General features: G+C 35.5%; 2 protein-coding genes across 5 annotated transcripts in view; one reads left to right on the top strand and one right to left on the bottom strand.

Moving 5' to 3' along the window:
• Positions 1 to 30,966: 30,966 nt before the first annotated feature.
• On the bottom strand, positions 30,967 to 62,485 carry LOC149831636 (uncharacterized). Of its 4 annotated transcripts, XM_090012156.1 has the most exons (19): positions 62,347 to 62,485; positions 61,967 to 62,250; positions 60,340 to 60,576; positions 50,711 to 50,774; positions 50,489 to 50,618; positions 50,265 to 50,403; positions 40,004 to 40,261; positions 39,834 to 39,918; positions 37,092 to 37,194; positions 35,055 to 35,180; positions 34,864 to 34,977; positions 34,437 to 34,555; positions 34,182 to 34,269; positions 33,998 to 34,090; positions 33,748 to 33,837; positions 33,493 to 33,612; positions 33,236 to 33,327; positions 32,971 to 33,043; positions 30,967 to 31,151 (listed from the first exon to the last, which is right to left on the bottom strand). In XM_090012156.1, the coding sequence occupies exons 2-19, from the start codon at positions 62,151 to 62,153 to the stop codon at positions 31,098 to 31,100; spliced, it is 2,172 nt and encodes a 723-aa protein (XP_089868282.1). In that variant the 5' UTR covers positions 62,154 to 62,250; positions 62,347 to 62,485; the 3' UTR covers positions 30,967 to 31,097. The 4 variants fall into 4 exon arrangements, with proteins under 4 accessions (XP_089868282.1, XP_089868281.1, XP_089868283.1 ...); XM_090012155.1 differs by having other exon boundaries at positions 61,967 to 62,482; XM_090012157.1 differs by having other exon boundaries at positions 39,834 to 39,906; positions 61,967 to 62,482.
• Positions 62,486 to 69,727: 7,242 nt separating this feature from the next.
• The window catches only part of LOC149831635 (sedoheptulose-1,7-bisphosphatase, chloroplastic-like), a 3,786-nt gene continuing 1,424 nt past the window's right edge, over positions 69,728 to 72,089 (top strand). The window contains exons 1-5 of the mRNA XM_090014035.1: positions 69,728 to 69,946; positions 70,072 to 70,200; positions 70,353 to 70,538; positions 71,299 to 71,380; positions 71,461 to 71,682. Of these exons, the coding sequence (XP_089870161.1) occupies positions 69,836 to 69,946; positions 70,072 to 70,200; positions 70,353 to 70,538; positions 71,299 to 71,380; positions 71,461 to 71,682 (730 nt within the window). The 5' untranslated portion in view covers positions 69,728 to 69,835. The remainder of the gene's footprint in view (positions 69,947 to 70,071; positions 70,201 to 70,352; positions 70,539 to 71,298; positions 71,381 to 71,460; positions 71,683 to 72,089) is intronic.

The following is a 72,089-nucleotide window of genomic DNA, read 5'->3' as shown; positions in this document are numbered from 1 at the left end:
CCGGATTCCACCAATTCAAAATCTGGTTCCTGCTAAAAAGAACATATAAATCACACCCATGAGGTCAGTTCCAGAAAAAAAAAAGTTTGCTAAGTCATACATACAAATTAATTAGGGGTGTCAAGGGCCTGGTTTACACGGACGCTACCCGAACCAAACCCTATAGGGTCCCGGTATGGGGATAAATAATAAGACCCGTGTCCCGATCCTAAGGGCGGATTAATACATGGACCCGGGTATAGTGTGTAAAATTTTATACCAGACCCGAGTTCCAATTAAGACCCATATTTTTTCAATGTAAAAATGATAAAAAAATATGGTTTTACCGGGTACGTATGGTCCGGGTCTGGTTCATTTAGTTCTTATCAGTTCCAAGTATGATTTTTCATATAGTAGACCCGATTAGACTCAGGTCCTGATCCGATACTATACCCAAAAATTAGGTCCAAGTCTTATACCACCTGGGCCTGAACCAAACCCGGCTCATTGACACCCCTAATACAAATGCGTAGCAAACTTTATCCCCATTATATATATGATTAGGTGGTAGCCTACCACTTTTCTAGCCTACTACCAGCCTAATGAGATTCTTAAGGATTTTTTCTATTTTTTAAAAATTTGACCATGCAGACTACATGCTTGATTTTACAAGAATGAACTCTTGGATCATATCATTCCTACACACAGGTAGGTTTTTATAAGATTTAAAAATCAATGATTTATCATTTTAAAAATATTCAATGCTTAAAAAATCGTATTTTTTATCAAAATCGAAGTATCATTTCCTAGCAAATCAATCATGCCGAACACATTTGCAGGGTCAGATTTGCTAAAAACATGGAAACACCAATTTACGGATGGTAGGCTGCCGGTAGGCTCAAAAAGTGTTAGGCAGTATATATATATATATATATATATATATATATATATATATATATATATATATATATATATATATATATATATATATATATATATTGGTGCTAAACCGCATGCTAAATAGTTTTTCTGGGCCTTTTCATTTTATTTTTAAATTCCGACAGTACATATGTGATCTATGTACAATTTTATAGGGATCATCTTTTGAAGATTTTGATTCCAATACATGGGCGGGTTTTTATAAAGTTTGAAAAATCAACTATCCAAAATCTTTGTAAAAATTTTAGGTTAAAACATCATTTTTTATAAAAAATGCATGATCGATCCAGGTGTGAATTCTTAGCAAATTGGCCATGCCCAACACATTTATAGAGTCAGAACTGCACAAAAAGCACCAGAAGCTGAAAAACCCATTTAGCACGTGGTTTAGCACTAAATGAGTTTAGCACAAACTCATTACTATATATATATATATATATATATATAGTACTAAACATATTCAACCTCATTTCTCTTTCAACCTCGTTCTGCTCTATAGGTTTTAAGTGTTTTATGATAGGTCTGCACCATTAGATGTATTCAGCATACTCGATTTAGATGGAATCTACTCCTGGATCATGTTTTTTATGAAAAAACATGATTTTATGAGAAAAAAAAAGACTGGTACTTTCATAGCCATTAATTTTGGATCACCAGAAAAACATGTTTGGCGATCCAAAAGTTGGTTCCCACTAAACAAAACCTATAGATCACATCTGTGGTGTTAGACATGAGAAAAAAATGCTTAAAACTATGACTTTTGAAGGTGCCTAATGAGACCTACCGAAAAAGGGGGCTTAAGGAACACATTCCTCGTGTATATATATATATATATATATATATATATATATATATATATGAGAAGCATGTATCTTAAAATTAACACTTAAAATGCTTAAAATGTTTGAAAATTGTTTGGACGAATCACCATCGTAGATCACTCGGGATAAAACGGCGATGCTGTAGTCTATTTTTTTCATGATCCAAACTTTTAGCAGCTGTTTTGATTGCTGCTAAAAGTTTGGGTGAAAAAACATACATTTAGCAGCAGTTCAAAAACAACTGAATAATTTTTTTTTGAAAAAAATGATGCACCTGTTTACACCGTGCATCCCAACAAGTTTGAAGGAAAACCAATCTGAAGATACAGGACTCGGTTGACTAGGCCCGGATCATCCAAGTATTGGGTTAAAATCCAATATAACTCGCCTATGTACAAAACTTGGTCAAGTCATGGCCGAGTCGGTCGAGTTTTAGCATGACTTGGTCGAGTTTGCCCATGACTCAATCGAGTCATATATGTTATATTTTATATATAATTACATATATTATATAAAATATAATATAAATATTATGTATATTATATATAAAAATATAGTTATACATGCATTAATAATATTATACATTAAAATATTATAAAAAAATATCATATAACGAATATTATATATTATGTATTGATAATATACTATTAAATATACATAGTATATATATATATATATATATATATATATTTTATATAAAGCATAAACTTAAGACCTAGCTGAGTCACGAGTCGCTCAAGGACGAGCCAAACCACGAGTCACTAGGTTTTAAAACCACAGTTTTCTTAAATATATATAAAAAATGGGTAGGTGCCTGACACTTTTTGTGCCAAGTGAGTACTTACTGAGCTTGGATAGGGTTTTCAGGTTGTTTTTCAAAAATTTGACGATAGAGATGTGTTATGCATGATGGATTTGATAGAAAATCATACTTGGAACATGTTTTTTGAGAAAATTTTATTTTTAAACATTGAATTTTTTAAAAATTGTGTACCATTGATTCTAAATCTTATAGAAACCTGACTTGTTAGAATCTGACGATCCAAAAGTCCATTCCCACAAAATCAAGCATGTCTGTATAGTCAGATTTTAGAAAAAATAGAAACAATCTTTCTACAGGTAGGCACGAGGTAGGCACAAAAATACACTTGGCACCAACCCATCACTATATATATGGGTATGTGCTAAACCACAAATTTCAACTTCTCCATTGTTTTTTACACGATTCCGACCCTATAAATGTGTTGGGCATGGTCGATTTACTAAGAATTCATGCTTGGATAATGTGTTTTCAATGAAAAAATGATGTTTGGAGCCTAAAAAATTTACAAAGATTTTGGACCGTTGATTTTTCGAACTTTATAAAAACCCACTCATGTGTTGGAATCAAACCCTTCAAATGCTGATCCCTATAAAATCAAGTACATAGATGTGTCAAAATTTAAAAATAAACCGAAAAAGCTCAAAAAACTCATTTAACACGCTGTTTAGCACCGACCCATTACTCATATACGAAAATGGGTCCCTGCAAAACCCATTTGGTGCTAAACCACATCACACTTGGATAATGTTTTTTAGAAAAAAAATGATTTTTAAGCATTGAATATTTTTTAAAATTATAGACCTCTGATTTTTTAATCTTATAAAAACCTAACTTGGTGTTGGAATCGAGCAATCCAAAAGTCTATTCCCATAAAATCAAGCATGTAGATCACGTATGGTCATATGGTCAGATATTAGAAAAAATAAAAACAAATTTTCCAAAGTTTGATAGGCACAAAAAGCCTCAGGCACCTACCAGATGCCTGACCCACAAATATATATATATATATATATATATATATATATATATATATAGATGAAAAAATCCTGACCCACAAATATATATATATATATATATAGAGAGAGAGAGAGAAAATGGTAAGTGCCTGACGGTTTTTGTGCCTATCACGTACCTTTTGAGCTTGTATATTTTTCATGTTGTTTTTCAAAAACCTGACCCTATAGATGTGTTATGTATGATCGATTTACTAGGATATCACACTTGAATCATGTTTTTTTGAGAGAAAAATAATTTTTAAGCATTGAATATTTTTTAAAATTGTAGACCGTTGCTTTTTGAATCTTATTATTGGAATCAGACAATCCAAAAGTCGATTCCCACAAAATCAAGCATGTAGATCACATCTGCACGGTCAGTTTTAGAAAAAATAGTAAAGCTAGGTAGACACAAAAAGCGGCAGGCACCTACCCATTACTCTCTCTCTCTCTCTTTTATATATGTGTGTGCCCGTGCGCGTGTGTACGGCATGTTGTTTCTTTCTTGTCAGGCATTACAAATGCATTATTAATGTATTCATGGATTATTGCTGGTAATTTGAACTTCATGTTTGCGTAGATGGTTCATTTTTCAAACACTGTAGTCAACCTAGCCTCATGGTGATCCAATCCTTCAGTCTACATTTAGCTCCATGCACTACTAGTAGTGAACAAGTTTCACGGTGGAGAAAATTGTGGGACAGAGTGCCGTTTTATTGCTGCAAGATTCTGCAGCCATCCATCCTATCAAAATGGATGTCAGGATATCACTGTAGTTTAATAGTTCTATGTGCACCAGGAGAATGGAATATCAGTGACTTGATAATAACATGAGAGTTGAGACCTGATTGCAGCTTATTTTTCCTTTTTTTTTTTCCAAGGCTAAAAAGAAGACTATATATTATATGTACATGTAGATAAAAACATGAGTATTTATCACTAGCCCTAAATGTAGGGATGTAAACGTTTTGGATTCGGGTAGGATGTAGCCAATGCCATATCTGATTAAACGGATTCAAATTCAGATTCAGATTCAGATTCAGGTCCAAACAGTAAAAAGTTCATACCGAATCCAGTTTTTTAAATGTAAACGGATTTGGATAAGCATTGAATCCGGATGAATATCAGATTCAGTAACAAAAAAAATCAAAACCATATTGGTATCTGATTATGACTAGATATGGTTTTGGCTTACCAAATCCGACTAAATAGAGTTGGATTCGGTCGAACAACGGATAAAATCTGATCCATTATCCCTACTTATTCCTGAATATGAATCTATGGGTCATAATCAAGTTATAGGATGATCAACAAATTGAATACTAGAGTGCAAACGGGACGGAGCTTTGACTCGGCTCTGAACCCATAATATCAGCTCCTGATGATTTATATCCGAGTCCAGGTTGGATGCAGAGCAACCATCGTCAGATTATTCAGATCTGGGTCAGAATCGAACAAATAATTAGGTTCAGATCGGGTTAGAGCGGACCCCTTTTATCTATTTCATATGAAAAGCAATATACTTGACCCGTTTCATATCTGGAACCTGCATTCTACCATGTGTTCAGAGTCGGATCAAGATTTGTAACAGTTGGCTCCAGTGTCTGGTATATATATATATATATATATATATATATATATATATATATATGAGAGAGAGAGAGAGAACTGAACATATTAGGTCTCATTTTTCATTCTGCCCCATAGTTTTGAAGTGTTTTAAGATAGATCTTAATCATTAGATGAGTTTTAGCACGCTCCATTTAGTGAGAATCGACTCTTGGATCATATTTTTTTGACGAAAAACATGATTTTATGAGCCAAGAAAAACTGGTACCTTCCAATGATTTTGGATCACCGATAAAATGGGTATACAGGTCAAATTTTGGTGATCCAAAAACAGGTTCTCACTAAACAAAACCTATAGATCACATCTATGGTGTTAGATGTGAGAAAAAACACAAAAACTATATTTTTTGAAGGGGCAAAGCGAGAAGGTGGGCAGGAGGAGCACATTACTTCTTTCTCTCTCTCTCTCTCTCTCTCTCTCTATATATATATATATATATATATATATATATATATAGAGAGAGAGAGAGAGAGAGAGAGAGAGAGAGTAATGTGCTCCTTCTCTCCCTCTTTGTTCTGCCCCAGTAGGTATGGTATTGACGATTCAATCAAAAAAACTAGACGATGCATGATAATGCATATCATATTATCATAAATTGATACATTCAGAATGTGAGTTAAAACAAGAAAATTAGATTTTTTTTTTGAGAAATCGGATCCATACCGATGTGAATTGGATCTAGATCCACTCCAAAACCATGCCAAATGGACCTTTAGATCTGATCCAAGAAAATTATCTTTATAAGGGGACGTCCAGCATAAAAAGGAGTGTCTTTGCCTAGGATTTCATGCCACCCTCTCCAGCCCCTTTCTTATCTCTTCTTTCTATACTTCTTCTCTTTGCCCCTTTCTTCTTTCTCCTTTCTGCCATTTCTATTATTCTTATTTTTCATCATATTTGTGTTTTCTTTTTCTTGTTTGGATTTTATATTTACTGCAGGTACCCTCAACCGGAAGCTTCAACATCGAATTTGGTGTGAACCACCATCTACCATCACGTTCGGTGGCCGAGAAACTCCCGCCTTGCAATCAATCAATTTTTCTTCTTCCTCCACCAATTCTCCCCCTTCGATGATTCATTTTTTAGGCATGCTACAACAAAAATGAAATTTCAACAATAAAAAGATGTTTGTGACATGATACTCGAGGTATAAGTCCACTCTTTCTACCCCAAACTCGTTGGGCAGACCTTGAGGTGCACCTTCCTCTCCTTATCTACTTTTCAGTTTTTATTTTTATTTTTTTTTGAAAAAAGAAATAAAGAAATCAAGTCTTGGCCATTTTTCTTTTGATTCTAGGTTTGGATTTCAAATATTTTGTGTTATTTGTGGTCTGAAGTCAGTTTTTAGAGTCTGGTCATTTTTTTGTCGGTGTTTTTGTCGAGTCTTGAGTCATCCGAATCGAAAACTTAACAAAAAAGGTTGGTCGACAAGGTTGGGAATTGTAAATATTGTATGTATCAACCGGTTAATCAGTTTATTTTTATATTTTCATTAATTAGATTAGTTTTAGTTTAGTTTTAGATCTGATTAGTTTTTTTTTATGTTTTAGATTTACATTTTTTATAAAATAAAATTAGATATTTAATGCTTTTATCGATTTTTGTTATTTTCATGCATAATATTGTTTTTTCATTAAAATTTTGCATATAGTTAGATTAATTTCTTTTATTTGTGTATTTCCAGTTGAGTTTAGGTTCAAATTAATTAGTCTAATTTAGATTAGTTTCTTTTTATTCTTAGTATTTAGTTAGATTTAATTAATTAGAATTTTTAATGTTAGCCGATTAGGTTTTTGAAATCGTTTAAGTTCTTTTTAATATTCAGAAGTTAGATATAACTCTTTTTTTTGTTTATTTTTGTTAATAGGTTAAATATTTTTTTATTAAATAATGTTCCTTAATTCTTTTCTAGCATATTAATTAGTTTTTGTTAATTTTAATTATTCTTTATTTTGTAATAGTTTAGAATAATTAATGGATAGCTTAGAATAATTAGTTATTTTAGTTTTTAGATTCAACCGATTAGAATAGATTAATTTTTTGTGCTTATTAGTTAGTTTATTTTAGAATTTTATTTACTGTACTTAGTTAGACATTTAATTGCTTTATTTCTTAATGTTCCTTAATTAGATAAATTGCATTTTCAGTCGAATGTTGATTATCGTTAATTCTTGTTTTAATTAGTATTTTTAATTGTTGTTAAGTCCTATTTTTACATTAATTAGATTAGCATTGTATTTAGTTTAACGTCATTAGAAATTAAATTAGTTTAATTAAGATATTAGTTAGATTAGTTTAGTTAGTTTAGCCAAATTTGTTTCTTTGGTTAATTAATTGTTTTCTTTTAATTAAGCATAGTTCATAATATTATTTTTTGTTTAATCATGATTTTATGTAGATAATGCTAGTTATAATTCATTAGTTAGATTTAGATTTATTTGATTCATGATTAATTAGTTTAGATTTAATTTCAATCTTGTTGATTAGTTTGTTAAATTAATTAGTTGTCAATTTTTTGTTTTTTTAGTTTTAATTCATCATTTAATTAGTAGTTTAGACATTTTAGTTTTTGGTACTGTTCCAGATCAATTTATAAGTTAGATTGAATTTTTTAATGTTCAGTTAATTGTTAGATCCATTAGTTATTAATTTAGTTGTTTTGTTTATCTATTTAGTTAACATGATAGTTTTAAATCTTAAATCTTTTATTTTTCAGTTAATTGCTTCTTGATTAGATTATGTTAGTTAGTTAGTTTTTTTTAATTCTTGTTAATTTCATGTTAGATTAGTTATTTTACTTTTAAATTGTTTAATTGCATTTAGTTAATTTCGATAGTTAGTTTATATTTTTTTAGCCAATAGAACAGTTTAGTTTTTAGAATAATTGATATTCTTGCTTTAGTTGATAATTGTAGTAGTTCTCAGTTTAGATAATTCATTTGTTATTGTTTGTTTATTCTAATTATTTATATAGTGTAGTTAAATTTGATTAATTCTTTTATTCATTATTTATTTTATTAATTGTTTAGAATAAGATAGAATAGTTTGTTATTTTTATTTTACAAGTTTGTCTATTCGAGCTACAAACAAGGAGGAGGGTGGGTTGAGGTGATAAAATATATTCCAGCTTCTTGGATTGTATTTGAGAGTCCCAGGCATAGTTTAGAATAGTTATTTTTATTGTTTCTGTGCCTTTTATTTTAGTTAGCATTGTAATTAAGAATAATATAAATTTTTTTTGAGATATTAATAAAGTGAGCTTTTAAGTGAATTATGTTGCCTTAGTTTCATTCCCTGTGGAAATGATCAGACTTACTACTCTACAACAAGTGCAAGAACTGGTTTTAAAATTATCGTTTGATGCGCAGTTCTTGGTTTTAAAATTATTATTTTTAAAATTTCATCATTTTTTTGCGACATTGCCGGAGAATGGCGTAAGGCATAAGTTCACTTCTTGATTTATTAAAATTTGTGTTAGTTTATATACATAGATTCTTACATAGTTCGATATAGGTTTAACATAGTTAATAAATATAGGTTCACTTTTTTCTTATGTGTTGCTAGTTAGGGTCTTTTGTTTTTATTAAATTAGGTTTGTTTGTACATACCTGATCCAAACATTAGTGTATGCAAGGGCATAGAACTTTGGGTAACCTGTTGCATGCTTTTGTGGAAGACCTTGAGAGAATAATTCATTCTCCTTAAGGTCAACATGAAATAGGTGACATGGAGCATGCTGCTCCTACTCATCATCTGAGGGAGTACTTCTTACCCACATAATACACCTAGACGTCATGAAGATTACCCTCTTTTTAGATTAAGGTCATTGTAGATATTACCTTTTTTTTATGACCTTAATCATGAAGATCTCTATAGGCACTTAGATGAGTTACTTGAAATATGTTCTACAATAAAAAACTAAATTTTTTGGAACGATGCTTTAAAATTGACCCTCTTTCCATTTTTATTAAAGGACAAGGCCAAGTATTGGTTAAAGTCCTTAGATACCATAGAAATAGGGTTCTGAGATTAAATGCAAAAAGAGTTCTTAAAAAAATATTTTTTGCATTAATCATACAAACTAGTTTAGGTGGGCCATTACTAGCTTCAAAGAGCTAGAGGGCAAGCAATTTCATGAGATCTGAGAGAGAATGAAAAATTTCCTTAGAAAGTGTTCTCATCACCAGGTGCTAAGATGGCAGTTGGTCTAGTGCTTTTATGATGATCTATCTAAACGGAATCGTCAGATGATTAATTCTTCTTGTGTGGGCACCTTTAAGGCATGAAAATTGTTCGATAAATTAAGTGAAAATGTGTTGCATCATGCCTCTAGCTCTTGTGCTGAGAGAATCATACTAGGTATTGTCAAGAAAGGTGGGGCTCTGAAGATTGAAGAAGCTGTTGAGTTAAAAAGCAAAGTAGATTTGATTACTCAGAAGCTCAACCAACTTCTTGTGGGCCCATCACCTTCTCATACAATGTGTGCTCTATGTGCCAGTCTGGCACATGTTGTTACTGAGTGCCCTTCGGCATCTCAGTACCCTAAATTTGTTAAAGAACAAGTTTAGGCTGCTCAGGGATCTGCTATACTCAGGAACGATCCATTTTCTTCTACTTATAATATGGGTTAGTGAAATCATGCTAATTTCTCGTGGAGGAACCAACAAGCTTCAGTTTATGTCCCTCCAACCCTACAGGTTAGGCCTAATGCATCCAGTCATTCCTATTAAATGCCCAATTATCTCCAATCTTCTCTCAAGTTTCCCACAGTCACCCCTCAAGAAACCACTCCACCATTGTCCTTTGAGGAGAAACTTCTTCAGGCATTTTAGGAGGTGAAAACCTCAAGTCAAAATGCTCTGGAGAAGTGTAATCAAGTGTTAAACTCTCACATGCAATCTATAACTAAATTAGAAACTTAGATGAGACAATTAGCATAGGCTTTAACTAGGAAAAATGAGGGTCATTTGCCAAGTCAACCTGTGATGAACCCTAAAGGCAAGGACCCCATGGTTTCTGGCCTGAATATGCAGACCTTCACCAAGGAACATAGTAGGATTTGAGCAGAGATCTTGTACCATATATATAAAGTAAGGGTATGATTAAATTGCTTATTTCCCTTTTTATTTTTTTTCTTTTGATTTAATTGTCATGCATATATGCTTTAATCTTTTGTGCTTTAGTGTTATGAGTTACAAGTTACAAGACACAGGGCACCTTTACAGGAGCATAACATTTGTCAGGCCAGCAAGAAATCATGCATTCGTATATACATGGTGGTGGTGCGAGGACAAGGCGACTATCGACTCAAGAGGCTCTGCGTATAAATAGGTTGTATCCTTCCTCCCATATTTATTTATTTTATGTTCTTAGGTATGCATGAGCAACTTCATGTTTGCATTTTTGTATGCCAATAGGGACAGTGTCATTCTGAGATGCACACCCAATTTTTTTTTGTCTATATATCTGTTTTTGATAAATACTCATAAAAATTAGGCTTTTGAGAAACAAGTCTTAAGCATTTATGAATATCTTTACATAATCTGATATTTTAGAGATTTTCAAGCCCTATGTGAATTTTTTTTGTTGAAACCAATCTAGATAGAGTGGTTATTTATATGGATTTCAAAAAAAATATTGTATATGAATGTTATAATTTATTTTGAATCATAAGTATGAATATGCACAATATTATTTTTGAAAAACTAAGCAAGTGAACAATATAAAGAAATAAGAGCTTAATAGAAAAAGAGCATACATTTAGTTTGTTTGATGTCATAGTTGTTCCCTAATAGCTGGGTTGAGACATGAACTTAAGTGTTTATTTCTCGTGTTGAAAATGATAACTAAGGAGATCACTTTTTTGTCTAGTTGACATATGTGGTCTATTTGGTTCGAGCAAGTAGAGTCTAAGCTGTGTTTACACCTGGTGCCTTAAAGCCATCTGGTTTGGGAGCCACCGTCCTGAAATCCTATTACATGGACTTAGTAGAGAGCCTAAGAGATGTAGGTATTGCACATGACAAGAATAAGACTATACGTAACTATGAAAGTCTAAGGTCTAGTGACTCGAGCAATTAAGTTTGAGGGATACTCTATATTTGGTGCCCTAAGATCATCTGGCCTGGGAGTCACTGACCCAAAGCTCGCTACACTGGTCACAAAGCCTAACAATTGAAATAGTGCTCAACGAAAAGAAAAATAGAAATTTGAAAAAGAAAAAAAAGAAAATAAGATCTTAATGAAAATTCATTTCTTAGAAAGAATTGTGAAGAAAACTGTACAGAAAACATACAAGTGATGATAAATGGGCAATAACGTTATCGTACTTGATTTTTTGAGGAAGAAGCATAGATAATTGCAAAATTTTAGAAAAGCGAAAGAAAAGTTTTTCTACTGTAGAGGCATGTCAAACGCTAAATAAGTCCTGAGAATGTAATTGCATAAAATATTTGTTTAAACTAGTTTCTTAATTGCCTAATACTTTTTGGAAAAAAAATTACATATGCATGACACAAATGTTTGTGGGTGTCATCACTGCAAACCCTCACGAGACCTTACTCGTCCACTGGGGTAACCCAGGGGTTTAAAGGGCTTATTGCATATGCCAAATACAACCATAATTTCTACGAAAGTGGGTTAGGATTTGTATATTATTTTTTTTAAATTTATGCATTGTTTATTTCTAGTTTCTTAGCATAGCAGTTTAAATTTAGTTTGCTCAGAGACTAGCAAACAAATAAGCATGGAGGCATTTGATAATGCATGAAATGCATATCACTTTATCATAAATTCATGCATTTATATGAACTTTTATAGCTTAAGTACATGTATTTATGTTGTTCTAGGTACGAAGGAGCTTAAGTTAGAATTTTATTAAAATATGAGTTAAAATAAAGAAATTAAAGTTTTTTTTGAAAATCAAATATGTACCGATGCAAATTGGATCCAAATCCGCTCCAAAACCATGTCAAATGGACCTTTAGACATGATCCATATTCCAATTAAATCTAGCTCCAAAGATCCAATTAGAAAGTTTTCCAAAAAGTCCTCTTAGAAGTGGCACAGGGTGTTTTTAGAAAATTTATAAAGTTTTAGGTAGCCTTTTAGAAATAGTTCTAATTAGGCCCTTTTTTATAAAATTATCTTTATAAGAGGACGTCCAGCATAGAGAGGAGTGTCTTTGCCTAGGGTTTCACACCACCCTTTCCAGCCTCTTTCTTCTCTCTTTTTTCTATACTTCTTCTCCCTTTCTTTTTTTTCCTTTCTGCAATTTCTATTATTCTTCTTTTCCATCGTATTTGTATTTTCTTTTTCTTATTTGGATTTCATATTTGCTGTAGCTACCCATGTAGCTGGGTAAGAAAGTAACGGAGGTGCAAAGATAAAGAGAGAGAGGCACGGCGGGCTTCTTTTCTTAAACATGGCATTAATCTTCACGCGGGCTATTTTTGTTATTTAAACAAACAGAATACCAAACCTATTGGGGCCGAACAAAAAGGGGGGGCTCAAGGAGTGCATTACTATATATATAGAGAGACAGTAATGGGTCCGTGCTAAACCCATTTGGTGCTAAACCGCATGCTAAATGGGTTTTTCAGCTTCTCCAATGCTTTTTATGTGGTTTTTGAAGTTTGATTCCAACACATGGATGGGTTTTTATAAAGTTTGAAAAATCAACAGTCCAAAATCTTTGTAAATTTTTGAGACTTCAAACATCATTTTTTTAATCGAAAACACATGACCCAGGTGTGGATTCTTAGTAAATCAACCATGCCCAATATATTTATAGGGTCAAAACTGCATAAAAAGCACCGAAAAAGCTGAAAAACCCATTTAGGATGTGATTTAGTACCAAATGGGTTTAGCACGGACCCATTACTCGTGTGTGTGTGTGTGTGTGTGAAGTGCCTTAAATAGTCCTTGAGCAATCAGACAACGTGCTTCAAATCTCAGTGCCTCAAAAAATTCCTTTTTTGAAAACGAGAAACCCTTACAGAGAACTAGGTGGCTCCCTGCAAGGTAAACCCCAGGGGAGGGTAACCAACACCCAAGCCATTACAGAATCCACCAGTTGAAAGGACTGCACACCCAATGAGAGTTGAACCTGGGACAATTCGGTCAGCACCTTTTCTCCAGGCCCACTACCACTCGGGCGACCCAAGTGGGTGTAACATCGGTGCTGAAACATGCAGACACCTGCAATTCAAAGTGCCCAAGTAACCAAGTGGTATGTTTAGGATTTGATTAAGATTATTAATTCTCATTTGCATTATGGGGGCCAAAACAAGTGTCCACGCAATTGGTGCTTACCCATGCTATTTATACTCATAGTTACAAATTATCACCATTATTTTGAAAAATATCATGATTTTTTTTTCAGAAGGCCAATATTATAGTAAAAATGTGATACTTTAAGGCATTGATTCTTAGGTCCGAGGGTCTGATCTAGTGTACTAGATCATTGTTTTTGCAAACAAAGGGTCTCATATCCTCAAAACTCTTTTAAATATATAGATATTTGGCCTGATGGGAAGGCGATGAGATAGGGATCCATGTATTCGTCAGATCACTTCAGATCTGAGATCCGAGGCATGACTAGAATCAAACATGAACACGTGAAAATGTGAAAGAAAATAGTATCATGTTCTTCAATCAAACAATAACATAGATTTTAGTAAGGGTTTGGGCTATCGGTGACCCCACCTCGAGATTATCAGCTTTGGCAAGGAACTTAGTCACTAAAAAAATAGGTTTTATTGTGACCTTGATTAAGATTATGCATAATAACTCTTGTCACTAGCCCATGAAGGCTCTGCCAATCTTATAGGAGCCACTTGTGAACCAATGTTGTTAAAAATCGGTTCATTAGGTGAATCGGTTTCTTATAAAAAAAAAACCTACCAATCGAACCATTTATGAATCGACAACTTTTTACCATGACATGACATGTGTCATCAAACAATAAAAAATATAAAACATTTTTAAAACTTCTTTTTAAAAAATTACAAAAATAAATTGAATCGGCCTCATTTGAATTGGCATTAGGCCTATTCAATCTGAATCAGCTAATTCAGACCGATTTTAACAACATTGTTGTAAACATCACCAAGTTGAAAGGTCATAGCAAGTTCAAAACCCATGATTGTGCATCTATTTTAGTAAGACCAAAGCTTGGTATCTTTTTTGGTGACCATAGACAATTTGGGGTTGCTGACAAGTGACCGTAGGCATGGCAGGCTAAGCCAGCGTGACCAGATTTTCATGCTGGGTGCCATTTTTTTGGGTTATAAACGGGAAAAAGTGAGGTGGTTTTCCCTTGTTATCTGAATAAACGCTCTTCATTCACCACCAAGGTGGTATCCCATGTCGTAAGCTGGGTCCTGTGCCAAGCTGAAGGCCCAGGTTCGAATCCCTCTGACACATGGGGATTAAGAGATATCTGGTAGGGGTCTGACTAACCCCAGCTTGCCTATTAAAAACAAAAAGATCTTCATTCTCATAATCTGCATATGGGAATTAACCCTATCTTATCACTGTCCACGAGTAGAGAATGACAGTAGCCTTAAATAAAAAGAAGCCTATGTTACAAATGCAATTGGGGAAGTCGTGCTTGTGCAGCTGCCGTGGGAAAGTAGAATTCTCAAGCCTTCGAACACCTAGACTAGGAAAACTCAAGACCATTGTAAATTGTATTTCTTGATTCACATTTATGATCCTTGCACTTAACTATTTTGTTTTGCCACCCTTGCTTTTTTTTTTTTTTTGGTAAAATCTGTGTTTCTACCGGAGGAAGCAGAGATCCAAATGACTTTAAAAATTACACCATTAACTATTCATCCATTCACCACTGCGGGGTCGCCTATGTGGCCAGCAGGGTGGTTGTGTGGGTGCTGAGATGAAGGCACCAGATCAAACTTCACTGGTGTACTGGTGGTGTCTGTAGCTTTCAGAGGTGGGCCATGTAAGGCAGGGTAGTCGTGGGGTTCCACCCGGGGTTTTCCTCGCTTCGGCAAGAGTTCCTTGTCATAAAAAAATGTTAAGATTGTCTTTCCTTCTGCTCAACCAGAGCTTTCCTTTTTACCTCTTTGGAAAGCTTTGCTTTCCCTTTCTTTAATGTTTATCGCCTCTCATGGCTGGGCTATATAAAGCCCTTTGTATTGCTGGTTAAAATATAAAAATCTAAGCTTTCTGGTTGTACCGTGGATGTAGGCCATACTGGCCGAACCACGTAAATGCTTCTATGTCTTGATCTTTCATTCTTCATGGTATCAAAGCATGGGTGAATACTTGATCTTCTGGTTAATCTTCTCTGCCGACATATGCTTCATTTTCCCCTTGTGAGTCTCTGTTGTTTCTGTTTGTTGCCCTCCTTTGCTCTGATCATAGCAAGATATCTGCATGAGAACTTGAGGTATTGAGAACCTCATCTTCATTGGAGTCCATAGTAGTGAATCGTTGTTCTTGTTGGGGTCTATATTTGTTGCTCATCAGCAGATTTCGGATATTCAGAGATATCAAATTCAGTCTGTAGATCTGTCAGCAGACGCTGCCCCTATCATTTGAGCGACCTGAGTCGATTCTAGAAGACGCTTTTGCTATTCCAGATCAGTCAGCAAACACTTCTGCTGATTATCTTATGTTCATCTTGATCTTCTGCTGCTACAGCGTGCATCGCACGTTTTACCAGACTGTTTTTTGGTTCTAATGCATGTGTGAAGGTTGCCAGAATGTGAGAAGGCAATCAAGCTACTTTTTATCGCTGAAGGTCTTTGTGCTGCTGCACATCCGAGATCTAGAGATCCCGATTAAACTCCTGTGCGTCTATTGCTGTTTTACCATCAGGGGGCTGCTACAAGTGCAGCCCAAACAATGTGTTCTGCTGGTGAAGCTTATCTGCATATCAGATCAGCTAGAGGGGTTGTTGCGTTGCAGTCTTTTTTTTTGGATCATTATCATGGCAGATCGGCACTATGAAAATACTAGCCAATCTTCATCCAGCACGACTGTTTTCGTGCACAAACAGGTCAGTCCTAGCTCTAAAATCATATCCATATTGTTAAATGGGACTAACTATATTGCTTGGTCTAAGGTCGTTACGCTCTATTTGAGTGGCAAATCTAAACTTGGTTTTATAACCGGGAAAATTGTTAATTCCGGAATGTTAAATCCAAAATATGATGATTAGAAATCCAATAGTTATGTCATGGTTACTTAACTCTATGGAACAAAAAATTGCTGAAGGTTTTTTTGTTTCTTAATATTGTTGAAGATGTTTGGCGGTCAGCTAGTGAACTGTATGGAGAACAATATAATATTGCCCGAATGTATCAGTTGTCTCAAGGCATACATGATTTAAAAAAGGGTGATCTTCTTCTCAATGAGTACTTTAGTAAAATGCGTATGATGTGGGATGAATTAGACTCCTATTCCTCCACTATCACTGATCTTTGGCTTCTCCATAAAGCCAAAGATCAAGAATGTATTTTACAATTACTCGCTGGCCTTGGATCTGATTTTGAACAAATGAGAAGTCAGATCCTTATGAATTTTGAGCTTCCATCATTAAACTTTGTCTTTGCTACTCTTATGAGAGAAGAATCAAGAAGAAAAGTGATGCAGAGTATCCTGAAGATCCAAGCTTTAAAGATGAATTGGATCCAAATCCAATTCCTAAGATCTGATCTAGAATGCGATCCATGGCAGATTCAATCGTGCAGGACTATCTAGGTACAATTGGATCTCTGTCAACCCAAATCCATATTGAATATCACATTTCAAATTCTGATTTATGTTGAGTTTATTTTCTCAGAGATTGTAATTTTATTTTATTTATTCCATTTTGTCATATTAAGGAATCATATTAAACATATTTTTAAATTTTTTATTTTTTTAGGTGCTAGATTCTACAGATCTGGATAGTTCTAGTACATTGTAAGATTGTTTTGCGACACTAGAGGGTGTATGGGGTACTTAGGGTAGTTTTCCTTTTTTCCAAATTTAGAAACCCAATGTCGTGAAGGGGTTTTAAATCAAAAGCATCAATTGGATCTTGGATCTTATCCGAGATCCACATCAACTCAAGCCATAGATAAAGCCACCTTGGTTGGACATTAATAGCCTTCATTTGAATGTGGTTTGACCGTAGTAAGTCAAAAGGGTTGTTGGAAGACATAATGATTGCTCTTTTTCAAACCCCCACACATGCATTGGGCAAGTGGGTGACAACCTTGAAAGAAGACCTCCCTTGTGTGTGATTGGAGAAAGTGGGTGGCATCATCATTGCACTCTCTTAAGAGTTTAAGACCCTCATGGGGGTCGACCATGAGGTGGTGGTTGTTGTTTTGAGAAAAATGAAAAGAAATTCGAAATGGTGACGAGAGTGTGGGGAAGATGATGTTTGAAGGGTGAATATAGTTCTGGTATTTTGATTGTATCTCCGTAGATACTGGTCCAAATTGTATGATCTTTAGCTTGTTGGAAAGCTAAGATCATGTTCTACAAGTTTTTTGTTTACCATTTGGCTTGGTTAGGCTCAATTATTCCACTAAAGTCCATGACAAGTTGCTTATTGATGACATCAAGGATTTTTATGAAGGATTTTGGCGAAGGAAGAGTGAAACTCGATTCGGGGTTGAATCCCTTGTTGGTGTGAATTCGTCTAGTGGCTGGCTATGGCTGCAATCGTTCGTGGATGATAAAGTCTGGAAAGGTTTACAACATCTTGTTGCTCAAGTGTTTCGGCTGGAATTTGCTGCTACACCACAACATCCTAACGTGACCTACACAAAGATAACAAGTTTTATTTGGTGTTTCATTAGCGTAACTTGTTAGATCTTAATATTTCTGATATTGTTCAAAGATACAACTTGTTCCTGAGTGATTATTTGAATATTAGAAACATTTTTATGATCTGAAATTGATTTCCAATCCTCTTGTGATTCTGAACATTGGGATTTGTCCATTTCATTTTTCTATTACAAAAATCGGATTCTCGGTTCTGGAGTTGTCAAAGAAAACTCCAAAGAATTAGCTATATTTGCTAATATACTGGTCCGATTTTGGTGTTCTTGGGCTTTCAAAAAATCCAAGACATGAGCCTACAACATTGATTTTGAAGTTGCAGCCTGATTCGGCTGGCAGGGTCTCAGAAATTTCTTGTCAAACAGTCAGTCAGATAGAATCTGTCAGACCCTGTCCCGTCTAGAACACTGTGAAGTGTGTTTCATATTTTGAGGATTTCTCACGATTTTCTCCATGAAAATCTGATCTGTTTGATTCTGTAAATTGCTAAGACAAAGATTTAAATTTTTTATGTTTTTAATTTTAATTGATTCAACCTGAAAGTAGCTTGAAAAATCTACCTTTCTGTACTTGTCTTAGGTTTGAATATAATTTTCACTGTTATAGCATTTTGTGTATGGCTGCTTAATTTTCAAATATCTAACTATATATGGTGTAAAAATGAAATCCAAAAGTTAGTCTGGTTAGCTAACATCTGTGCGCACCATAGTGAAGTTTGGGGTTTCTTTTGAAACTCTCATTTGTATGCCCAAATCTGAGGTGATTCACGTGACCAACTTTTTCCCTTTATCAGGTTAGGCTAGTTAAAAATTAGATCATCAAGGATCTTTAAAATTCAGTAGAGGTGCGTAGGATTGCTCAAAAATTAGGATCCATAGCTTTCTGAAAAAGTCTGAATTAGACCTTCAGTTCATTTGTTGAGAGTTTTTGCAAACTTCATCGTCTGAGGAGTCAAAACCCTCTTCGAACAGGCTGTCCATCAAATCTGAAGTGCCTATCACAAATTTAACTATCAGTCTCGGTTTTGAGTCCGTGGAGAAGACATTCTTGATTCGAATCTAGTGATTTCAGATTCGTTGAAAAGGTGTACGAGTCACACACAACTTTATTTTGGACCATTTCTGTTGAAACAGAGCACACAGGTCCCAAAAATCTTGTTTCCCAGAGTCTTGTTCAGACTCATTTTAGTGAAAAGCTTCTGCACGTTTTGAGATTCGTTTGAATCTTGGATCGGTGCATACCGAGTCCACATCATTTTGGTATCAAAGCGAGGGTTGTCGGATTTCTCAATCTGACACGATTTCAAGTGTGAAGAGAAGTAAATTTTTTTTTTAGGTACCATTCACCATGGTGATTCGAATGGGTGATCGGGGTCAAAATGACCTTAATAGGTGTTGAGATGATCGTGATCAGCGTTACAAAGTTTGAAATCTTTAAAGGCAACTTGTTGAAGCTAGGTTCCAAATTGAAGAATTAACTCATCAATTGACTAAAAGCGCGAGAACACAAGAATGATGAGCAGAGCGAAGTTCATGCGGTTCCTGAGGAACACGCGAGACCTAATCTTTTGATTTTGATGATGACTTTGAGTCAAATCGTCACTGCGTAGAAAGAAGAGATCACTTCTAACCGCCGAGATCATATTGAGATTCTGGTCTTTCAAAATCCCAGAATTCAAGGGAACTGAAACTTTCGAAGGGTTCTTATATTGGATTAGCAAAGTTCATGAAATCCTAGAGTTCAAAGAAGTTCCAGAAGATGGTCGTGTGGGATTAATATCCCTCAAATTAAAGGGTCGAGCTACAACCTGGTGGCGTCAGCTCAAACAGATGCGTCAACATCAGAGTCGTACCCCGATTGAGCATTGAGAGCACATGGAGAAGAAGCTACATGCTCAGTTTCTGCCTTTGAACTATCATCATGAATTATATCACAAATATCAGGTTCTGAAGCAAGAAACCCGGTCGATGGATCAATACACCAAAGATTTTCATGAACTCGTTGCACGAAACGACATCCGTGAAAGTGAAGAACAACTAGTATCAAAATATATTGGAGGTTTGAATTTCTAATTGCAAGATATGTTAAATTTTGTTGAGTGTTGGACCGTATCCGAGGCTCATCAAAAAGCGTGCTAATGGGAAAGGCCTACGCAACAAAGGACTTTGTCAAAAGCAAGTCAGGCTACTAGACCTCCAATGCGGGCCCCGATAGTCTCAAGTAGAAAAGTTGACCCACCCTACCGACACCCCAATGCGAATAACTCATCTAGGGTTACGAGCCAGAATAACTAGATAGAAACCCAAGCTCGAACTTCTAGTTTCAATAACCCCATCAAGTGTTATACTTGTGAGAAGTCGGGTCACAAGTCCACTGAGTGTCATGGCAAAGCACTGTTCATTGAAGGATTGCATGTTGAGAATGATTTTAGATTGGATCTCGAATCCAATCCTGTTTATGATGAAGATCTTGAAGATTTTGAGAAAGAACCCGAAGAAGAGTACGTGGCAGAGGTGTTGCTGTCAGATAGAGACAAAGCTCTCATTTCTAGGAGAATATGCTTAGCTCTACGTCAAGAATCAAGTGCCTGTTGGCTTCAGACGCATATTTTTTAGTTTGTCTGCTAGTAAATGAAAATGTTTGTAGATTCATTATTGATTCTAGATGTTGCGAGAATGTTATATCGATTGAAGCCATGACCAAACTGAACTTAAGTTGTAAAACTCACCCTCGTCCATATCAGATGTCATGGCTCTAGAAGGGCATTGACGTTCGTGTTGATCGGCAGTGTTTGGTCAAATTCTCGATAGGAAACACCTACTTTGATCAAGTTTGGTGTGATGTGCTTTCTATGGATGCGAGTCACCTGATTTTAGGAAGTCCTTGACAACATGATAGAAATGTCATGCGTAATGGTAAGACCAATGTCTATTCCTTCACTTTTGAAGGCAGAAGGATCAAGTTGCTTCCTTCAAAAGATTTGTCTCCTTTGTCTTTTGCCTCATCATCTGTTGTCCAATTCACTATTCCTATTGTCGTTCCTCCATCTTCTTCTGTTATCCCCATTTCTCCTCATGACTCTCTTAAGATCACTGCATCTCAAATCAAGGGACCCAGTGTGTTCATCGTGAGGCATGAACTTCATGATCAACCGAAATCCCATTCTGTCATGAAGGATTCCCTAGCGGACCCCTCTCTTGAATTCGGTGGTGATCCTATCATTAAAGTTAATGAGGAAATCATGAAGGAACCCTCACCTAAAATTAAGGATGTTCCTATGAGTGCGTTCATTTCTGATCCAGTCTTTGAAGATGTGAATGCAAACCCCACCCTCGTTAGAGAGACCAATAAGTTGCCCGATCTTTATTTGCTTTCTGATTTAGAAGATCATGAAGAGTTGTCTCACTAATTTTTGACAACCCTTTATTCATGGAGAATCCTAAAGGTTGTCCAAACTGGTTCGAGGATAATTTCATCTTTAATAATCCGCTCTATGGCGATGTGGATGAAGAAACATTTGCGTGGAAGGATGTCATCAATGACTTCACACTTGTCATTAATAATCCTATTATCGAAATTGAAAAGCTTAATCCGAGTATTAGAGGGCATGCGGAAATTCATGTCAATGAATCCTTAGAAATTGAAAATTCTTTTAGTGAACCATTAGAAAGTTTTGAGCCTCATGTGAGCCCTGAATGCGATTCGGGTAAAGCTGAAATGACAATCGTGTATACCCCAATTTTATTTTGGAAACATCAGGATTTAGTCAATAATGTTGATTTTGCATCCTTAATAAATCCTCATAGTAAGTTTGAAGTATTGTTACATTGTCTTGCTTGTGAGATGCCTTATAATTGCCAACTTTTTAGTGAAAATTTGAAATATTGAAAAGCATGATTCATAGGCAAATTTTATTTGTGGTTGATCCAGATTTTGAAACTATCTGTAAATCATTGATGTAAGGTAAGATCATTAAATATAATGTTTTACATGATTTTGAGCTTCAATTCCATAGTTCTGCATCACATTTATCTGATTTTTTTTTGCTCAGCATATTGCATTGCATTGCATCAAATATTCTTATCATTCTTATAGAGAACTCCATGTCCTGTTTAGTTCTCTTTTATTTACTTTGGACAGATATTGCACTGATTATATTTTGAATTGGTGCAGTGATCATGGAGTTGCATTTGAGAAGAACTAGGCTCCGAGGATGAAGCCTTTCAACCCAGGGGGGAATGATGCAGAGCATTCTGAAGATCCAAGCTTTGAAGATGAATTGGATCCAAATCCAATTCCCAAGATCCGATCTAGGATGTGATTCATGGCAGATTCAATCATGCAGGACTATCCGGGTCCAATTGGATCTCTACCAACCCAAATCCATATTGAATATCACATTTCAAATTCTGATTTATGTTGAGTTTATTTTCTCAGAGATTGTAATTTTATTTTTTCTATTCCATTTTGTTATATTAAGGAATCATATTAAATATGTTTTTTTTAGGTGTCAGATTCTATAGATCTAGATAGTTCTAATGCCCTGTAGGATTGTTTTGCGGCACTAGAGGGTGTATGGAGTACTCAAGGTAGTTTTTTTATTCTAATTTAAAAACCCAATGGCGTGAACAGTTTTCACATCAAAAACATCATTTGGATCTTGGATCTTATCCAAGATCCACTTCAACCCAAGCCATAGATGAAGCCACCTTGGTTGGACATTAATAGTCTTCATTTGAATGTGGTTTGACCATGGTAAGTCAAAAGGGTTGTTGGAAGACATAATGATTTCTCGTTTTCAAACCCCCACACATTATTGGGCATGTGGGTGACAACCTTGGAAGAAGACCTCCCTTGTGTGTAATTGGAGAAAGTGGGTGGCATCATCATTGCACTCTCTTAAGAGTTTAAGACCCTCATGGGGTCGACCATAAGGTGGTAATTGTTGTTTTGAGAAAAATGAAAAGAAATTTGAAATGGTGATGAGAGTGGGGAAGATGATGTTTGAAGGGTGAATATCTGGTATTTTGACTGTATCTTAGTAGATACTGGTCCAAATCGTATGATCTTTAGTTTGTTGGAAAGCTAAGATCATGTTCTACAAGTTTGTTGTTTACCATTTGGCTTGATTAGGCTCAGTTATGCCACTAAAGTCCATGATAAGTTGCCTATTGACGACATCAAGGATTTTTGTGAAGGATTTTGGTGAAGGAAGAGTGAAAATCGATTTGGGGTTGAATCCCTTGATGGTGTGAATTCGTCTAGTGGCTGGCTATGGCTGCAATCGTTCATGGATAATAGAGTCTGGGAATGTTTGCAACATCCTGCTGCTCAAGTGATTTGGCTGGAGTTTGTTGCTACACCGCAACATCCCAACGTAGCCTACACAAAGATAACAAGTTTTATTTGGTGTTTTATTAGCGTAACTTGTTAGATCTTAATATTTCTGATAATGTTCAAAGCTACAACTTGTTCCTAAGTGATTGCATGAATATTAGAAGCATTTTTATGTTCTGAAATTGATTTCCAATCCTCTTATGATTCTAAACATTGGGATTTGTCCATTTCATTTTTCTATTACAACAATCGGATTCCTGGTTCTGGAGTTGTCAAAGAAAACTCAAAAGAATCAATTGTATCTACTAAGATATTGGTCTGATTCTGGTGTTCTTGGGCTTTCTGAAAAGCTAAAACACGAGCCTACAACATTACTATTGAGGTCGTGGCCTGATTCGGCTGAAAGGGTCTCTGAAATTCCATGTCAAACAGTCAGTCAGACAGAATCTGTCAGACCCTGTCTCGTCGAGAACACTATGAATAGTGTTTCGTATTTTGGGGATTTTTCACGATTTCCTTCATGAAAATCTGATCTGTTTGATTTTGTAGAAAGCTAAGACAAAGGTTTAAATTTTTTATGTTTTCAATTTTATTCGATTCAGCCTGAAAGTAGCTTGAAAAATCTATCTTTTTGTACTTGTCTTAGATTTGAATATAATATTCACTGTTATAGCATTTTGTGTATGACTGCTTAATTTTTGAATATCTAACTATGTATTGTGTGAAATCAAAATCTGAAAGTTATTCTGGTTAGCTAACATTCGTCTGCACCATAGTGAAGTTCAGGATTTCTTCTGAAGCTCTCATCGGTATGCCCAAATCTGAGGTGATTCGCGTGGCCAACTGTTCCTCTTTATCAGGTTACGCTAGTTAACAATTAGATCATCGAAGATCTTTAAAATTCAGTAGAGGTTTACAGATTGACAAGATTGACAAAGATCTGATAACACTCAAGCTTTAGATAAAATCTTTGATCTTCTCTAATCTTTAAAAGATTGACAAGTCGGAACTGCTTTCTCCCATTCTGCCATATCCTCTTTAAATAAAAGTATATCTTCTAACACTTATGATACTTGGATAATTGATAATGGAGCTTCGGAACATATTGCAAAAAATATTTCTCTTCTTGAAGATTTCAGTTATGATCATGAAAAAAGACTTGTTATTGTTGCCAATGGGAAAGTCGTTCAAGTGGAAGGAGTTGGAAAAATACACTTCTTTAATAATCAGTTTGTTTCCAAAGTTCTTTACAGTCCTCAGTTTACATCAAATTTGTTGTCTGTTGCCAGAATAGTTGAAGACTTCGATTGCACTGTCACATTTTCTTCAACTAATGTATTGTTTCAGGACCGCAAGATGAGGAGGACGATTGGTGAAGAAAAAAAAGTTCATGGGCTTTATATTCTCGAGCAAAATTGTAGAGCTTTCATGTCAAGGGGAGAAGAAAGTAAATCATGGCATCTTCGGCTTGGACATTCATCTAATTATGCTCTTGAGAGTTTCTTTTCTGGTCATAAGTTTGATTGCAATAATTGTGATATTTGTAGACTTATAAAATTATCACGTCGTTCTTTTCCTAATTCAGAGATTGTTTCTTTTTGCATGTTTGAATTGATTCATTCTGATGTGTGGGGACCAGCCCCTATTGTCTCATATTCTGGTTTTCGATATTATATGACCTTTATAGACGATTTCTTCAAACTTACTTGGATATATTTGTTGAAAACAAAAAATATAGTGCTTTATAAGTTCAGGGAGGTTTACAGGTTTGTTGAGACTCAATATGGAGCCAAAATTAAAGCTATACGGTCTGATAATGGAACTGGATTTAAAAATCAGTTCTTTGAGTTTTTTGCAATAGAAAATGACATTGACCATCAATTTTCTTGTGTTGGGACACCTCAACAAAATGGAGTCGCTGAACGGAAAAACAGACATCTGTTGGAAAAAACTTGTGCCTTACTTTTTCAAATGAATGTTCCTAAATACTTCTGGAGTGATGTTCTTACTGCTCGACAGGCTTTCTAGTAAACGTCTTGATGGAAAATCTCCGATGGAAATTCTCAAAGGAAGGAAAGACAATCTTAACAAAAAATACTATTCATTCATTCGCCTCAAAGGGGGATAGTGTAGTTGGAGTGGGCTGAGGCTGTCAGACGGGCAGTTGGAGTTCAACTCTCATGGGTGCTACTCCCCTTGTTCAATACCAATCCAAAGCATCATAGGCCCCCGGGGCAGGGTCCTAGCCCTGGCATCCACCGGAAAAGCAACAATGTCTCCTGCCTAGAACGTGGTTTCCCTAGGTAAAATATGGAAAAAGCTATTCATTCATTCATTTATCACAACTTTAAGTTACATTACTCTTTTGTCTTCTATACCATTTCTTGGGTGACGTATATGTACCTCAAACCTATGTTACAGGGATACTTTTGTTTGTGCATGTGTCGTGTCCCCTTTATACACTATTTCTAATGGGAAAATGCACAAAAAATAGTGTATCCCTATGTCCTTTTGGGGATGTCCATGTGACATAGCTCAAACCATTAGCATATTATGACATTATGTGCTACAATCACAATTTTGGAAATTTTATGATACTAAAATCTTATATGCAGCCTATCTATACTTCATCTTCAAAGCTACACATACTAGAAAATGGTATGGGTTACATGGTATTGAACTTGACCTGCTTTGTATTTGTAACCAGGGAAGAACTGAACTGAGTAGCCTCAGGCTTTGTTTGGAATTGCTAGTAGCTGAGATGAAGGTCGATTGTTGATCTTGGTTTAAATTTGGTCATGCAACAACGGTGTTGATTTTTTGGAAGAGTGGTTTTTCTTTTAGGGGGCTCCGCTTGTCTGGTAGGAGCAGCTAGTGCACGTCACCTTGTGTTGGGACGTTGCAGGTTCAAAACCCAATTGCATAGTTGTATAACTGGTAGGGGTCTGCCAAACCCCAGCTTGCCTTTAAAAAAAACAAGAATGTTTTTTGTTTCTTTTATGTGGGTTTCGAAGAATGATGTTGAGAAATTAGTTGGAAATGAGAAAAGAGGTGAGGCAGTTGTCCCTTTGCATTTGCGCTGAAAACTGGATTTGGTAACTAGCACCTTGTAAAGTGATAGCTGCTAATTTCAGGATCTGAGAGCTTCCACTTTTTCTATTTTTTTATAGCTTTTTGCTTTTGATAGGTGAGCTTTCACTTTTCCAATTACATAAACTCTCTCCCAGCCTAATAGCCTTTGATTACCTAGACCAAGAGTGGCTCTGTTTGAGATCAAGACCAAATTATTGGGCCCAAGGTCAAGTGTCATAAGATTCATGCTACACCTGGTTGAATCAAGCCTTTTTTTAGCAGTTCAACAATCCCCTGTAGGTCCAACCTAAGCCTGGCAAACTCGATCAATCGTGACTATAATTTCCCTCTCCCCTTCAAAATTAATCCATTGTGATTATAACAACAAACCATATGAGGGTTCCTTATCAAGAATGGTGGGGGCAGTGGTATGGGCCACCAGCCTCATTTACATCTATCTCATTTGAGATCTACCCCCATACTCATTCAAAATATGAATGCCAAGAACACCTTGGAAATTAAACCAATGTTGTCAGTATCGGCACTGAATCTATTTTCAAAATGATTTAGGAAATCAGCTGATTTTGATTCTGACCTGAATTGATTTGAATTTGCAGGTTTTCAACCAGGGGATGAGTGTCAGTAAAATATTAAAAAACTATTTAAGCATTTTTGAAAAAAAAGGCCAAATCAGCCCCGTGTCGTATTGATTTTGGGCTGATTAGCAACAATACTGACTGTTGAATTAGACTCGTTATTTTTCAGTTTCAAAGCTCCATCTTAGTCTTTAGATTTATGGGCTGATTCACGTTGGCTATTACAAAGAAATGCATTTTTCACATCCAATTGATACAGCCATAAGTTAGTCAAGGCAACAAAAGCAAGGGCACACCTGAATTTCTTTCTTACTGGTGTGTTTATCCTTGGTCTACCCTTTTGTTATGTACCATTTTGCAACCAATCGAGCCTTGTCTTGTACTTAAATAATGCTCAAATTCAAGAATTATTGAAGAGAAGCTCCATTGCCAGATGGACGGCAGTGACGCCACCAACTAGTGTTGTCAGGCTAACCCTCCCCACCAAACTATACATACCTAGGGGTGGCAATCGGGTCGGGTTGGAGGGTCGACCCGGCAGGTTGGCAGGTCGACCCGGCAGGTTGGCGGGTCAGCATACCTCAACCAGAACCCGCCCCGTTTATTAAACGGGTCGGCTGTGGCAAACACGAACCTGACCCGTTTATTAAACGGGTAACCCGACACAACCCGCCAACCCGTTTAATAAATGGGTTGGGTCGGGTAAACGGGTTGGCGGGTCGGGTTGGTGGGTTGACCCACCCGCCTAACCTGTTTATTAAACGGGTCAGCCGGGTTGGCGGGTTGGCATACCCCTAACACGAACGCAACCCGTTTAATAAACGGGTTAGGCGGGTCGACCCGTTTATTAAACGGGTTAGTTTAAGCCCAACCCGAACCTGCCTAAGTAGCGGGTTGGCGGGTCGGGTTGGCAGGTCGTGTCAGGTTTTGCCACCCCTATACATACCTCCAGGCTGCAGCTCTAACATCAACCTGTGCCCCCATGTGTCATGCATGACTGCCAACTTGGACTCTTCCTACAAATCCACCATCCTGGGCCATCCAATTTGGATTCATATCACCAAGTGTCACCAACTTCCTCAGTTTGAATGTTCGACAGGATTGACCTCGGACCACGGGTAATTTGCTGCACACTCAACTTTGCGTTTCACAATGGACGGCCGATACACCCACCCAAAATTCAGTGTTAAAGAAATCCTATCACAGTCACAGATATTGCCCATATTTTGAAAGCATTGTATTTTTAACTTGTTGTTTACACAATAAAATCACTTTTTTATCTTGTTATGTTTTTATTCTCTTTTTCTCTCTATATGTGGTAGTATTTTCCTAAGATTTTTCTAACAAAGACAGATTTTTAAAAATGTCACAAGATAGTTTTTCGAGAGCAAATTTTATGACAATTGTATTGCAGAGAACGGTCAAAGAGAGCAATTCAATGATTCGCCTGTTCCTTGCAATGATCTTAATAAAAAAATCAAAGAAAGAAAAGCGTAAAATAAGAGGCTCACCCTATATCTATCCACAGTGCGATAGATGCATTTTAGTGATGACGGAGACATGTATCGTTATCACAGGAAATTAATGGAGGTGCTTGGACCACAGAGTTTCCAATAACGAAGATGGTGAGCTCCGTTGTAATCTTCTTGCTGCATTCTTTTCTCTTTCTCCAACATGATTAGCTGAAAACCTAACAAGCAAAAGAACACCATCACCTACTTTAAGAACTTCATAAATATCTGTAGGGATGTTAACGGTTTGCATCCGGGTTAGATATCCGACCAAAATCGAGTCCCTTTAGTCAGATTGAGTAAGGAAAAACCAAGTTGGAATGCTAATCAGACTCAGATCCGGTTTGTAAAATTCTCGCATTTCTGACCTGATTATATGTATATGTCAGATGTATTGAGGTATATACTCTGATATGATCGGGGTTCTGCATAAGCTCTATGCATCCGAGCCTGAATTTGACCCCAAACTCAATGATCGTACATCCAACTATACCTGACCCAATTTCGACTTGTCTAATTACATCGCCAAATATATGACACTCATGATCACCAATTTTTATTACCTCAAATCAAATTTCAAACTCTAAACTGTTCATGCTATGCTTTGCATTGAATAGCGCCGCTGATAACAATTAATTTTTCAAATTTGTTAACAGCAACAGAAGTTGGTGAACTGGTTAAAATCCAATGTAAGCTTTGGTTACCCACATATGAGCGGAAATCAAATGTATATGATAGAATAAGTTACATTTGGGGCATCTTTGCTTGCGGTTCATGATCCGAAATCACGTGATTTGAAATCATGTGCTTTGAAATCGCATGGGGATCACTGGGCGTGCGAGTGCTTTTTACTGGTGGGCTCCATAAGGGCTTGGTGTCGGTGACCCCACCTGGAGATAACCCGCTTTGGCAGGGAACTTCGTCATTAAAAAGAAGCACATACACACACGCAGGCTGAGGATTGAGATTTTGAATCACGAGTAAAATGGTCCCTAATATGATTGCCAATCACATGAGAGATTCCTTCTCACGGTTGCTTGCATGTGGGATGGGAACGTGAATCACTCTCTCATGATTGTTCATTTAGGGTTAAACAAACGCCCCTTAATGTGTTTTGTCCTGTCCATAGGCAGCTGGGACTTTATCAGACCCCAGACCCCACCATTTTCATTCATGCTAATTTGAGGGAAACAATCCCACACTTCAATATAAGATGGCTCGTCTTCAAATAGTACTGAAGCTTGTTGGTATATATTGATTACTACTGGATCCCTTTTAAAAACTCCAGTGGGCCGCAGGACTGGCAAATGTGCTGAATGAGATGAGCTTGACCTGTTTAAGTTGAGCTTGTTAACGTACTAAGCTTGCATAATTAAGGCTGAACTCCAGGTCCAACTTGGGCTAAAGCTTATGACAAGAGGGGCTAAGCTGAGCTGCAGTAGGCGCTTGAAAAGGAAAAAAGAAAAGATTTTTTTTTTATTCAGATAAGATAGGAATGAAGCACTTGGCTGTCTCTATTTTTACTATAGATGTTATGAGTTTCCCAGGTAATTAGGATAAATTTCTTAAACATCTGCTATTACCATGTACAGTTTTGACTGTTTCGCACATCGGTATTTGGAACCAATACACTTGATGGGCGGTGAGCTAGGGTGTATAAGTACCAATGCAACTACACTCCAGCCAACCATGAGCAGACATCCTCTTGACATGGCAAATAAGTCCAGTCTTACATATTGTGCAAAAATAATCATTAAAGCATTAATTTCTGAAATCAATTCAGTGCATCTAGAAAGCAACATTCTCACCAACTGATTGCAGTCTCTTTGGAAATTCTGCAAGTTTTTGAGCAACATTTTTTCCCTGGATCATCATCAAAATGATGTGCAGAAGCAGTGACCTTAAGATTTACAAAAAGGATCACATCCTTTGACATAAGATGGGTTCCATCCTTATGTCGATCCTAGCCATCCAGCTGAAGCATCTGGACAGATAGGATCAGTCCACATCCAGGTAAAAATGTGGACCAATACTAACCATTGATTGGATGGCTAGGATTGAATGTAGGATGAAAACCATCCTATGTCAAATAATGGGATCCGTACTCTGCCATTTGTGGACAAATCCCAGAGAAAGATCAACTAGCACCTCATCTTAAAAACCTTCCCTTTGATTTGTATAATTTGCACTTGGGGGAGCTTGGATGCTGATAAGTGTGCAAAATGAATCTCTCTCTCTCTCTCTCTAGAGAGAGAGAGAGAGACCACTTGCATACGGGCTCCAAACAATGGCTACAAAAGAGGGAATTGAATTATAACTTGAAACCAGTACAGATTTTACGGCAATTCTTATTAAATACAATTACCAGGTATTCAATTAACAGAAGCTGAGAAACTGCAGGGAAAAAATTATGCCCTTAACAGAGCTTTTGTGACCAATTTACACGACACAAAGAATGAACAAAATATTTTCTATAACAGTATATATACACACCCCCACGCTTTCTGATGACCACAAAAAATATCAGACACAAGGATAGGTCAATTTGCCCATTCTTTGTGTAAACAGGCACAAGGATACCATAGACATCTTATACAATTTGCTCGCCTTCATGAATAGTCTCTGCAGTCTCAGCATAAGAATCCTGTTTCATGAAGGATCAATTTTTTGTAAACAACATTTGATGCAAAAAGGCCTTTTGATGTCATGATAAATTTTGGACTGACAGAAATATGGTTGAGGATTCAATAACACTGAAATAAAATGCTAATCTGCAAAAAATGAAGATGATGGCAATGCACATCAGTCATCACTATTTGACAGATTTTTCCTCTTTTTACCACAAGTATTTTTTTTAATAATTGAAACAAGATAAGGATGCCGTGGGGATTTGATAAGGAAACCCAGTTTTATTCTCACCTCTCCTGAGAGCAATCGTTATGAGAGCTTTTATATGGGATCATATAAGGGCATGCCAGAAGGTTCAACAAAATAATATATCAAGGTCTATTATTCATATCTAAGTGGTATTTCCAACATGACCCCTTCTAGGTAAAGATTTCTATCTTATTTATATTATGATCACTTTAATAATTTATTACTGTTTGTATGTGTACATCTGTGGTTAAGATTAATGGATTAATTAAAATTACTCTTTACCAATAGAAAGTCCGTAGAAGCTGGAGAAGACTTAGATGGTCATATATAGGTCGAGGTTAGGAGCAAGAGAACAGCTATGAAAGAGTATTGATGGCTGCACCACTTAGCAGCTTGAAAACAAAGGAATGCTAGAATATGTGTGAGATATTTTCGCTCGAGCATTTCTGAGTCCACCAAAAGTTGATGGAACAGAAGAAACCACTAGACACAGAGCCATTACGAAACCATGCCATACATAGCCTGTTGGCAGCCAGATACACATAAATATCTTCCTGACATAGCATACACTACTCATTGTATCTTGGTTCACAAGGATCCTTTCTTAATCACTTGATGTGATTCTTTATTCAAAAAGAGGAATACTTTTCTTGTCGTCACACGAGTCAAGTCATTGCTCCTCTGCCTACACTGGTAGTATGGCACCACCTTTGGTGAAGACTAATTACTGGTTCTTGTATTCTGACGAAGTTACTTCTCCAACAGCATAGCTCAACATCTTGCCCAGTTCATTATAAGGCCGAATATTGACATACGGCATAGACCACTTTTGAGGTTATTTGGCTTCATTTCCAGCCACCAAATCTTAATATTATAGAACAGACTTTATTAAAACAAACACATTACATCATGAAAACCTGAACTTAATGATGAAAGTAAATATGCAGAAATGGATAGACCCTGTTGAGTATTCAGCTCGCAATTTTTCTCCTCATGCTTCTTTTTAGCAGCGTGAAGACTTTTATATGAGATCAGACCTGCAAGTTGTCTCAAGAGCTTCAAGGCCTCAAATGTTAATTACAACCCTCTTGATTTTTTATCACTATGCATGGGGGATCTGGTACTGTCTTTTGTGAATTAGGCACTCTAAGCATTTAGCAGTGGTTCTTTAATGTTTTTTTTTTGAAAGAAGCAGTGGTTCTTTATTGTTTATGCTTGGTTTTTGTTGTATGCAGGGTAATACACCCTCTATAAATTTCTTCTTTTGACCCTTTGCATAACAGAACCAACAAATACACAAAATATAACAACATCCATGTTCTCCAAATAATTCAAACTCATACAATAGAAAACAAGACAAACTAATCTTTGAAGGGAAAAAAAGAATAAAGAAAAATTTTAGCAGAAAATTATAATGATGACATGAAAATTTATACATACAAAAATTTGAACATTTTCTGTTTTATAGTATAAAAGCAGTAAGATGCTAAGAAAACACTGATATCTAACAACAAAATCAGGACATTAACTGGAGGAGATTAGATGAAAATGCAAAGAACATGATAAACTTTGATACATGCACTTACTTCTGAAGGCAAGTCCGCAGGAAGCAAGTCCGCAGGAAACAAGCGTATGACACTGGGATTAAACTTAAATCCACTGCACAAATTTCCCATGAGATGTAGATGAAAAAATCAGCACACATTCAAGTATGTCAACTATGTCATTTGACAAAAGAGCCAACAAAAAAAATAGTAACAAGAGACAGATTGATGTTTACAAAAAAAAATAAAGGGCAAAAAATGGCCAGCCCTAGAACATAAAAATCTCAGGAATGTTTGGAAACATCACCTGTTAGAAAAAACTAGCCGCCATACATATGGAATGAAAAACTCCTCTGGATGATGCTCTTGTTCATATGTGAATCTCAACTGTGTAAACATCTGGTAAATCCAGCCAGAGTTACAATTTTGCATAAAGAGATTGCCATTTGCAATTAGTGAATTTTCAAGCAACTATAGTAAGACGGATCAGAAAAGCTTAAGCATAATAAAATGTCAAAAGACCTGCCTGGGGAGGAATCTTATCTGCAACTCAAATTACTTTACCTTCATTCCTTCAGCTCGCCAGAAGCGACAATTGGTGACTATGACTTGTAATAACGACTCAACAGACCATTCACCATCCACATTTTGTGCATCCATGCGACTATTGAAGAAATCCAATACCTAAAGAAAAGAATGTTTCAGTTAATAAAAAGGCTTCCATCTCCATGATATTTTAAACTAGAAATTATTTAACACACTTAGTAAATTTTGAGAAGATGAATCACAAAAATCTCACATAACAGGAAAAGTCAATACCGTATAAATGTTTTCAACAAGCTCACTAAACCGTGGATGATCCTTGAAAGGCTGAAAGACCTCCTGTCGATGCATTATTGCATATACAATCTGCTCCAAAGGATAATTATGAGGTATATCAATTATCAAATATACTGAAATCAATGAACTTAGTATTATTATCATCATCATCATAGCATCTCCATCCAAGCAGTGACTCATAAACTGTGCACAATATTGAAAATTTTGGAAAAAACAATCTCTACAATACCTCAGGATTTCGAGGCAAAGCGTATGAGAGAATTGCATTTAAGATTTCCAAAACAATTCTGAGAAAATCTGTGTAGATATGTAGCTCCGATGACTGCACAAATTTAACATTTTCTTAGTCTGAATCGGAATATGCAAAACAAACCATCCAAAGACACTGAGAAGATAAAGATTATGAGGAATACTGTATCTTCCACTATGTCGCTCCCATCTACAGAGTCAGACCCAATATTGGGAATCTTATCATTTCTTAATTCTGCCAATTTCATGTACCTGGAAAAGTATCCAAAACTCAAGCACTAGAAGATATCAAAATATTCAAAGGCCTTTTGTCAGCAAAGAAAATTTGCCTTTTAAGAACGGAACCATCTAATTTTCCCGACTTCAATTGCCAAATTAGCAAAATTCAGAGCAATAGAGAAGGCCAAGTGGTAGCATACTTGCGCGAAAGCATATAAAAAAGGCTAACCAGCCTTTGTGAAGCATATGCACTCAACCGGTGGATATGTGGAGCCATGTTAGCCAAAGTAGCAAGGCAGTTTGTGTGAAGATAGACATCCTGGAAATTTTAACACGTCACAAGCAACAAGAAGAACAAACATAACTGTAAGTATAATAGGATTACAGGCATGTTATCAAAACGTTGGAAGTTCCTCCTAAAGTAATATGCAGCAAAATTCAAAATGCCAAAAAAGAATTTTTTATGACAATTTGTGAAACTAATTTTTATGATATTTAACATAGAAAAGATATACAGAATAAGAGAAGCTTTTATGTGTTTTATCATGTAGCACTATATTTAGGAACAGATCATAGCAAAAGAAAATAATTGCAGGTGGTACTACTGCAAAAGGTTAGAGGGCATACTCGCAGTTTTGATAGATTATATTTCACTGTTCTAATGAGTATCACAACCATCAGAGAACCAAGAGAAGTTTGATGCAAAAGGCGCTCTTTGTACCAAGGGACATTTGGAAGTATCTGCAAATGAATACAAAACCTAATAAACAATAAATCAAGGGACATATACTCATAGACAATGCCACTTTGACTCTTACCAGCTTATGGATGCTAGCATTGAAACATGAATCTTGACTCAATATGAGAAGGATAATCAGCAGCATGTATATCTGATTAGAGGTCCTCTTTGAAGCATCATATAGCATTTCTAGCACAGGCACCAGCTAGCCATAAAATTGAACATAGACAAAATAATCAGATTATTGTAGCATGCAAGCTAGAATGGCCTGGTAGAACAATATCTAAACACAAGTAACAGAAATAATATGAAATGGTTGTAAACTTTATGGAGCTGAAGTAATTGGCACCTATATATCATAGTCACAAATATCAGACATTTTTTGAAAACCTCTCGATTTTATCACGAGATTTACAAAGCCTATATAATCCCAATGAAATCATGATAATTTCAAAATATTGTCTATTTTTAGAATATCATGATATTATCACATTATTAATGCAATATTCATATTTTTACATATTTTTATAATTTTAATGTTTTTCTTATATGCTTTTAAATTTTAAATGTACCAATGTTTTCCTGAGATTTGTCCGAGAAAACAAATTTTTTAAATTTATTACAAGATTTTCCTGTGGCAAGAAAATCTCAATAACGAGATTTGTGACTGTGATATATACATGCATATGTACATAGGAGGGCCATTGATTGGTGCAAAAGTGTTCAGTAGCAAATACCATTGATATTGTAGGCAGTAGAATATATATATAGTTCGGAACGTGAGGGATAAGGTATATAAGGAGGTTTATGATAAGTTGGATACCAAAGAGAGCGAGAAGGATATTTATAGGCTTGCAAAGATGAGAGATAGGAAATCAAGGGATCTGGGTATGGTTAGATGTATCAAAGATGAAACGCAAAGGGTTTTAGTCAAAGATGAGGAGATTAAGGAGAGATGGAAAGATTATTTTGATAAGCTATTTAATGAAAGGCATGCTCAGGATCTTGGAGACTTGTCCATTCCTTTTCATGAGATGAATCGTGACTTCATGCGCAAGATTCAAAAGAAAGAAATTGCAGAGGCTTTGAAGAAAATGAAATCAAGAAGGGCAGTTGGCCCAGATGGTATACCTATCGAAGCTTGGAAATGCTTGGGAGAGAAAGGTTTAGAATGGTTGACAAATCTTTTTAACAAGATTTGGCGGACAAATAAGATGCCTAATGAGTGGAGGATGAGTACTTTGGTGCCTCTATATAAGAATAAGGGTGATATACAAGATTGCACAAACTATCGTTATTCCCTCTCGTATAGAAGAACTTTTTAATACCTATCTAAATCTTTTTAAAGCCATATTTTCATGTGGGTACCTGCAAACTTTTTGAATTCTAAAGTAAATTCGTGTTCTTTGTCAGGATTTCTAAATCTTTGAAAGATTTGCCTTTGGTCAGTACTCGAAGCAATGGAACTAGGGATGCAAATGTATCGTATCCTGATCAACTAAATACATAGAAAACTCGGATTTGAATCTGGTCGGAACAGCAAAAAATCATAAAAATAACATACTGGATCTGCTCCGTTTTATTTTAATTTTTTGTGCCTTATATATATATAGTTAGCTTAAGTTATTACATTATATAGCATACTATAAGGTTTAACAAACATAGGATGGGTGACACCCCTTATGGGATTTTCCCTTTCTAACTTACCAATTGGGTCAAACTTGCTTGCTTGGCAAGCAAGTTTGATTTAGTCTATTTTTTTTCCTCCATTCTTTCTTTATTTTTGTTTTTGTTTTTCCTTCTTTGATACTCAACCCATCCTCGAAGGTTTTAGGAATCCCCCACCCCCCCCAACCCCCTTGGGGAGGGTTTCCATGCAATTAGGATACCTGTTTTAGTTTCATTTCTTGTTATCTGGATTTTTTGAAACAAAATTAAAATCATTATCATCTTATATTACAAATAAAATAAAAGAGTCAATAACAAGAATGAAACTAAAACAGGTCTTCTAATTCATCACAAGCAATATTGGCACATTGACAAACATTTATAGAATAGAAGAACAAAACGCCCGTTTCAAAAGCCAAACAAGGATGTGTAAGCTACAGATATGTACCAAGATATCCAAATCAGTCCGCACCAAAACATACTCCAAAAATTTAGAATTCCCATGCACTAATGAATAGAGAAGTAGGTCAGAGATTTCATCAAACAAGTACCTGCATCAGTAACAGAAAATACTTTCAGAATATCCAAAGGACATGTGTACAGAAATAACACAAAAAGTCATGCCTTAGATGGAAAAAGCACAGAATATGCATCGCTAATGGAGATCGAGATTTTTTCATCGAAAATGAAGAAGGTCAAGGATGGCCCACGGTGCATGTTATCTGAAGGGCAAAGATAACATGTTCAACAGTGGTGCAGTGGTATGATAGCCGGACCCTCTCCTTGTTCCACCTGCTGGCTGGATAGCAGCTTCAGCCTTTTGCCATTTCTAAGAAAGAAGAATTCTGGCTCAGTCCGAGAAAGCGCTGGTAACAATGGAAAAGTAGGTGTCCATGTAACTGCTGCATCTGCCCCCAGATCTGCAGGTTTGGCATCTACTAAAAAAGAATGCACTTTTGATAACCACGCAGTTGCTAGACAGCACGTGGAATGGCCAAGAGCAAGCCTTTTGGATATATAATTTGAGTCAATAATAGAGTGGAGGAACAACCGGCTAATGGAAAACAACTTTCAAGTTTGTCTCAGAGAGCACTTTTCTCAAAAAGAATGATCCTTTCCTTTCCTTTAAATTACGCCCAATATATTGTATCCATATCATCATATTTTTGCCAAAATATTTCACGTACTATGATATCAGATGTCCTTGAAGAGGAAGACTTTTTTTAACATGGATAGCTTTGCTTTGAGCACTTGCAAAACACTGGTTGCTACTGAAAAATCATATGCATTTCTTTACACAAATGACCACCCAAGTTTAGCTCAGCTAGCTCAATCAAGCCAATCAACAACCGGATGGATGTAAATTATACAGTTGTTAATATGGAGATGTTCTTTTTTTGCAAACCTGTGAGAAATAAGACATCAACAAAAAGACTGAGTAACAGCAGCAGGTGATCGAGTTCAATGGTTCCTCAAACAAAATATTGACTCTAAGAGATAGGGTAATAGGAAGATGACAAAATTGTTTGGAGCACGGATAGAATGAGAAGTGCCCCTTGTTTCCAAGAGAGGATGATGGGCTATTGATATTTTGTTTGAGGAGAAACACGAACTGAAAGCTAAACAATGGCAGTTTTGAAGATCTTCTAAGTGAGAAGTAGAGATCTCGCTGTCAAGTCACTGAGAGAACCTCTCCCTAGCAAGAGAATACCTGAAAAAAATCACCTCGATAAACATTGGATAACCAAATGCTAAAGCGAATAACTGCAGCCCACAAGGGCTCTGCTCATCTGGTAAGGGCGACTTGTGAATGTCACCAAGCCTACGGGACATCATAAGTTTGAAACCCATGGGGTGTCCATTGCCGCAAGGTCGAAGCTGGGTGTACTCCCCAGTGGGCAAGAGGGACCTCAGGGGTTTTATTAACTGGAGGCTTGCCAATATGCGGTCGGTGATGGGTGTGTTTCTCTTTTGGCGTAGACAAAAAACAAAAAGGCTAACTGCATCAAGCATCTAAGTAATAAGCCCACCCCAAGACGAGGGTTCTATTTCTACTTCCCTAAAGCCTAAAATAGAATAGTTGAGACGGTGATCAATTTTCCGTGCCTGGAGGGAGAAACAACAAAAGTCTTCGAGAATGCAAGATAAAGTTATGGCAATATGAGACATTTATCATCACAATAGCTGTTAAGTGAAAGTATGATGATGTATGCTGCCGAGGATCCTAAGTTCCTAACAGACTAAAATATTAGAACCTTGTTTCTACAATTTTTCATGTAGGCATAAAGATTAATCTGTCGTCTAATACTCTTGCAATGACAAATAGAACCTTGAGGATTAAACAAAAGTCAAGATTTGTTTGTTATGGGTCACTAGCTGACACGACACAAAGACCTTGGCACCGTAGGTAGGATAATTTGAAATAAAAATACTATGCCTGGAAGGCAAGGCTGCAAATCGTCCCCTCAACTCAAAGTGGGCAACTCACTAACTATTGACACTAATCCAGCGCTATGTAGTGTCAAAGGTGCTATACAACACTTGGGCCCCAGCTTCCCTAGGTGCCTATGCATTTCTTAGAACCCTACATGCACACACACACACACACATATTATGATTTTATACCTGCTAACTGTTTATGCAAAATAAGTATGATCTAACATGACATTCAAGATTGTTATTTAACATTTTGGGTAATATTTTAAATTTCACAATATACATATATGCTACTAATAAACAGCATTACCTAATGGAGCCATTCCATTCCAATCTATGACGGGCAATTCACAAATAACCAGACATGAAATAAAATGCCACATAGGTTATGTTATTCTGACATTTTACTTTTCATTTAACATTAATTTTTTCAGATATAGAATTAGTTTAATCAGAAATTATTTAAACAACTTTCTGATGCAGAAAGTAAGGACAAAAGAAACATAACTCAGAAACTGTCCACTGATCCATTCCATGAGCGCTCGCCTCCAATTCCAACAAAATAATCTATTCGCAGATTAATAATCATCAAATTTCTGATGTTTCTAGCTCCCTGTAGAGAGAGCAACTATGACAGAGCAGTAACAACTTTTCTGATGTGAGACTGTGCAATCCAAGATTTAAAGAGTAGGTCACCAGATTTACAGATCAACAAAATAAAGGCCGAAACATCAAGAAAGAGAAAAACACTTACGCTCCAAGGGTGTCAAACAAAGAAGCAAAAGGCAGTCTCACAACTGGTTCACTGTATGCATTACCCTCCACATCTACACAATCAACTGCCATGTGAAGCTGAACTAAAGTTGTAGTATGTCCAATAACACAAAGGGATTAAAATGCAACCACTAGAAAGTATGATCTTACACTGGATGTCCCTCGCATTTTCTAGAGCCTTGCAGTAGGGGTTCTCATGAAAACATGAGTCACCTTTAAGATGGAAATTAGCAACAGCACTCTCTTCAACTTTATCCAGTGAAATTTCATCAGAACAGATATGTTTCCGATAATGAATGAGGATAAGTAATATGAGAAGGCTGTTATCCGCCAATGAACCGCTTGAGCCTTTGCCGCTAGAACTGACAAGATAGCTGAATGTGTAATATGGCAATAGCACAAAAGTTGCTGCAAATATCATCTAGCATCAGTTTGTTTCAATATATGTGTGTAGAATATTCAAGAAAAGAACTCATATGTTCATTAAGAAAATATGCAAGGCAGATTGCTGCTTAAAAATGCACTCAGTCTGAATAAATCAAGAAATCAAACATTGCATTTTGAGACACTAATACATGTCAGAATGTCATTGGAAATATATTACACCAACTTGAGAAGGAACTACTAATGAACAAAATCAGAAATAAATAAAATAGAAATAAAATGTTAATCACTTTATTATAAATCACAAGGCCCTTGTGTTTGCCATTATAGGCAAGGAATATTGAAAATGGCGCTTATCATTCATATACGTAACCTCGATATTCATTATTCTTTTTTATATAGTCTTCGACCGAAATTTGAGCAAGTTAAGTCATCTTTACTTAATAGAACCTCGGCTTCTTCCATAAGTGATGTTCTTGCTCAAAAATGTCAAGAAGAAATTAGACTTTGAATGCACAAGTCTAGTAATGAGGTTCTTGTTGTATCAAGACCCGAAAACTTTGTAAAGATATATAAACCCCCTCACTTTGAGAAAAAAATCAATGAAGAAGGATATAATAGGGGTGAACACAATGGAGGAGGATATAAGGGAGGATACACTGGTGGTAAAATTACTTGTCACTATGGTAAAGAACCGAAGCATATAAGGTCAGATTGTCCCAAACTCAAAAAAGTGGTTGCGGTAAGTAAAGAGTCATGAAGAGACAAGAAAAGATGACAACTTCAATGATCTGATGATTGCCCGAATTTCGGAGGCTGTTTCACAAATCTTAAAAATCATTCCCTCTACATCCAGTACCGTTGTCTCTTTCTCTTCTTCTCCGGGTAAGACCTCTTGGATTTTGGATTCGGGAGCTTCTTTTCATATGACATATAATGAGTCTTTACTATCTTATTGCACTAATTCATATTTTTCATGTGTGTCAACCACCGATGGTACTCCTTTCAAAGTTAAAAGTACAATTTTTTTTTATAAAACTACAGGTGATTCAAATAAGTTTTTTATTCCAAATGTTAGACTTATTCTAAAACTTGACTTAAACCTTCTTTCGGTTTCTCAAATTTTTTATTATGGGTGCAAGGTCTTCTTCTCATCTAAGGCTTGTTGGTACAGGATCTCCAGTCAGGGAAGCTGATTGGGAAAAGCCATAGAAGATGAGACCTTTACTATATGGACTCTTTATGTCTACCAAAAAATTCATTTTGTAATCATGACCAAGAAAATGATTTAGATATTTGGCATAAACGATTAGGACATCCAAGTATATCCAAACTATCTTTCTTTCCATTTTTGAAAAAAAATTGTAAAGAAAAAGAATATGTAAGTAAAGATTGTATACTTGAAAAAACGCAAATGTTACCTTTTGGATCTAGAGCTTCTTTGACTAGTGAAAATTTTGAATTGTTGCATTCGGATGTATGGGGTCTCGCTCCCGTTATGTCAAAAGATGGTTACTCATATTATGTTACATTCATAAATGATTTTGGTAGACACACTTTGATCTACTTCCTTAAACTCAAATTCGAAGTTTTTTCATGCTTTAAAGATTTTCACAAATTTGTTAAAAATCAATTTAAATCAAATATTAAAATCTTTCACTCCGACTCCGAGAGAAAGTTTCTTTTAAAAGAATTTTAATCTTACCTAAACAACATGGTATTTTATACCAAAATCATGTCCTACGACTCCTCAACAAAATTGAATTGTCGAAAGAAAACATCGCCACATTATTGAAAGTACTGGAACTTTACTTATTTCAACAGATGTTTCAAAGAGGTTTTGGGCCGAAGCCGCTCTCACCGCGGTCTATTTAATAAATAGAATGCCTTCTCAAATTTTAGAAAACAAATCTCCAATTGAAATGCTTATTAAGACTACTCTCGATTTGAAAAGATTAAAAAATTCTGGATGTAAATGTTTTGTTCTTGAAAAATACAACAAACTCTCTCTTAAAGCTATTGAATGTATTTCTACTGGATATGCCGATAATAAAAAAGGCTATCGATGTTATGATTCAAAAAATGATAAGCTTTATGTATCTAGAAATGTTACATTTCTTGAAAAAGAAAATAAATTTGATTTTGAAAAACCTAAGGAAGATTCCAAATATGCTTTTTTGTTTTACTTATTGCCCAAGTCTAATTATGACAATAATGATTATACAGTTAGTGATAATGTTGAGCAAAATAATAAACCAAGAGAAGAAAGAGAACTGACTCATAATCTTATAAAATACTCTAAACGTGACAATGAGGAGCATCCATGTGCATTTGAAAAATATAGTCAACCATACAATGAAAAAGAACCTAATATTAAAAGATCTGAGTGAATACCTAGAATTCCAAATAGGTTTGTTTCATATGAATTATTTTCTCCAAACTATAGGGCATGTCTTCTAATAATTCACTCATATCATGAACCATCCAACTATAGAGAGGCCAAAGACATAAAGGAGTGGGTCGAGGCTATAAAAATAGAATTAGATGCACAACATAAAACCCATACATAGAAAGGTCAACAACTGCCTAAGGAAAAGAAGATAATAGGATGTAGATGGGTATTAAGGTCAAAACAAAGAGTGATAGATCTATAAAAAGATATAAAGCAAGATTAGTTGTGAAAAAATATTCTCAGGAATATGGTATAGATTATGAGAAAACCTTTGCCCTAGTAACTCTCATGCTTATGACTCTAGTTGCACTAGCATCTATTAGGAAATGACCTACATATCAATTAGATGTCAAGAATGCTTTCTTAAATGAAAATTTAAATGAAGAAGTTTACATGGATCCTTCTCCTAGTCTGACTATTGAAAATGATATTCTTCTTCAACTTCGAAAGGCTTTATATGGGTTTAAACAAGCTCCTAAAGCATGGTATGACCGGTTTAGTAGAACTATGATAAATTTTGGATTTAAATCCAGTTATACTGACACTACTCTTTTTGAAAGATCTACAGGTACTTCACTCGTCATATTGCTCTTGTATGTTGATGACATGATCATCACTAGAAATGATCAAAAGGAAATTGAAGAAATTAAAATTATGCTTAAGAAATCTTTTGATATGAGTGACCTTGGTTTTTTGAGATATTTTTTAGGCATTGAAGTAGCATATTCGCCAAGAAGATACATTTTGTCTCAAATAAAGTTTTTAGTTGATATTGTTGCATGTTCGGGAATCACGAACATCAAATATGCTGACACTCCTAAAATAATAAATGCTAAAATGCGAGTTGAAGACAGAGTCTAATTAGATGATTCAACTCCTTATAGGCAACTTATCGGATCACTAATGTACTTGTCTATTAGTAAACTAGATATTGTGCATGTAGTACATACTGCTAGTCAGTTTCAGCATATGCCTACATCAGTTCACATGAGTGTTGTGTTAAGAATAGTTTGATACATCAAGAAGACTATATCTAAATGGCTATTCTTCTTCTTTAAATTTCATTGCTTATATTGATTCTGATTGGGGAGGAAATCCCAATAACCGACACTCAATCATAGGTTTTTGTGTATTTGTAGGTGATTCTTTCATTTGTTGGAGATGCAAAAAAGCAAAAATTGTCTGTCTTCTACAGAAGTTGAATATAGGGCGATGGCTACATCAACAATAGAGGTCGTATGGATGAAATCCTTGCTTTCAGATATGGGTGTTGATATTTCAAAACCTTCAAAGTTGTGTTGCTACAGGTGTTCATATATATCCAACAATCACATGTTTCATAAAAAAACAAAGCATATAGAAATGGATTGCTACTATGTTCGAGAAGAATACTTGAATGGGACAATTACTTTACCATATGTTCAGTCCGATTTTCAGATTGCAGACTTCTTCACCAAAGCTTTTCCTCTACCAAGATTTTTGTTTTTTCTTAACAAACTTTCGGTGATCTCACTATAAGTTTGAGGGGGAGTGTTAACATACAGTGTATATATTTTTGTATTTAACTTATATATATATATATATATCAAGGGTATTTTGATCATTTCATGTCCTATAATAAAATACAGTCCAATAGGGACTGTAGAGTCTTTTTATCTATTTTTATTTTTCTGTTATTTTAATTGTAAGTCAACATAATTGTTGGGAGGCAGTCCAACGAATGTTGAATTGCCTCCCTCTCTTGCATGTGAGGTTTCTTCATGTATTCTTATGCTTTTTACAAGCATATGTGTGGTGATATAAAAAATATTTATTTTTATATTGTGTTCTTATAAGATTCTGATCTTGTGTGTCTCCTTTGTGAGATTGTATTTGACCCAATAGAGGTCTTTGAGCATTTGTGATCTCTTGTAGCCCTGAGTGGCATTCCATCGTGATTGTTATTCACTTTATTTCATACACTTCATACATGCATTACAAGTATACCCTCACAAGACTAAAATGCCATAATATACACACATTAACAAGAAAAAGTAAAAGAAGGATGAACATTTCAAAAATGCCCTTGTACAAAAATATGCTACAATACAACTCAAAATTTTGCAATCCCCTTGAAGTTTGATATGGCAAATGATGAATCATTGAGAGTGCGGAAATAAGAGTTCGAAAGCATGAAGAAGACCGAGTCTTTGTAAAGAAGAAGACCGAGTCTTTGTAAAGAAATCTACAAACCAACTTGTTGATCTCACACAAGGCAAAGAAATGGATCCATCAAGCAATTAATTTCTGTATGCTTGGGTTGCTTGTGAAATTCAAGATTTTTTGCAATATAAATGGCACTTTGATTGTCAAAATGAAATCTAGTGATCCTTGCAAATGCCACCCCCATATCTTTGAGTAGCCAACAAAACCACACAATTTCTGCAAATTTTCAAGTTGTAGCTCAACACTCAGCTTCCACAGTGGATGGGCCAATTCTTTCTTGTTTTTTGCTACACAAGAGACTAAAATTTCCCAAGAAAGATGTAAATCTCACTGCAAAAAGTCGATTTTGAACAGAATATCCAAAATCTAAATTAAAACATGATATAAACTCAAGAGTAAATGTCAAAATATATTGAATAATGCATAGAATTGCTGCCACATGGATTGAACATGGTGCTCTCATGAATTGACTTACTAAATCAATTGCCTAAAAATGTCATGCTAACAAGATCAAATAAATAAGACGATTTATGGGATCTTTGGGTGGTCCTTCATTAGAACTAGTGTTATCAAAAATGTGCCTTGAGGCGCAAAAGGCACACCTCGCCTTGAGGCGCGACCCTCTGTGCCTCAAGGCGCAAAAAAAAAAAAAAATTTATTTACAACAAGACTTCTGAGACATAATCAAAAATATTTTTGTAGGTTAATCTCATATATTTTCCAGGTATTTCAGTTATGTAATTAGTTTCTTAGTATATTACTATATTTTAACTTTTGTTGGTTAATCTCGTATATTTTTCAGTTATTTCAGTCATGTAATTAGTTTGTTAATATATTTTAACTTTTGTTGGTTAATCTCATATATTTTCCAGTTATGTAATCAGTTTTTTAGTTACTTTTATATGTTAATCTCATATTTTTTAGAATAATCTCATATATTTTAACTTTTGTAGGTTAATCTCATATATTTTTCAGTTATTTCAGTTATGTAATCAGTTTCTTAGTATATTTTAACTTTTGTTGGTTAATCTTGTTACGAAAACCGCGAGCAAGAAACAACCGAAGGAAACAATAAACAAGAACGATCAAACCAAACACAACAAGGACACATATTTACGTGGAAAAACCTTCCCTCAAATCCGAGAGAGAGAGAGAGAGAGTAAAAAACCACAACCGCCCAGAGGAAAAACTTTATTGCTCTTTTTCGAGCAGTTACAAGAGAGAAAGAAAAGAAAGAATTTATACAAGGCAAGGGCGACAACCCTAAACCTAAACAAGTCGGGTTTGATCCATAAGAAACTGGGTCTCAAACTTAAGCCCAAGAAAAAAATCTTTCGGGGGGAGCCCCCGGACCCCCCCTCCTGTAAGGGCAAAAACTCTAAATCAAGCTCCACAACTCATCAAATCTCATATATTTTCCAGTTATTTAATCAGTTTTTAGTTACTTTTATACATTAATCTCATATTTTTTAGAATAATCTCATATATTTTAACTTTTGTAGGTTAATCTCATATATTTTCCAGTTATTTCAGTTATGTAATCAGTTTCTTAGTATATTTTAACTTTTATTGGTTAATCTCTTATATTTTCCAGTTATGTAATCATTTTTTTAGTTACTTTTATATGTTAATCTCATATTTTTTAGTACTTATTTGAGATTTTTTATTTGTTATTGGTTGTTATTTCATCAATAAAGCATTTCTTTATTTATTTGTATTTTTAGATATTTTTTTTATAATTTTTTTAAAGTTTTCAAAAAAAAACTTTTTGAGGCTTACGCTTTGCGCCTCGAGGCTTACGCCTCGCCTCGGTTTTTGGTGGAGCGCCTCGCTATGCCTCAATGCTTTTCACAACACTGATTAGAACATTGATGTTTAGAATTAACTTTAATTGGTGTATCCACTCATGTAATGTCATTTACGTGCATGAGCAATCAAATCAATGGCATATTCATGTCAAAAAAACAACTTTTTCAGATACGCGATTTTCAAATCCAAAAATAGTGCAAGATTCTCATATCTTCATCTCAGACAACTTTCCAAGTTTGTGCTTCACAATTTCAATTATTTGGGTGTTATCATCCACTATAAATATATCATCCACATAAAGCAAAATTAAACAATGTCCTCATCAGGAAGTAGATACAAACAAGGTTGGATCATGGTAACTCTATCAATAGCCAACTAGCCATACTGTTAAGCCAATTTTAAAAACCAGCCTCACAGCTATGTCACAGGGACTGGGCCAACTGGGTGCCGCACCCGCGTCGATGCGACGCGACACGGGTGCGGCACCCGGTGCGGTCAACCTGACCCTGGGTGCATTGACCGCACCCAGGGTCATATATATATATATATATATATATATATATATATATATATATATATATATATATATATATTTATTTATTTATTTTGCCGCACCCCCGCACCTGCACCCATGTGACATAGCCTCACGGGCTTTCTTGAAGTGAAACAATATAATGCTCGTTGATGTCTAATTATCGCGACTCCAATAAAAGTTAAGAAACTTTCCAGGTTTGTGCTTCACACTTTCAATTGTTTGTATGCCATTATCCATTATAAATATATCTTTTGTTTTGACTGAAAGAATGACTTTAATTAAAAAGGAAGCAACAGACACTACGACGAGCAGTCACCAAAAAAAAACAAGCAAAGAAAGATAAAATCACAATAAAAACAAAAACATGATGAAGAGCACTTTTGTTATAATGTGATGAGCTTATCAGGCCTAAAAAACCCTAGCCTGCTGGAGCATATGCACTGCAATACATAAAGCAAAATTAAACAATGTACTCATGAGGAAGTAGATAACCCTATCAAAAGCCAACTCATCAGACCACTTAGCTAATTTCTCAAACCAAACTTATGGACTTGCTTGAAACAATACAATGCTTGAGGTAGCTGCATGTACACTTTTTTTGTACAAACATCCATTCAAGAATGCATTTCTTAATCTGTCACAAATCTCAATGTCTAGCTATGGCTACTCCAATTAAAATTAAAAAAGTTGTCGTATGAGCTTGTGGGTCAATGCATCGGCATAATCAATCCCATACTGTTGATTATAGTCTTTAACAACAAGCATCGCCTTGCACCTATGTCACATGGGTGCGGGTGCGGGGATTCGACACTTCCAAAAAACCCGGGTGCGGGGGTGCGGCAGGGGCAAAAATATAAAAAAAAAATTTATATATATATATATATAATTTTGAAGTTTTAACAGTTTAACATTTAACAGTAAACATTGTCATAAACTCATAATATGATTCATCATGCATGCAGTATATCAACCTAAATATCAAATTATCAATCAAATAAGTAAAGCAATTACATAAATCGACCTAAATATCAATCAAATAAGTATTGCATAAAAGAACTAAATTACATACCAAAGTATATCCTGATGAAGTAATGGATGTTAATAATTTTCTTCTTCATCATCAAATGCTGTCTTTTTGCTGGTTCGTTTTAATAAAAATAATAATTAATTGTATATTTAAAGAAGCACACGGTTGCATGCTTTTGAACCCTAAATATTTAGATGATCAAGACCATGGTCACAAGTTAATATATCGGCAACTTATCCTTTTCTACTCATAGCACATATCGGCTGTATATATCATGAATTTATCGAGAACCTAATTACTACAAAAATATACACAAAATCAGTAAATTTGAGGCACTAAATCTATTTCATTAACTGCAACCATCAGTTAAGAAAAATAATTTAAACTAAGAATGTGTATATAAACCATATGAAGACAAAAAATTGCAAAATTACGTCTTTTAAAAGGTAATTTTTACTACAACAAATATTCAAGTGAAACAGAAATGAAAAAAAAAACCACCGAAATATTGGACGCACAAAGGAAAACTTCGATTATACCAGGAATTAAAGGAATATTAACTTAAACGAAAAGGAATTATATGAGAAAAAAAAGATAAATATATTGCAGCAAACAAAGATTTGCACGAAATTAAGAAGACTATATACCTCCCATGTATTAATCTCCCACTACGGCAAACCCACCAAATGAAAGGAAAAACAAAGACAGCAAAAAGAAAGATAACATGGAAAACATAAAGGGGAGGGGCTCGGCCCCTCCCCTGTCGACCCAAAAAAGAAAAACATAAAAGGGAGGGGCTCGGCCCCTCCCCTGTCGACCCAATCGACCCAAAAAAAGAGGTAGATGGGGGAGGGGCTCGGCCCCTCCTGTGCCAAAAAACAAGGGAGCAGGGGAGGCTCAGCCCCTCCCCTGCCGACCCAACAAGAGACCGAGAGGGGGGGGGGGGGGGGGGGTGCTCGGCCCCTCCCCAGCCGACCCAAGAAGAGAGTGAGAGACATACCTACGAAAGGAGAGGAGGAGTCTGGGAGGCGGAGCTGGGGCGGCGATGGGAGAGCTCGAGCTCAGGGGGAGAGAGAGGAGAGATTAGGGCAAAAAAAAATTTTTGCCCTAATCCACCTCCTTTTCATCGGGGGAAATTTTTTTTTTCGCCCAAAATTGTGGACAAAAATGACCCTGGGTGTGTTGACCGCACCCAGGGTCGTGTTGACCGCACCCGGTGCCGCACCCGCACGCGATCCCGCGTCGCGTCGACGCGGGTGCGGCATCTGTTTTGCCGAGTCCCTGTGACATAGCCTTGCACCTTACAATAGGGAAAATCTTTTATAAACATAGATCTAAGCATCAAATCTTTTAAGTACAAGATCAAAACAAGAATACTATTTGTGACCCTCAAATACCCACACAACATTTTACGATTTTATGAGAGTTTGTGTATCTCGTGATTGGGATATAAAGCAACATAAGTGTTACAAAAACTTGCAAGAATGATTAGTCTAGTGGGTGACCATGGAGGTTTTGGCATGCCAAGATTCCTACAAAAATACCTGAAGGCACACAATTAATTAGCAGTAGTTCCATACACATATGTTATGCCTAAAAAGGCTTTGAAACACAACTGGCAAAGAGGAGCACTTGGGTGGTTTCAGGAATTTGTCTATTTTTATATTCAATAGCCTATTTTGCTCTGGAGTATGCAGACACAATCTTTTTATGCAGGATCCCTTTTTGAGTAAGTTCTAACATTATCCCATAGAATAAGTTCTAACCTTATCCTATAGTAATTTTGTAGAAAAAAGAGCAGCTTAAAAACCTGAAAGGTCATTTTATGATATTTGAATTTGATTAGTTTATGGATTATTTCTATGAAATGTTATCTATTTCATGCCAAAATATCGAGCACCAACTTGATATGAAGGGAAGTAAAAAAGGATACTATCAAATGAATGGAAATATTATAGCTATATAAATGTTTGCAATTTGGTACTCAAAACATGCATACCAGCCGCAGAACCAACTTTCTGTAGAACACCAGGTTGGCCTCTAGAAATGGGATAAGAGGTAGAATTGAAAGGTATCTGAGGCCTTGTAATATAAGTAAGCAACAACCTCCGAATGACAGAGCAAACTAAGCCAGTTTCCTGCAAAAAGAAAGATAAGTCAAGTAAATACCACTTAGAGTTATGGCATTCGTAATTCAAAAATTCAAGATCTCTTGATCATTACTTGAACCATCGCAGCATCAATAAATGGGTTAACATCTTTTGGCCCTGGAGAAAGCCCAAAACGAAGCTGGGTTGACATAGCCACAAGCATCAAGTTAAGTACCTCATGATGGAGGAGACACGAATGGGAACTTGCAATGAAGTATGGTAAGAATTATCAGGAAAACACCATCAGGAACTACTAAAACAGGAAAGCATATTTATTCTGAGAATCAGGATAAACCTTATTTCTGAGAAGCTGATAAAGCTCAGTAAACCCCTTATGATGAAAATTTCATTGTTGTGGTCTGCCATAACCAAATCATCACACTAAGCTCACAGTTAACTCCCAAGAATATAGCTTAAAATAATTTGAAACAAGAATAACTGAATAAAACACTCAGGATCATTTGGAGCAAACATAAGCATGGTTAGTTTTAAGCATTTAAACCTGAAATATTACAGTCTGAAACATAGTAACCCTTAAAGCATGAAAATCAAGCAGGGAGAGAAAATTAATTGCATAGAAAATCGAATTCACATGAAAAGTGCACATTCTCAACTACCAATGTGCCACAGTAATTCATAATGAGGAGGAAAAGTAAGGAAAGAAATACTTGGAGTGTAAAGAAGTTCACTTTGCTCATCTTAACAAATGAGAAAGGGTCATCGTATGGTGTCCCCAGAAAGAATTATAAACCATGCCAAAGATGGAGCTGCTTACAATAAAAAATTAAGCCAAATTTTAACAGTAAATCCTTGCACAGGACCCTTTGGTAAAAACACCATGATCTTGTAATGAAACACCTCACTCAGGACGCACAAAGCACACCCACAAATCGTCCAAAGCACAAAAACTACTAAGGGCTTATGAAGAACACAATCACAAAGTGCGCATGTACAAGTCCACTATCGGACAATCCAAAAAGCACTAAGGCTTATACATGTACAAGAGTGCATACAATATCAAAAGAGAGTAATTAAAAATAATGAATTTATTCATCAAGGAGCTTCAAAGAAGCTTACAAATATAAGGGACCTTAAGACCTTATTTATAGACAAGAAGAGGCCAAGAGGGAGCCCTCCAAAATATTTGTGACCGTTGGGAGTACTCCCAACGACTATAAGAAGGCATTTTACAAGAATGTCATTACATAATGAGATAAAATACAAAAAATTAAAAGAAGAATAAAGAAAAACATATTCTCTAACATGTACAAAACGATCAAAATGCCCCTGGTGGGCAACCTAAATTACATTACTAATTATAGTTATATATACATATATTGATAATGCATTCATGATTAGCATAAAAATCATACATTTATGTGTCTTTTATTGTTTTACATCTCATGTTTATGATGTTTCGGAATCAAGGAGCTATGACTTGAATCTCATGAAATTTAGAGTTAAAATCAGAAAATTGTCTCCATTTTCAGTTCTGGATTGAAGCTCGAGGTGAATCGGATCTCAATCCATTCCAAATCAAGTTAATTGGATCATGAATCCAATTCAAACATGATCAGTAAACTCAAAATCCAAATCCAATTCAAAAATTTCCAAGAAACCCCTTTTGGAAATGGCGCCACCTTGTTTTTTCAATTTCTATTTCAAATAGGTGGTGTTTTGAATTTTTAAAGAATTTTAAAATTTAATTTGTAAAGTGTAATTATACCACTATAAATACTTTACATGAGGGGGCTTGAAAGGGGTCTTCACCCTATTTCACGCATATCCTTCTTCTCCTCTAATCCCCTTTCCTCTCTATTCCATGCAAATCCTCTTCTTCTTCCTTTTCTATTCTCTTCTTCTATTTTCTTTTCTTTCACCATGGATCTGAGCATGGAGATCCAATCCGAAGGTGTAAAACCCGTAATTTTTAAGAATTATTAATAAATAAAGAACTCATTTTTTTATCTCCAAATTAGAAATGTGCTTCTAGCTTTTGAATTTTATTTATTTATTTATTATATATTCATTTGTTCATTCAAGCCAATCAGGATATAATTTGTATTTATATAACTATTTTGGGTTATAAATCACTATATATGTATTATATTTAAATATATTTTTTATGGAGTTTGTAAATTATTAGAGTGTATTTGTGTGTTATTTGGCTCTTGGTAATGATTTATAGGGTAATTTGCTATTTTTGGCTAATATTGTTATAATTGACATTTTTTGAGTTTTTGGCATTTGCGATCACACACGAAGGGTTTGTTGTATTGCTTGGGTAGCGGTCTTTGCGGACTTCAAAACTCCTCGGTCTTTTGAGTTTTGATTCATTGTTCTTCACATTATTAAGGTAAGATACCTTAACTGAACTTGTAGAAAGCATGTTTAGGCACTAATTGTGTAAGCATGATGTCGTTGCACTGAATATTTAAATGAATTGCAAATATAAGTTATGCTCACACACTTCACTTAGTGATGGATATCTAGGACTCTTGTGATTGTAATTCGGAGATCATGCTTGTCATGATTGTAGTTAGCGGAATATGGAATGTGTTTGCTGCAAGTACACCTGTGTGTGGGTTTGAATGCCCGTACACTTATGAATGTATAATATATACGCAATGTGTGCCATCATACTTTGGTTTACGGATACTATGTTGCTTTGTATGTTTGTATGAATTTGATACATGGTGCACATATAACTACTATGGATATGTATAAGTCGTGTTCGATGCATAATGTGAATGTTATATATATTGTCTTGTCATATGATGGACTCATTTATTCTTGTATGAAAGAATGCATGTGAATGTTATAAATTGTTTTGAGCTTATACGTCTTGTTTGCTTGAGAAATATATGTGTATGATGTACGGTAGGATGGTCAATGAGATTTTGACCAACCCTTACACAATTATATCTAAGGTGATATATTGATTAACGTGGTGAAAAATGCATGACTTTTATTGTGTGTGCAAATCTCAAACTATGTAGGAGTTATGTATGTTGAGGTTTAGTTGCTTCGTATTATGAAATGTGCATGTTCACGTATGCAGGTATAAAACTCATGTTTTGTTTACGCATGCTTCCAGGTTCAATTTACAAAGTGTAATGTTCTTTGTGGCGATGATATGATGTGTAGGATAATATGCTTTTGTATGATATGATTTAAATACCACGTGAAATGAAATTATGAATGCATGCGATAAATGTTTAAGTTCAATAGTGAACTTTGGTTCATGAAGCCTTATTGCTTAAATGTGTGATTTTATAATTTTAATGCCATATAAAGTGATGTATGATGTGATGCTTTGATTGTATACATGCTTATGCCCATGTTGATGGCTATCAACCCTGAGAGTTGTCAATTGTATTGATGCATGTATCACAATAGTTTTCACTGGATATGGTACTCGTTGATGAACTGTTCTCAAAGGATTCTCTGTGAGGGTGTGCATGACTAGATCAGGTAATCCGGCTAGAACGGTAAGTCTCTCTGAGGAAGTGCATTATTCAAGAGCGGGTAGCCCGCGAAGACGGTATATTCCTTTGAGGAAGTGCATTATCCAAGACCAGGCAGACCATCTGTCTAGGGCGGTAACTCCTTGTGAAGTTGAACATTTCTTAGACCTGGTGATCCAGCGTAGATTTTGTAAATCTTTATTATGAATAAATGAAATGTTATGATGAATTACGATGATCTTCTGAGTTAATTGAGATAGCCAGTTATGAATCTATTGATTTGGCTTTTTATATTATAGCATGATTATATATTGAACTCAGATATGATAATCAGATCCTTATTGATTTTAGATCTTGATATAAGGTTATGATTGTGACGCTTATGTTAGTGTATAGGTGAATGACACATCACGCCTACAAATGACTAGTTTTGACTTATTAGGTAAAATGATAGATCACGCCTACATAGTTTCATTGCAAATGATTGCATTATGATTGTCTAAGTAAATATATCACACCTATGTATCATGATTGATGTGTATCATGATTGATGTGTATCATGAATATCTAACTAAATTATTTATAAGGTATGTGCGTGTGTTTCACGTTGGAATGGTCAAATATGATTTGACTTATTATTTATAAGAATTATGAATGCATACGAAAATGATGCAATGATCTGAAAGTCTTAGATGCATATATATATATATATATATATATATATATATATATATTTATGTGTTGTATGACTTGAATGCATATAGATTATGCTTTATTACGTGAGTTAAGGTTGAATAGAATATTAAGTGATGAAATGCTTTTAAATGCTTTATGTTCGAATGCTTAAAATGAATGACTCATAGGACGTTGTTTCTTTGTCTATCAATTGATGATGGATGAATAATATATCTTTACCTTTAAACGCTTGATATGTTTTCTTTAAGTTTGAGTTTGGGTTGCTTTACCAGACTTTAGCGAGTCTGACCCATTTTATGGGGGACGAGTAATGCAGGTAAAGTATGATGAGTAGTTGGAGTGAAGGGTTGGTCGAGCTGCATCCTCGAGGGTCCACTCTTACCTTGCGATTTTGGTATTCATGATCTTTTCGTTTTAAGTACTTGATCATGTAGAGACTGAAGTCTTTTTTCATACTTTGATTTGAAATGAAATTAAAACTCTTCATATTTCAGTCTTATATTGTACGTGGTTTGAAATTGTATATCCCATACATTTTGATTTGATTGTTATCTTTAGTGTAACCGCGCCCAAAGTCTTAACCGTTTTTAAAAATCGTTTTTGCATTATAAGATCTGATTTACTTTTACTTATAAAAAAAAATTGGTCTCGAAATTTCAATTTTTGAACTATAATTAAGGTTAAAATTTTTGGGGTGTTACAGAAGGTATTGTTGCACATCAAATGAATGTGGAGTACGCTCTCTTCTCAACCAAAGCCGCCGGAATTGCCAGATCATTAATCCGGTAAGTTCTTCTCCATAACATGCATAGATTTGTGTGTTTCTTCTTCTTTTTTTTAGATTTTGTTTTGCGGATTTGATTTCTGTAATTTTTTTTAAGTTCTTGATTCTTGTTCATTTCTTTTAATTGAAGATCAAAAGAAAATAAAATTCAATATCTGATTAGCGCTTTTGGAATTGGTGCAAGTCCAATTCCAATCAGCCAATTGGATTGGATTCATTAGATCTAGATCTGGTTTTAATTTCAGTATTGTTGCTTTTGTTTTCCTCGTTAGATCAGATTAGCTCAGATCAAATCAATTGATTCGTGTTTGATCTGATTTTTTATTTCAATTTTAGCAAAATCGCAAAAAGAGAATGATGATCCATACTCAATTGGCACAAATCCAATTGTAGTCGTTGATCGTTTCATTCCAAAAGCATAGATTCGATTTTTGTATTTCAATTTTTTTGTGTTTCTTTAATTGCATTATGTAATTAGTTAGAGTAGAAAGTAGATTCTCTTGCTGGAAATTTGATTCATTCATTCTTTGATTCGATCAATTGAATCAAAGTATGAGAATCAATAATCTTGAATTTCTATTTCATTTTGATTTTCTATCAAATTTTGTTTTTAATATAAGTTGAGTTTTCATATTCCAAATTGAGATCCGTAAATTGGATCAGAATCTTGAATGAGTCTATTTTCATTCTAGAGAATTTCATCAAGATCTGATTCTGCTTCCCAGACTGTCACGGAATTTTCCGGCAACCTATCCAGAAAACTCTATTAGTGTTGTTCTGTTTCGTTTTATATTTCTGCTGGATTTTGTTTTTAGGATATCTGAAGCTTCCGGATTCCGAATTCGAATATGTAAAGTAGATTGGATTCCTGGATGAATCTAGTTTCAATTTGAAAATTTTCATCCATTACCAATTCAATTTGATATACTGACATAGTCGGATACAAGAAGTTGTCAAAAAATTTCTGAGCAATTTCCTGTTCATTTAACTGTTCCAGGAGTTTCGCACAGAATTTTTCAATTACATAAATTAGATACGGTTCCTACGCGTGTTAGGATTCTTCCTGCAAATTTTCAGCAGAAACCGAATTCATTTGCTATATTGTTCTACGACTTTCCCAAAACTGGTTCTGATAGGTTTTTTTGAAATTGCACAGGACAGATTTATAGTTAGCTTGCTAACCCCTTTTAGTGTAGTATTTTGCATTTCGTGTTTGTGTGTTCACTTTTTGCAGGTGGTTGCCACATACGAGGTGCAGTGTGCTGAAGTGGATTTGGATCTCCCGTGAAGGAGCAAAAGTGAATCTCTCATTTCTTCTGTTGTTTTCTTTTTCATTTTTTTTTCGTATTAAGGCCTCAAGGCCACATTCAAAGTTTGTAATTAATTTTCTTTCAGCACTTGAGTTGTAATAAGTCTTTAAACATTTCGTTTTTATATTTTTAGTTAATTTGTAATTTTGTTTAGGCAATAAAGCATTCATTTCCGTGGAATACAAAGTTTCTCAAATCCGTTCCCTGAATTCGACCTCGATCTCACCCTAGTGTGAGCCGGTTTTTATCATTTGGTGTTCGGCTTTCACAAACCATTTTCGCAAAAATACATCTTTAAAATCGATTTCATAAAACTTACACCAAATATCTTGAATATATATATATATATAACTATCTATGAAATTATATATATAACTTAACAGATCTGTATGGACTTAGCATTATATACTTGGCCTCTTTATTAAAAATTCAGCATATGCATAAAATTCATTCTTCATAAGATACCAGTAATGCAAGAACTCATTAATTTGACATAAGAAATGCATGCATGGGATAACATTGGAGTAAGCAACCCAAAACATTTGCCAAAGAAAAAAAAAACTTATATAAAAAGTTAGGAGGTTTAACACATAAAAGTACGACATCAACGAAGTCACACTTTTTATGACAATAGCATGCCTGCATGTGAGTCACTATGGGGCGGATCTCCTCCCTTAGAGTTGTCACGTTTGGATGGCTGGTTTCTTTGGACAAAGTACTAACCCTTTCTAGTCAAAAATACATGGCCTTGCACTAGTCAGCCAATAGTTATAATTGCTCAGAAGAATCAGGTACAATTCTCACAAGTTCTGGGAGCAACTCTGATTTCATCATAGACCCCCAGCATTTGGTCAGTATTAGTGCCTTAGTGCTCAAGATAGATGGCCAGGTTTGTATATTTATTGCATTGGGCATCCCAGGACTGGCACTCTTTAAGGGCTAATTTGATTGCACAGGGAAACATATCAAAATGGTAAAACATGTCAAAAAAATGTGGGGCCCATTTTTTTCCTATGTGACGCAAAAACAACTTTCCTGAATTAAATGTGCCTTAAAAAGTTCTTCTTTTTTCATAAAAAAAAAAGGTCTGCCTGTAAATAAAAAAAAAAGTCATTCAATATCATGATGGAAGACCAAGGTGGCAAACCAAAAGATACCAACTCAAAGATAGCATACAGTAGCACGTGGACTGCTAAGACATCTAATAATCTACCAATACTTCGCAAAGGCATTTTCACACTTCAACTTATTATAACTAAAAATCATTGCTATCGATTTAGGTACTTTCGACAATTTTAGTTTCCACATGTAGACCATTTTAACTTGCCTCCATGGTCAATCCAAGGAACAAAATGTGGTTTACAGTGTATTATCTCCAATATAACAATATACTTCTGTTCTGAAAAAATATCAAATACCTATCTGTTCATTATATTCTCACCTGTTCATCTTGCATGTCAATTTCATCAAAAGTTTATGTCTCAGATTCAATTCATGATCTTAAAACACCCAAAGGAATATGCCTCTTTAGATTGTTTTTCAACAAACCTGTAAACGCTTCCATCAAATATCCTTATGTAACATCCCAAACCTATTCACTTAAGTCCAGACTTCCAAGACTTAAATCAACTCTGTAAGACAATGCTTCATGAGCCAACAGGCTTTGTTTTCCACCTATGATTATATCTAAAGATATTCTCATTGTCAATGTCTCACATGTATCATAGTTACAAATGTTCTCGGCAATGGAATATCTCAGGAGATTCTGAAAAACTTGTTTTCTGAAAAAAATCTCAGGAAAATATGGTTTGTTTACCCATATGGTAGATAAATAAGAAAATAGTGTTAAAAAAAAACATAAAAAAGTACTTACTATGTGGTATGTTTAAGATACTACATGTATGATAAAGCCATGAATAAGATATTCCACGTACAGATAAACCAGGGTTACCGGAAGCGTTATAGGACCCAGGGAAGCACATTACCCCGAAGTGCGTTTTGGAAGCGCGAAACGTGGTGCTTCCGAACGCGCTGGGAAGCACCATACATAAATGGGAAGGCTTTTTTTTCCTTCTTGTTTTTTCCCCTTTTTCGCTTCCCCCTCGCTTCCAGTTCGCTTCCTATGTCACTTTTCTTCTCACTTTCAAGATAATTCCTGGTTTGCCTCTACGTCATCTTGTGCTTCCCGCTTCCTAAAATTTTAGAAGTGTCTCGCTTCCCGCTTCCCGCTTCATGAATCGCTTCCCGCTCCCGCTTCCCCGACTGGCAACTCTGAGATAAACCCACAACCAAATAGTCTCATACAGTTCAGGAAGAGGAAAACCAGCCCCTCCTGTCTCTATTTAAGAGGCCACATGCCCCTCTGTGTTTCACACTCAAAATGTGGTCAGTTCACCTGGATTACCCACATAAGCATCACTTTTTCAACATTTTTTAACTTTTTCTGTTGTGTTTTGAATGTGGGCATAATGTACAAAAGTGTCCTCTCCTAAGAGTAAACATATCTTACGATATTTTGCAACATTTAAAATCACGATAATATGCTATATTTTCAAAATAAGCAAGATTTTGAAAATCTCACAATATTATTGGGATTGTTACAGTTTGTGAATACATCGTGATAATATCATGAGATTTTCAAAATCTCAAGGGCTATGATTATCACATAATGAAGGCATACCATAAAATACACATTTCAGCACTTCGCATTCATTTCTTTGGTAGAAGAAAATAAGTATTATCAGCTACATTTCAACAATCATGCTCAATACAAAATGAGTAACATGACTCATTTCCATTCATTGGCTCTTATCTGGTAGCATATTTTTCAAACATGAATTGTCCAAAAGCATACATATTAACCATACAACTTTATTGGCACTCATTAATGCACCATTTCTAGTATGCACATACAGGCAATTACTTTAGAATAAATGCTCAGTTATAAAGAGCTTTCAATACAATTCAAACTGTAATTTGGGTAAGCATTAGTCAAAGTCTATCATTTTGTTATGTCATTTACTCCTAACATGAACATTGACAGGAAGATTTTTAGATACTTAGGGTGTATTTGATAGTCACTAGAAACTTTAGGTTCAACCATGCAGCCCATAAATTTTGAGAGATTTTTTTTAAGTAAAAAAGCCGCATCCCAACAGATGGAGATAAAGGTTTCTTTACCCGAAAAAAGATCCCTCTTTGGTTCGTATTGCACAAGGGAAAAGTGTGTGCACCACAGGTTTTTGTAGAAACTTTGCCTAAAGGTTTTTTCCGCCTATGCAATCAAACACGCCCTTAAATGTTTCCTAGCAACTAGCAGCCAGCAACTAAAGAGCCATAAGTGAAAGTAACACATTCAGAATGACAGATCACCAGTTTTGTCCATGGCAATCACAAGAAAAATCAAAAACATTTTCATAATTTCATTAGATCACCAAGAACAGAATCACTGCAAGGACATGGATCTGGTTGCAAACGCTTTACCCTGAGGGGTTGTTTGCTATTATCCCAAGACAGGAATATGCTCCAATGGAGAGAGAGAGAGAGAGAGGTATTCTTGTTGCAATAAAATTCCCAGTCAAATTAATTACGAAGTAACTGAGAAAGAGGTTGGTATTCTTGTTGTAATAAACTTGCCACTCAAATTAATAATGAAGTAACTGATTACCATTTGGAAAATTGTTCTGCATTTCTTCTTCATCAAGGTTGAGAGAGAGCTCATCCAAGTTGTCATTCTTGGCTTGTTCAATGAAGTACTTCAAGAAAATAGAAGATATATGTGATGCATTTATAGCTTTCACATAAAGAGTGGAAGGCCCTGCACCTACAGCTATCAATTCTTGCAAACACCAAACTAGAAGAACCATAATCTTTGTAAGATGTCGCGTGTAGTGGTTGTTCTGTGCTGCATAAGCACAAAGTAATCAACAACAAAACCCCATGAGAGTTCAACTTACCAAACTTTATGAGAAAAAAATTTGAAAATCAAATAATGCACAAATATGGAATGAACCAACCCTATTAGTTTATCTAATGGCTCAACAACATGAAAAAGTTACAGGTATAATTTTCTTTTAATTGTATGCTACGCTGTTAATGCCAATGTTGTTAAAATCGGTTCACTAGGTGAATCGGTTTCTTAAAAAAATGAATAAATTGAATCGAAGCTGAATCGGTCAACTTTCACCATCAAATGACACGTGCCATTTGAAAATAAAATATATTAAAAATATTTAACCCCCTTAAAAGAATATTTAAAATCCGAATTGAATAGGCCCTTTTAGAATCGCTGTTGGGCCGATTCAGAACGATTTTAATAACATTGCTTAATGCATTCTATAAGAACTAGATATGTTATGGACAAGCAAATGTAACACAGCCATACTTTATGTTCTGATAATGAAACAATCGAGATTGCCATGCTTTATCTTCAGCCAAGAGAATAACACAATAAATTTTACTAGCTTGCATCAGTAAGCTTCTAGCTCCTTTCGAAATATGCTCAACTGAGAAGCATCAACTCTTCCCAAAGAAGGAAATCAGGCTAGCTAGGCATGGTCAACCTAATGCATTCTATAAGAACTTTCATGTGCATAACAGATCACCTGATTTAAGTGATGCTCGTGGCAAGTACACCTTGAGTCAGATGTATGACTCATGTGCAGGCTCTTGAACATAGAAATGACTCACCAATATCACTATTTTCTTGATTTTAAAGACTTTTTCCCCAAGTAAAAAACTTCAAAAATATCGTGGAACATTAAAAAAACAAAAATAAAAAATATTGTGCTTATATCAGTCATCAGTATCGTTCTCCGCAAAATTCTTCGCTAGGATTTTTCTCAGGAGTTTTCTAAAAAATGGTTTTTCTCGGGAATAAAAACTGGAAGTTTTAAAATTTTAAAAATTGCATAGAAAATAAAACAGATAATAATAAGTTTTAATTTTTCTCTTATGAAAATATAAAGAAACAGTTAGAGAAGTTTCTAAAATATAAAAGACACAAAGAATAAAAAAAAATGTGTGCTTACAGTATATAAAATAAGATTTTTTTAAAATATCATGATATTATTGTAAAATATCGCGACATTTTCACGCTTTCTCAACTGTATAAAAAAACAATTAAAATCGCCATTTTTTTCCAAATATTGGCGATGTTGGTGAATGGTGATCGAAGAAGAGTAAGGGAAACCACACAATTTACATAATTCAGAGCGCAAATAGAACAAGGAAATGCATCGGGAATAAATAGAGGATCAAAAAAATCACGCGAAACAAGGGAATTGGCAACCGACCTAGAGTACGGCAGGCGTGAAGGACGCTCTCCTGCGGCCACTGGAGAGTCAAGGGCAGCTCGAGTAGCTCTTGCCAGAAATCCGACGAGAGCGAGACCGATTTCTCGCCGACGAAGATGCTGAGGAGGCCCTCTGCCTTCTCCCGCGGCCGCACGCCCTCCCTGGGCGTGGACGGGACGCCTCCCATGCCCCCCTCTCTCTCCTTCTCCCTCCGGATCGCCTCTCCTCACCGGGAGAAGCTACGGTTTCCAGATCCTCCTTCACCGAGAGATCCCGAGATTCATCTGCGCGAAGAAACAAAGAAAAAAAAAACACTAAACCTAGAAATGCAGCAAGAAGAAGAAGAAGAGGAATCGGAGAGAAAAAGAAAGAGTGAGAACGTAGGGAAAGAGGACGAAGAATTAGGGTTTATGAGTCTTCTCTTCTTTCTCCTTCTTCTTCTCGGATCGATCGGCGAGAGGGAAAACCCACGAGGACGACGGGAAGCTTACGCAAGAAGGCGAGCGAGAAAAATGAAAATGAAAATGAAAATGAAATTATGTTTTTTTTTTACATTTTCTCATTATGTTTTTATCATGTTACAAACAACCAAAAAACTTTCTTTTGGAGAACTTCTCATACCAAAAACTCTCCGTAGGCTAAACTTTGTTTTTCCTATGAGAGTTTTTTTCTTTCTTACAAATGTGCCTTAATACCCGACTTGTTTCACTTATTCAAAGTCGGATTCACTGTCAATTCAACCCTAATCTGACTCATATCCCAACTTGTTCCACTCATTCGAAGTCGGATTCGGTGGCAGTCTCGACCCTGATCTAACCCAAATCCGGCCAGTTTACAGCTCAGCAACAAGTGATCAAGTTCAGTGGGTTCCATGTACAAAATTATTGACTTTAGGTAGTTATCACCCAACTCCCTGAATCAAGAGACACTTGGGGTTATGTCTCCCTTTCCTTGTTGGACCTACACTTGCATCCTTAGTTTATTGAACCTGAATTTGCAAGCAAAATCTTCTACTTAGACAAGGCAGATTTCTAAAAGTATTTAGGTTCCCCAATCCTTTATAACCAGAGATCTAATTAACATCTATCTGCAGATTGAACTAGAATCCCTTACCAATGATCCAGCCCATTAATCTGCATATAGAGCTTGAACCGAGTTGATCAACTCCCCTCATTCGATTTGGATGTCATATCTTTTTTATTTATTTGAAGAGTATAACTGTCAATTTATGTGACATGAAAAAACAAAGGATTGTGCATCCGTTGTCAACTCTTTTCAAAAAATCAGTGGGGTGATGAGATATCAATGTCAAGTAGGAGTAGATCTGGTGATTGAGCCCAAGTACTTGAAAAAAAAAACACACTCGGGTCACACATAACATAGAAAAGCAGTAGCAATTTTTTGTGTTTGGTGTTTTATACAGAACATCAGTGCATGTGGGGGCGTTTTTTTTGTGCCCATAAGGTTTAGAAAGCCATAGTGAAGGCCAAAGATTATGCATTGCTTTGATTTGTCCACATAGTGACTTTAGACTTTACCATTTAGCATGCAAAATCGGTCTGTTTAGGCCATGTTTGGAAACTAGTAGCTGGGATGAGAAGTAGCATTTCAGGAGGTGGTTTGATCAACTTTTTGCCAAATGCATTTACTTCTGTCCCAGTTCCTAGATTTTAAACAGACCCTTATAGTACCCTTAGAGTCCACTTTTTTCTGAATACTAAGAGTGAAAGGGAAAACGTAAAAACTACCATTAAAGCAGCTCAAGCGAGACTTACTGTATCCATGTGAATCATGCCCTCTATCTCGATAAATATGAAGGAATTGTTCCATTATTGATCCCTAAAATAATAATAGGGGAATTGGTGGTGCAGAGTAAAAAAAAATGAGATTATTTCTTAAAGCTATTGGCAAACCTATCTAATGGATTCACTTGTAACAAGTTTATATTTCCTATGATTTGTGGTGATAGGTCTTGTTTGAGCAACTTACAGAAAGCTGCCTAGCTTGTTTCGTATTTAGGAAACCCGCCCATTGTTTTAAAATTTAATTATTTTTTCAACGAGTTAAAAAATTATTATGTTTAACTGCCCAAGTTCTTCAAACTTTGTTCCAAGGACATGCTTGATTCTAAAATCAATTGGTTGACCATTGTTTTGATGAAACAAAATGTGTCCTTAACATTAGTCTCATTAACAAAAAGAGTGAATTATTCACAATAAATGGCAAAATCTAATTTAATTTTGGTGGCCATTTTCGTTAAAAGGACACATAATTCTTATTCTTGGAAAATTCTCAACGAGAGACAATCTCGTGATATTTTAAAAGAACTAATTTTTCTAAAGATATTGACAGTAGGACTATAAAACATGTAAATGTACATAAAAAATATTAAAATATAAAAGTATTACAACAATAACTTTCTTGAGCTAGTTATATTAAGATAAAATGTGGTATTTTTAAAATATTTGAGATACAAAATATCACATTTCTCAGTATACTATCAACCCTTTTACAACAAGATCATAATATTTTAAAATATCATCAATATTTATACAATGTCAAAGCAAAATGTTCTTACCAGTTCATATAGGGAAATGGGCCTACTTCATGGCGGAATCACATCGAATTTGTTCCACCTCTAGGATTTACAAAGTCATCTCGTATACACAAAAGTGGAAAGCAAAAAAGAAGAATAAAATTTTACAAATTATTAAAAGGAAACACTAATTGACTTGGGATGATTCATTAAAGAAAGAAAAGGCCCTAACAAAAACAAAAGAAGCACTCAACATAAATCTGGTTGGATCAAGAGGCAATATTAGAGGGGAAAAAAGTACAGATTTAGTATAATTCATTACATAAGACATTTGAGCAGTTCATTAAAAAATACTATATAAATTACAAAGACGGCACACATGAATATAAGAGTGATTTTTTGCATACAGATCACAACAAGTATTTGCGTAGGACATGTTGCATCATTTAGTACTTTAACTTTTTGGGACATATATAATTTATAATTAATTATTGATTAATTATCAAATAAGCACTAATTAATTATTCTTAATAATTAATACTTAATATTTAATTCAACAAATGCTAATAAATCTTAATTAGCCAGGATAAATATTATGTCCCCTAATTGATCAATATCTTTATAAATTGAATTTATCACATAAAAATTCTCTTCATTGTGATTAAACATTTAAAAAAATTATAGATTTTACACTCACAACAATCTAAATCAAACAAGAAAAACAATCTACAAAAATTGATTTTGCCTTTTTAAAAGTAGCTCTCTTAAAAAATGTTTTCTCAAAACAGATTCACCAAAAACATCGTTTTGGATTTTCAAAAATATTTATCATGTAGATCCAATAGCCATAGACATTTTAGGCATAGATCACATATAGATCTAAACTCTAGACCAAAAGAAGGTAAGCTAATGCATCCCGAAATTGAACATCATGTGAGTAGAAATCCTCTACCAAAAGCGTTTTTCCCGTAATGAAACCATCACTTTTTTCTCCACACGCACCTCCTTCCAAGTTGATTTCAGTCTTCTCCAAGGTGGTTGCAGGTCTCTAATGAAGGTTTAAGCCACTTCAAAGGTTGGGAGGAAGAAAGAGATATGAGGAAGAAGAGAGAAGAAATGCACTTCAATTGAAAGAGGTAGGTTAAATAGCTTCATGGGGGTGTGTCCCCTCCTATTGGGCTTCCTTGCTTCTAGAGATAGAATTTTATCTCCAACCAATTATGGGTGGGCCCCACTATGTGGGGCATCCCACCTAGAAGGCTCTCTAAATGAGTCTTCTATCTCCACTAAAACTCTTTTTCTAAAAGTTTTTTAAAACTCTAGGTCTCTTAAGAGTTTTTTCTAGAATAAATTTTTTATCTTTAAATAAATTATAGGGTCCACTATGGGGGTGTCCCACCCTCTCTAGAACCCCCTTGGATTAGTTAGAGTTCCCCTTTCATGAGGACTCTAGAAGATAAAGTGGGTCTCACTTAGGTGGCACCTCGCTTGGGTCCAATCCATGTGATCTAGATCTGAAAACTCTGGACCGAATCCAATCCAAGTTGGATTGGATCCAATTACCAAACATTAATTTTAAATCCAACACTCACATTACAGGTCCATATTCATAAATAAAATCTAAATCAATATTGAATTCAAATACTAAGGTTTAGAGTTGAATATGACTAATCTAAGCTCCATAAAAGGCATTGGCCACCTCTGAACCCCTGTGGGTGACCACATAGGCACATGGTACCCCACTGGGCTGAGCGTGACCCTCTCAGTCTCATAAAGAACCTAGTTTGAGTCTAAAACACAACCTGGTCAATTTTAAACAACAAAATTTTGAACTTTATCTAAGTTGGAAAACCCAAAATGGAGTTTGGTTAATTTTAAAAATTATATTTTTTGATAACCAAAATCACCAAATTAGATCTCCTACGAGATTTATGACTTATAATGGACCTAACTAGAGTCCTAGTTCAACTCAGGCTCTTAAATTTGGCCTAATTTTAACTTAATTTTAACCTAAATTTCACTTAAATTTTACTCAAATTTAAAAGTTAAAATAAAACAAATTCACAGGTATTACATTATGTGGTTTAAATTAGAGTTCCCCTCATGTAGGCAAATGTCAGCATATAACAAGTATAAAGTGGCTTTGGTGTTTTTCATCTAGTAGTGAAGTTTAGAAATTTTAGTATGAGCTTAACTTTGTGCCTTAATCAATCTCAGATCAAGACAACTTTGAGAGGTGTTAAAGTAGAGGCAACTCATAGTGGCAACATGCACAGAAAATACCGCATTTCTGGTTTAACTTCACAACCGACGAGGGAGTTTACGTAACGAGCCTAAACCTTTCTAGTTCCTTATGTCTTTTATTCCTTTGGCATATTTATCCATCAAGAACTTTTACCTTTAAATTGTATTACTTTTAGTTATGTACTTGTCATATTTTTTCTTTTATTTGTAAGTTCACCTTTTTCTTTTTACAGCCAGGTCTTTCTTGGCATCTGATATTTGGTTGTTTCTTTCTTATTTGGGAGCAGGTTCCTTGTTGATGATAGAGGTATTACAAAGTCTGTAGTTCAATATTTTCAAGAGACATGGTTTCACCATCCAGCATAAAAATTGGCCTTGTCTGCGAGTTGGAAATCAGCATAGACCAAATTATCTGCCAATGGAGGTTAAATTGTTTAAAGCACTTCACAATGTGATTCATCTCATTTCTATTTTTTTTCAATTTTTCTATCATCTTCAGCTATCAAGAATTTAGTGCAATCTATCATTAGGTTAGCCCAGATATTTATTTATTGTAATACTTTTGTGCTGCCTTGTGTAATCCATCATGAGTATGGCTTGCAAAGAGCTCTTGTCAAGTCATCTTTTGATCGTAAAAAAAAAAAAATTGGAAACTAATTTTTAGTTTTTTGTTTGCAAGTTTATAGCCTATAACAACAATTTCTCTGTCTCACCGTTATAGCCTATACCAACGAGTTAATTCTCGCCGTTATAGCTTATAATGGTGCATAGGGATCTCACTCTTATCGCCTATAATGGTGAGAATAATACCTCGCTGTTATAACTTATAGGTAACCTATAACAGTGAGCCAGGGATCTCGCCATTAAAATTGTCACACTCCTATTGGTGTTTTCAGTTTCGGCGAGATTCTTCATTCGTGTTGGTTTACCTTTTAATGATGAACTATAAATATCATCATTATTACAAAGGCCAGTTTTTTTTTACTACTTGTCAGCGAGAATTCTTGCCATTATAGGCCTATGATGGCGAGAAATAAGGCAATAGTGGCACGATATATCATCGCTATTGCCCTTCATCCTTGTAGTCTCTCCAGCTCTAACTTATTAATTAGACTGAGTTTGGAACATATTTTTGAACTAAAACCTACCCTGGGCTGGGCTTAGGCCTAGCTAGGCTGGCCTGTTGATGGGCTGTAATCAACTAGGTCAACACATTGGACAACCTTAAAAAGGGTCAGGCAGCCCGCAGGCCATGAGCTGCTCACCACAGCCTGAACTGCGGTTAGAAAAGGCCCCCACCAACTCTTTAGGATGCCGGGTTTTGCCAGAAGCCTGCCCAATTTAGGGGAAAGCCTGTGCATTGCTCTCCTCTAATCAAAATATTCCTAATATCTTTTCTTTAAAAAAATATTTTGTTATTGCCAAGCTGCTGGATAACCCTCATGAGATTTGAAACGAAGAACCCTCGGTTATGATAGTGCGACTAGCGCTAGGGAACGAGACTAGCTGCTTGCAGCTCAGCTTGTAACAAGCCTGCTCAAACTCGCAAAATAGGCTTGGCAATACGAAGTATTCAGCTCAGCTTTGCTAGTGATAAATATGATTTGCGAAGCTCGTATCATATTTTCGGAGGTCGTACATTGTGAATGTTTAGTTAAAGAAGACATTATCAATAATGATATGCGAACATCCTACTATATTTGAGTAGGTCATTAGTAGAGTGTTTAGTTAAATGAGGTTTGCATGTTTTGGGAATATTCAAAATAATGATATACTCGTACCATATTTGCCAAAGGACAAAAATATTATAAAAAAGTAAAGAATAAAAAATTCTAGGTAGAGGAGTGATTTCAACAAATTGCTAAGCATTTTTGGAGAACATGCCATTTTACAAAGACCGTGCAGTCATTTTTCATAGGTCTTGATAAAAATAAAAATAAAAAACTATGAAGAAATAATTGTTTCTATTAAAGCGTACAGTACAGTTGAGGCTTCAAAAATGACCTTTAAAAGTGTTTCTTGTCAAATGTGACTGTACTAATGTGATCTTCATGGTCAAAACCTAAGAACTGGCGCGTGTAAGAAAAGGTCTTCGATGTATATATACCATAAAAGATTTTATAATATGCTAAAAGTTAATCATTTGAAAACTTTGAAGTTTTCTAGATTATAAAAATCATATTGATACAGAAAAGAAATGAGTTATAAGAGTTGATTCTTAGTTTTTTTTATCACACATCTGTACAATCAAATTTGTCAAGAAACAAACACATTTAAAAATGATTTCTAAAAATAGTTTAGACAGTTTGCACCTTTCATTGGTCCCCCCTTCTCTATAGTTCATTTTATTGGAATTTTTTGGGTGTTAATATTGTCCATGAAAATTATCACAATAAAATTGCAATCTTTTTCTTATAAAAAAATCTTCTTATTTTTTGAATTTTTATCCAAAAAAATTGCCGTGTTTTCAAAACATGGGTAATATTTCTGACAAAGACACAAGCTGAACCCAACTGATCCATTACAAGCCTGACATGTTTGTCTAAAATTCTAGATGGCCCAATATAAGCCCAAACCAGATGACCTGAATTGCTTTCGGATAAAAGGCACACCCAAACCCGATTCACATTGTTTTCCATATGTCTGATTCTCCAACCCGAAACTGGTTTGGATGAAACCCGACCCACCTTACACCCTATTAGAAGTCCGGATCAGGTTCAATCCCATTGCACAGAAAATGTCCTGCTTGACATGTGTCCATTGACATTCTGTGGGGGCCACTAACACGTGTTCTCTGATCAGGTGCAGCAACACATTTTTTCGTGCAATGCGATTGCACCCGTTTTGTGGCGCTGTCGCTGTTGGTTGGTTCACAAATTTTTTTTTTGGTGCCTTGGTGGCCACATGATTGGATGATGCAGAGGCTACGGTAGGGAGTCTCTTTATCCTTTCAGCATGACACGTGGCAAAAGCCTGTCTGACTCACTGCTTATCGCTTGCTTCCTCTGCTCCTCTCCTTGTGTATCTCTGTGTTCTCTCTCTCTAAGCAGAGAAACAAGAGGAAGGAAAAGCAAAGCACTGGTTTAGCCATGGAGACTGGCATCATCTCATCCACTCATGTCACGCTCCACGTTGGCAATTCGCATCGATCTACGGCGCTCGCTTCCCCTGCTTCCCTCCAGCGCCTCGTGGATGCCCGGGTATCTACTTCCCGCTTAAATTCATTATCATGCTTGCATGCATTTGAACTTAGAATGACAGAATATGAAGACATGAACAAGATTTAAAGATAAGAATTATGATGGCTTTGCATAATTGTTATTAGAGTTTGAAATCGAGCTCGATCTACGGCAATCCCCTCCGGCATTCGACGAAGAAATTGAAGGCGAGAGCGAAAGGGAAGCCGTCGCCTTCGCCAGTACAGATCACGAGATGTGAAATTGGTGACAGCTTGGTAACTTGTCTTTCTTTTACTTCCCATCAACAAATGTTAGTTGGAGCTCTCTCTCTCTCTCTCAACTTCTTTTCTTGGTATATTACCCAAGGAGGTGGTCATAATGAATGATTGATGTTAAATTTGTTTACTTGTGTTTGCAAAATTTGAAGGAAGAGTTTCTGAACAAGAACACAGAGGACAAGAGCCTGGTGAGGCTGCTGGTGTGCATGAGTGAAGCACTAAGGACCATAGCTTTCAAAGTCAGGACTGCCTCTTGTGGTGGCACTGCTTGTGTTAACACCTTTGGTGATGAGCAGCTTGCTGTCGACTTGCTTGCAGACAAGTTGCTCTTTGAGGTCAGTAATTAAAACTACTCGTTCATTATTATCATCACAGTGAGTACTTGTTATTCATTATTGCAGAAACCTGCAAACATACGTCCATCTTTTCACATATTTACGAATAGAGGCTCAAATTATCGGAATATATCTATGGCAGCATGAAGTTTACTCCCTTACATCAAACACACATTAACTAAATAGAATACATGATTGGGTTTGAATTGATTTGTGAAAAAAAAAACTTGAAGGCTTTAATCAATAAGTTTTAGTGCAATATGAGCCATTGATTTTTTTATCTCTAGAGAGACGCTCCTAAGAATAAAAGGTACCTAATCTAATACATGTTTTTTGTTGAGTAAACTATGAGAAACACACCCACAGGTTTAGATTAAGCAAATGACACCTGCAGCTATACACAGATAAACAACCTGAGAGAGAGACGTAATATAAGGGTAAAATAGTAAATTACTCAATACATAATATATAGGTGTGATTGTTTCATGCTTGAGATCAACTTTTGGCAGTCTCATGTAAGTCTGACAAGTTGGGCATGTATTTGTAAATAGGTGAAAAGAGGGTGCGTATATTTATAAATTACTCAATTATTACTATGGAAACAGTGCACAATCCAAAAAACCATACTTGACCCTTTTTTTTAAGCCTCTCAATTAGTTGGTGAGATTGTGTTTGTTGGATGGAAAATCTGCTTTTCTTGCTAAACAATATCGAATGATCAAGATAATACTAATTTCAACTCATTTATGAATTTGGCTAGGCCTTAAGATACTCTCATGTCTGCAAGTATGCTTGCTCCGAGGAAGAGCCAGAACTTCAAGATATGGATGGACCCGCAGAAGGTAATCGAGTATTAAAATGCGATTAACAGTGGCTTAATCTTTATTGAAACAAGATTAATATATATGTTTGGCAATTACAGGAGGGTTCAGTGTTGCCTTTGATCCTCTTGATGGTTCCAGCATCGTCGACACCAACTTCACGGTCGGCACCATCTTCGGCGTATGGCCTGGCGATAAATTGACCGGAGTAACTGGCAGAGATCAGGTGGCTGCAGCCATGGGAATATATGGACCGAGAACAACTTATGTTATCGCTCTAAAGGATGTTCCAGGGACGCATGAATTCCTGCTGCTAGACGAAGGTTCAATTTATAAACGTTGCTAATGATAGGGTGATCCCAGAGCACCTACTCCCACCTAATAGAAGCTTTAAATTTTCAAAAATTTTGAGCTTTTTTTGTTGATCAGACCCTATAGATATGATCTACAATCATTATTTAGTGGAAAACAAATTTTGGATCACGTAACTATGGCATACATGTAGGTTTTTTAAGATCTTCAAAAATCAATGGCTCATAATGTACCAAAATTTCTTGACTTTAAAAAACCTATTTTTATGTTCGAATTTTCTATAGGGTCTGATTGAGAAGATGTAACCTACAACTATGATTTCTAGTATATGGGAGTAGGTGCTCCAAGAGCACCATAGCATTACTCTCTATCTCTCTTTATATATATGCTGCAATCATGTAAATAAAATCCACTTAGC

The sequence above is a fragment of the Nuphar pumila genome, chromosome 7 (assembly GCF_984573655.1).
Source record: "Nuphar pumila chromosome 7, dmNupPumi1.hap1.1, whole genome shotgun sequence".
Taxonomy (NCBI): domain Eukaryota; kingdom Viridiplantae; phylum Streptophyta; class Magnoliopsida; order Nymphaeales; family Nymphaeaceae; genus Nuphar; species Nuphar pumila.
The sequence above is the reverse complement of the archived record's forward strand: the minus strand, read 5'-3'. Positions and strand labels throughout refer to the sequence as shown.

Coding starts and splice junctions, on each gene's coding strand:
- LOC149831636 (XM_090012156.1), bottom strand. CDS start 62,153: ATGGGAGGCGTCCCGTCCACGCCCAGGGAGGGCGTGCGGCCGCGGGAG. Junction 40,262..50,264: donor GAAAGTTGGTTCTGCGGCTG/GTATGCATGTTT, acceptor TGATATTTGCAG/CAACTTTTGTGCTATTGCCA. Junction 33,044..33,235: donor CGGCTAGTTTTTTCTAACAG/GTGATGTTTCCA, acceptor AAATTTGTGCAG/TGGATTTAAGTTTAATCCCA.